A 72,089-nucleotide genomic window follows, 5' to 3' on the forward strand; every position below is an offset into this window, starting at 1 on the left:
ATTTAGTACCCAGTCCTGCTTCTTTTTGAGCCAGGTCTCCCGAGAATGATTTTTTTTTAAAAAAAAGGTAAGTTGGCCCTTTAATTCCAGTTGCAATTTTGATCACACTATAGCCTCACATTTGGGTGCAAAGGGGACAATGTGGAGACAAAAATCACCCTCATGGTCTTAAATATGATCTACAGATAATGCCTTCCTGCAACTGTAGTGCCAAACTTCATTATTTTCTTATCAGCTGTATGACTGATATTTACTTTCAGTGGAGTGGAAGAACCAACACAGGACAGTTTACAACGTAGTAGCCACCTTGATGTTTTAGACATTTGGTAGGAAATAGAACACTCTTTGTAAAAGGGGCTTCACAGTATTTGAAGCCGATTAGAATGAGTGACAATCATGAAACTAGTTAGAAATACTGAGCTATTCACCTTTTCATAGAACATGAAACAAATGGAGTTTCATGAAGTCGGTAACTGTTTGTTCATTTCAGGGGAGGATGTCACATTTGATTTTGTTCTGTACTAAGAGAGTTAATGTTTTTCTGTTCTTCAGAGATTTTGTACCTGTGATGCAATTTAGCATGGAAACTTTCTGCAGAGTGAGATATTGAATTATAATTTCAGAAACGTGTATGTAACGTTAGTGTAAGAATAACACAGAGCATTTATTCTGGAGAATTGATTTTTTTTTAATGTTTTCCTGTGCTGGCTCCCAGGCATGTTGTGGAAACCATCCAATTTTGTATTGAAGGTTGTTTTCAGCAGGAGCTAGGTTGACCTTAAAATCATTGTACTTGAACGTCACTGCTTTATTATCAATACCTTCCTAAATGTGAGAAAAAGCTACATAATGGCCAACGAGAGCTGAGCTGCACAAAGATAGATAAAAGTATTACAGGTATTTAGCGTGCCCATAGTCATGTTTTTGGGTTCTAATTCATAATACCATGCCGTTTGGGGGGGAAAATGTCATTATAGATCAGTCTTAAAACTTTTTTTGCAATAAACTTTCTTCATAGTTTGTGGCGTTACATTATCAGTTGTCAGAGATTTTTGTCCATCAGTCAGAAAGGTCTAGAATTACTATTTCCTCTGTGCCTATCACCAATATAAGGATAAGGACTTGCTACATTATCAGATGTTATGCTTCACAGGGAGCAAGAGCTTGCCTATGGAAGCAATTACTTGTGCTAGGTATGAGAAAAAATATCGAGTGAGAACCTAGACGATAACAACACTGTGCAAGAAATATTGTGGTACAATCAGTAATTTATAATCAAATTATTTACACTATTAATAAAGTTCATTACAAAATTTTGGTTGCGTCATCTACAAACTCGAGGTTGTAGATGTGAAGATCACCATGTAAAATTAAAAGTACTTTTTGGCATGTACGTGGTGATACGAGAACAGCGACAGGAGGCAGGGAGGCTGGCAGCTTTCATCATTTAGCACAGTTGCTGTCTCCATGCCTCTGCTTGGCCTCCTTTAAGGTGGTGTAGGAAGTAAAAATGCTGGCCTGCCAGGAAAAGAATCAAAATGGCTTGATGTTTTCCTTTGTCCATGAGCCACCTGTTTATTTATTCAGATTGCCAGGCAGCAGTGGCAGCAACTTTAACATAGAAAAATGGCCAGAAAGGTACGAGGAAAATGAACATTGAGTTAAGGATGGAAAGAAAACAAGGGGTGACCAAAATGTTGTAAAGAAGTTTTGGAGAAGGAGAGGACAATGAAACGGTAGAGAGCTTTAGGGAACAAATTCTAGAGAGCGGGAACGTATGGTTCTCATAATGTTCACATTCCAAACCATATTTATAAATCAAAGCACACCACATCATGTAATCAACTATTCACCCTTAATGAGTGCCATGTGGGTGTCCTTGCCTGGCCTAGTGCCGCTATGCAGTGCCAAGCCAGTGGTTGCATCATAGCTGGTGGAAGACAGCTAACTTTCAGTGGGGGAAACTGCAAATGGTCTTAGAGGACATTCTTGAGCATTCTTGGGCCTAGATGGTCTGGCTTTGGAATGCACCATCTTGGCATGGGCAGCAGCAGTCTGGGCTAGCTAACAGGCAACAGCAAGGGCACCAACCAAGTAGGAGAATGAATGCTGTCATCCTGAGAGAGGGCTCCTCCACAGGCTATCGTACCTGCGCCATTGCAGAGGCAGCCTCTGTCACAGAGCCTTGCGGCACAGGTGGTTCCTGAGTCAGAGGTGCTCCCTGAGGGTAGCCCCTTCATCTGCCTCTTCAACTGCCTTAGCCCTTTCCTGGTTTCCTTAGAAGGTGGATGAGGCCACCGACTGGGACGCAGCTGGCATCCACTCCAAGCATTCAGTGCCATCAGCGACACTGAGTGGTCAATGATACAGCGAGTATCAGTCTTTCTGTGCATATCAGCACACCGTTCCTGCACCCACTCAGAGTGGTGCTGCATTTGACTCTCCGAGAGGTTGCCTAATTTCTCAATGGAGGAGCTCATGTGCTCAAAACCATGAATCACGATGGAGCACATGCACTACATGGACTCTGCATTGCCTGCCCATGGCTCCTCAAGGCCTCAGGGATCTCTGATTAATGGGAACTTATCTGCTTCTGATTCTCAAGGAAAACCCTCCTTGTTTGTGACACCCGATGCAGAGCATCTTCGCCCAGGAGAGCATCACCCTGTCTGTTCTCCATCCTCTGAGGGGGACCTCCCACAGATGACTCTGCCTCACTCTCCTCCTTCCGCTCACATGTGCTGTGAAGTTCACCCAGTGCTCCCCATTCTAAGCTATTTTATGGCCCAACCAAAATGAGTGTGTCTGTACTGGTAGAAGGTGCTGAGGAATGATGTAATGGTGTTGGCTGTTGTAGCTATCACCCCGCCGAGGAAGATGACAACTTTTGTCCTTCAGTACTCTTCTTCCCCTTAGCTACTGGCCCAGCAGGATACACAAGAAGGTGGTTTTGAGAACTCAGATAGCTCATCGTGTGCCCACAGCACAACACACCCCATAGAAGACATCAGTCGAAGAGCCAAAGCACGCATTGTTCAGAATTCTCCTCCATGTCCTTCATCCCGATAGAGTTATCAATGACCCTATTGATCTCGATCTCCCATCTCCTCATTACCCACAGACTGGTATGTCAGCACCCTGGCAAATTCCAGCACTGCCTCCTCCATTAGCATTAGAATGTGCAGCTCAGGCACACCAGCACCCGTTCTGGCCATTTCACGGGCAATGTTGGCTTTTATTTCCTGCAGGGTGAGGAGAGAAAGATTCATGGGTAGGATGCCCTCTTTCACCTATTCCAGCATGACATGAACTGGTGCACTCCTCAGTGATGCCCCCTTCTGAACATTGCCCCATAATTGAGGGTGGCTACTGTCTCAGTGATATCACTGGCCACTTGATCTGACAATATTAGGGAGATTTATGGACATTCTGTGAGTCCAGCTTGTCTGCATTCTGTTGCCTAAAGAGCTGGTCATCTGGCTGCTTGGCACTCACCTTTCCAGGCCATTGGATCTCTTCTTCTCTTCTGACATTGGACCCACGTCCTTCAGGTCACTCCTCTGCTGCTGACCTCACTCATCACCTCCATTCATGCCCTTTTTGTTTCCTTCAGTGGGTTCCTTCTCCCAGATGGTGGGAAGATGTCTCACTGACAGCTCTGTTAATACCTCGAGGGAGACGTCTGAGATTCATGGGTCCGCCCATTCCATCTGCTGCTGCATTTCTTCAGTGAGCAGCAAGCCCAGCCATGGCTGCCAATCGCCTTTTCAAAGGGCCCTCCTTTACTGAGTCCCGCTTCCATGCTGTTTCCGATGCCGTTAATTGGGCGCCACTCTCGTCCCACAGGCCAGTTACTGCTTTTGCATTTGAAAATAGCTTTGTGCGAGCGACACTGACTCAGAGTGGGGTCAGAACCTGGAAATGATTTGCGCATCAGGTTTCTCACCCTGGAACGAAAATTCAGGCCAAGATCTCTGCACCCTGACCCAATGGAGTGCTTCACTGCCATGGAAACAGTAGCATAGTGGTTAAGTTACTGGGCTAGTAATCCAAACTAATAATCCAGAGACATGTCAGCTAGTGAATTTAAATTCAGGTATTTAAATAAATATGGAATCAAAAGCTATGTTAGTAATGGTGACCATGTAACTACGGGATTGTTGTAAAAACACATCAGGTTCGCTAATGAGGTTTAGGAAAGAAAATCTGCCATCCTTAGCCATCCTGGACTATATATGACTCCAGACCCACAGCAATGTGGTTAACTGTGAAATGGCCAAGCAAGGTATTAAATTGTCAAGAAGGTGCCTCACCACCACCGTCTCAAGGGTAATTAGGGAGAGACAATAATTGCTAGCTTTGCCCACATCCTGTGAATGAATAAAAATTATCTCAGCTTCAGGACAACACACCTGCTGCTGCTAGTGAGAAATTTTCCTTTTTTCACACCAGAGTCCATATTAACCTCTGAAAAAAACATTCTCATTCAAGTAGTATAAAACAGCAGGTCAGGAAGCAACTGTGGAGTGAGAAACAGAGTTAATGTTTAATATCTATGACCTTTCATCAGAACTAGAAAAAGTTAGAGATGTAACAGGTTTTAAGCAAGTACAGAGGCAGTGTAAGGGGGACTGGGAAGGAAAGAACAAACAGGAAGGTGTGTGATCGGATGGAAGGCAGGAAAAAATAAATGACAAAAGGGATAATGGTGCAAGGCAAAAGGAGATAGTAATGGGACAAATAAAGAAACAAAAAATGGGTTTAGAGAGGCATAAATGGGAATAGCAGAATCATCCCCAACAGCTGCCATCTGAAAAAATGAGGCAGAGGTTATGATCTGAAATTGTTGAACTCAGTGATGAATCCGGAGGGCTGCACAGTGCCTAATCGAAAGATGAGGTGATATTGCTTAAGCTTAGTTTGAGCTGCATTTGAGTGGTTTAGGAAGCCAAGGGCAAAAAGGTCAGAGTGGGAATGCGACAGAGAACGAAAATGACAGGCAACAGGGAATTCAGGGTCACGCTTGCGGACTGAATGGAGGTGTTCCACAAAGTGGTTACCCAATCTCTGTTTGGCCTCCCCGATGTAAAGGACACTGCATTATGAGCAGCGAATACAATATAGTCAATTAAAAGAAGTACAAGTAAATCACTGTTTCACCTGGAAGGAATGTTTGGGGCTCTGGGCCATGAGAGGGGGGAAGAGGGGGGAGAGTCCCTTTGGAATTCTGGAAAGGAATGGGAGGGAAAGATGTGTTTGATAGGGTGTCACATTGGAGGTGCTGGAAATGGTAGAGGAAATGGTTGAATGTGAAGGCTGCTGCGGTGGAAGGTGAGGACAAGGGTAACCCTATTGTGTTGCTGGGAGGGAGAGAGAAGGGTGAGAGCAGAAGTGGGGAAATGGAATGGATACAGTCGAGGCCCTGTAAACCACGGTGGAAGGGAAGTAGAAAAAGGAAGATGCATCAGAAGCACCAAACAACAACAGCGCCACTCTTGTCAGCAGAGTTAATGCCAGTGTTAGGGTTGGACCTGACAGAACGGAATGCTGCAAGTTCAGAGAGAGATGGATTGGGTATGCAGAGAAATTGAGATATCCAATGTCACATCAGCCGTTCTCAATGAGAAGATTGTCGGAAACATTGGTGAAATCACCAGATGTCAATCTATAAATAACCTTTAAATATAATATAATCTGATTTATGAAAATTTTTGTAGACCACTGAATATTTTGTAGTTTTATCAATGTAGCTAGGTGTTGTCATATTGAAAGATATTTCTCAGAAGCAAGCAGTAAAATAATGGGGGAGAAATTGGATAAGGCCTGAAAACTATGTGCAACAACCCAATCTTCCAATACAGGATGCACGCAAATCTTGCGCTGCTTGCTATTTTAATTCCAGTAACATGCAGCCCAGCACTAAATACACTGCTGAATGGCTGCACACCTCAGCAAGGGGCCCAGTTTGTGTGAGGTTAGCACCACTTAAAGATAGCCTGCATTACCTAAAGTCAGCTTGCACCTCTGAAAGGCAAGGTGCATTCTGGCTGCAGCAGGTGCTGTAAGTGGCTGGGGAAGACTGACCAACCTGCAAGAAGAGTGAAAATGGGTTCAGAGAACGTGCGGCAAGGCTCTCTGATGCAGCACTGGAGGATTCAGTTAGAAATGAAAAAACTGGAGTTTCAACAGCGAACAGAAAAAGCAATAGCAATAAGAAAACTTGAATTGGAAAAAGAGAAAAGGGAGAAAGAGAAAGCATTTTGGAGAGAAAGTGAAAGAGAAGAGAGAGAATTTAAGTTAAAAGAGATGGACCTAAGTCAAAAAGGTAGTCTTGAATTCAGGGAAAATTCGGATCAGGATGAATCTGAATTCAGCTCAGGACCCAGCGGAAAGTTATTTAAATTTGTACAGGCTCTTCCTAAGTTCAAGGAAAAGGACGTAGAGGCATTTTTCATATCTTTTGAAAAAATAGCCAAACAGATGAAATGGCTGAAAGGAAGCTGGACATTGATTATGCAGGGCAAGTCGGTAGGCAGATCTCATGAATCTTATGCCATGCTTCCTGAAGAGGCTTCTGCAGATTATGAGATGATAAAAAAGGCTATTCTCACTGCGTATGAGTTAGTCCCTGAAGTTTACCATCAGAAGTTTCGGAACTTACTGAGTTGGGCAGACATAATTAGAATTTGAGAGGGTGAAGCAAATTACTTTTGACCGTTGGATACGGGCATTAGAGATAGAAACCACATATGAGACCCTTTGAGAATTGATTCTCTTAGAGTTTAAAAACTCCATTCCTTCAGTAGTGAGAACTCATATAGATAACCTGAAAGTTATGAAAGCGAGACAAGCAGTGGAAATTGCTGCTGATTTTGAGCTTGTGAATAAGCCAACATATTTTGTCCATCACCCCCCTAAACCTGAGAAGGATAGAAAGTGGGAGAGTGAAAGGTTGGCAAATAGCCGGGGACAAGAAGGAACAGTTGGGAATGCCCCAGAATCACCTCCTCGAGTCAGAAAGGAAGGTGCTGAGGGTAGAAGTGAGGTTTACAAGCCAAAGTGTTATCATTGCAACAAAATGGGTCAGCTTCTTTCAGAGTGCTGGAAATTGCGAGGTAAACCCATAGGACTTGTTGGAGTACGCAAAGCTCGTGCTACACAAAGACTCTGATTGAGAGTATAGCAGACCGAGCTATACCTGAACAACAGCTGTGAAACCTGATACTAAAACTAAAAGGGGTGTAGAGGTTAAGAATAAAATACTTGAGAGTTATACTGAATTTATGTCAAAGGGGAGAGTAATTCTGTATCCTGTAAGTGAGGCAGAAAAACCTATCATTATACTCAGGGACACAGGAGCAACCCAAACACTTGCTGGGGAAAGATGTAACGTTTCCACCAGAGAGTGCCTTGAATGCTAATGATTTAGTTAATGGAATTGGCGGGGAGTATATACCCATTCCTTTGTATTGACATGGTCCTGTAGTTTTTTTTCAGAATATGTGGTTTGCCTTTAAGGCTTTCAAGGGATCAGTATTGCTTTAAGAACCAGCAAGCCTCAGGAATTATAGGAAGGTGCATTTTTGCTGCCTTAGAAACAGCCATTTGAAGACTGCGACTCAAAGGGTGCATTCTCATTACCATAGATAAAGCCACTGGAAGTGAGTCTTATGCGATGTATTTGTAACAATTCAGTTTTGAACTGGCTTTTAGTTGAAGACAGTTTGTTCTAACAGAACACACAGACTCAGAGGACATAGACAGCGGTGATGACAGCACCTGGAAAAAGAGCTCTAAACCATTTAAACTGAAGGAATCAGATTTTTAGTCTGTTTAATTATTATCCCTCAAAATTCTAAAAAAGGTCAAGCCAAAACAGAGATCTCTGGTAATTTAAATTGAAGAAAGGGAAGTTAGACTGTGACAATCTTTTGTCCCTCAAAACCTCTAAAGTCAGGTTGATTCTGTTGAAAGTGTTTGCAAGTTGTTAATTGTTGAAATTCGCTGGAGAAGGAAAGCCACATTCTGTGAGGACTTCAAGCAACATTCTGTGAGGACTTCAAGCAACATTGGACTGTAAATTTGCGAGGACTCTAATTTTTTCTATTTTAAATGTTGTTTATATCTTCATAGTGTTTAAGAATTTAGTTCTTCTAATTAAAGAGTTAATTTGTTGATTTAGAGACACCTGATTTGGTTAACCTCATTCAGGGGTTAATAGATGGTACAATTTGACTGGGTCTTTCTTTAATTTGGAAAGTTTTAGATGATATGTTAGGCGATCTGTGGAGTGACAGGATTGAATTATCAATGCATTTCTCCCGCCACAATCAGAATCGTATATTTTGATTGGGGGCTTTGACTGGAGCAGTCAGTCGTAACAGCATAAAGTACGCCTAGAGAGTGACTTAATATCTGGAATAGTAACTGTTGGAGTTGTCCACAGTTTGCCAGTAAAGGGAATTGATCTACTCCTAAGAAATGATTTGGCAGGATCAAAAGTATCAGTTTCTCCGATAATTACAGAGGAACCAAGTGAAATTAAGGAAACAGACCAATTACAGGAACAAGTTCCAGGAATATTTCCTGCATGTATAGTTACCCGAGCAATGGCTAAACAGGATCCATTGTCAGAGGTAAAAGGGGCACCACAAATAGATAGTCAAGTATCTGAAACCTTATTTGGGGATTTAGATAATCCAAATGAGATATTTAGCAGATCATCTATCATTGCAGCACAGCAAGCTGATCCAGAGATATACCAAATAGCACAGACGGCTCTCTCAGAAGCTGAGGCAAAAGAAGTTCCAGAAGACTATTATATGGCAAACAGGGTTTTGAGGAGAAAATGGAGACTGCCTTCTTAGGCCTGCCAATGAAGACTGGACAGTTGTTGAACAGATAGTGGTACCACCTAAATATTGCCATGGATTATTAAGGTTAGCACACGACATTCCTTTTGTAGGACATGGGGGATTCAGACAGGATTTTCCAGTATCAAGTGATGCCACACAGGTTAAGGAGTACTCAAGAAACTTCTCAGAGATTAGTGAACCCAGAAGTGGTCAGTGCTCCTAGCTATGCAGTTCACCTGGCTGAGGTGATGGACAATAGGGACACTTGGAAGGAAAACATGAAACATCTAGAAGACTATGCTTGGAAGTTTGAAATGGGTTAATTGGAACAACCTTTTGACAATTAAAAGCCGAAAATTATCTTGTGGAACTTGTTGCTGTAGTCCTAACATTTTAGAAAAATTGTATATCTGTAAATGCGGGGAAAAATGTGTTAGTGCTTTTTTCAATTTGTATTTTTTACATTGTAATGTAAAGCATTTTGGGAATGGTGTTTCAATCCGCCAGGGGCGGAAGTGTCATGATCCTATTTTTTTTTCTCTTTCCGGGAAATATGCAGTGTATCTTTAAGACAGCAAAGGATCAGTACTGCTTTAAGAACAAGCAAGCTCAGGAGTTACCAAGAAGGTGCATCTTGATTGCCTTGGATGCAGCCATTCAGAGATTGAGGATCGATATACAATGTTGCGATTAACTTTTAAACTGGCTTTTTGTTGAGACAGATTATTCTAACAGACCAGACAGCTGGGCCAGCATGAACTCAACAGAGAGCTCTGTTAATTTAAACTGAAGAAAGAACTTAATCTGTGACTGTTGTTTAACCCTCAAAATTCTAAAGCCAGATTGATTCTCTGGAAAGTGGTTGTGAGTTGTTGATCTGCTGTGGTCATCGCTGGAAGAAGGAGAAGTTTGAAGCTTCAGATGTCAGACTGTTTTCCTTTCCTTATCAGACCCTGGAAGATTGTGAGTGGACTTTAATCAGAGGATTATTCATCGGGAAGTGTAAATCTGCAAGGACACTAATTTTTCTATTTTAAATGTTGTTTTTATCTTAGTAGTGTTTAAGAATTTAGTTTTTCGAATTAAACAGTTAATTTGTTGATCTAAAGACACCTGGTTTGGTTAACCTCAGTCGGGGTTAATAGATTGTTCAACTCGGCTGTGGCTTTCTTTAATTTGGAAAGTTTAAAGTGATATGTTATGTGATCTAGGGAGTGACAGGACTGAATTGGCAGTGCGTTGCTCCCTCAGCAATCAGAATTATATATTTTGATTGGGGGCTTTGTCTTGAGTGGTCATGTTGTAATACCAGCCAAGCAAAGGTGAAACGTTTGAATCCCATCAGTCTGAGCTGAATTTGAATTAATATCCCAGAGGTGAGAGAATAACATGTAAACATTCTGTGCCATTAAGTTCCTCCCACTGAGCCACCATTTATTTCATTAAAAAAAGAACAAAAATATTGTTAAATGCCTATATACTTGCATGTCTTACCAGTCATGCACAAATGTTTGCATTATCTGAATCAATATTTAACTGTAACAGTGATAAGACTTTTTACTTACGCCTCTAATTTTTTGAAGATGCTGACTCAGCTAAACTACAGGTATAGGCCATCTTCCAGTACCCTGACCAAGTGACTATTCTTATGATGAGCCATTATAACTGTAAATCAAAGCTATTGAAATATGTAGTGGGAAGGGTGGGTGTGGCATTTTGATATTTTCATTGAACTTGGGGTGGGCAGGGGTGGGTGGTTGGTGTGATTTATATTGAAAAAAAACCTTTAAGTTAAAGATTGCTTTCAATGAGTTAGTTTAGGAGAATAGCTATATGCTGGTGATGTGAGCAAGTCAGAGAAAGCATCCATCCAAATGGTCTGAGATAATGCAGGTCTATTCGGAAAAAAATCTCACCTTAAGGATTGGAATGTCTGATCCTCTTGGGCTTTGTTGAATCTAATTTCAAGTGGCAAACTTGATTTACGGCTGAAATGGCCAAACCCCTGCCAGGAAAGAAGTCGGGGGGAAAGCTACCAAGCTTGGTCATTAAAATAAAAGGATGCTTATATAAAGGAGCAGCTGTGAGAAGCAGTCCGGGCCCTGGGCTGGAAATTAAGAATTTAGCTGGTCCAATTTCAATTAGGGCCTGACTGTGAGGAAAACAATATTGTTGTTTAGTCCATGTTATTGGCTGCTAAATAGTGGAAGTTGCAAACAGCATGGAAGTGGCCATTAAAATTTGGATTCAGTCTGCAGTGATTAAATATTTTCTCGAGGTTCAGAAGTTCGAGAGGACTTAGACTGTGAAGTATAAAGTCTGTATTCAAAAATTAAATCAATTTCAGTCACTGGAATGAGGTACAAAAAGCATTTAGTATGAAGAGATTGAACTTATACGCAGCACAGAAGTGCAACCATGTACCCAAAGATTTAATACCTCAGGATGATAAGACCAGAGCATTGATATATTTGCATTTTCTTTCTTAAAGGAATCAAATGGCTACTTTGCACATTCCTACAATTGCTTAATTGAATAAAAAACAAGATTGAAAAATGTCAGTCATAGTCCTATAACAGGACAGAATTCAAATAAAGGTTAGAATTGATTAGTGTTTTTTTTTAAATCACAAGCAGCTGCAAATGATATTTATTCAATGTAGTATCTTATTCATTGACAACCATTTCTAGCAATTAATTGATAGTGTTTGAAATTCTGTTAACTTATTTGACTGTTTTCCTTGCATGTCAATATGGCACAACTAGTGGCAAATGGAGAATAAACAGGGGAAGGTTTAGAACACTCCTTTTACTTTTCTGATTTTGCTTTAGTCAGTTGACATAAAGGGCTCCTCTCTGATCGCTGTTTACACTCCTAAACTAAATTACTTTTAGGCAATTTACACTGCAGATGCAACACCAGATGAGGCACGGGCCAGAATATTCCGGGCCCTGTGTGGACGGGCTGTGAGGTGGGAGGGCTGGAAAAATGGCGGAGGAAGGCATCAGGAAGGAAGTCTGATGTCTTCCCACCGTCATATCAAATTACCAGCAGTGGGCAAGGTAGCTGATTGGCTGCCTGTCAGTGGTCAGTTGAACCACAAATGGCCATTAAGGGCCACTTCCTGTCTCTGTGGGCATTTTGCCAGTGACAGGAGGGCCCACCGCCACGTGGGAAGATAGTCCAGTGAAACCTGATGGCCTCAAGTGGGCTCCAGAATGAGGGGGGCCTCCCTTATGGGTACTCCATGGCCGACAGAGAGGTCCCCGTCGGCAGTGGCCACGCCTAAGTCTCCGCCACTAACACAGGAACCCCCACCCCCGATTGCTGAACTTACCCATCTTCAAGGGAACCCCACCATTTCAGTACCTTCTCCCTGCAGCTAGCAGTGGTGCCCTGAGGCTGCTGAGCTGCCAGCCCTCTGATTGAGCCAGCAGCTTTTGGGAGCAGGTCACCATCCTTAATTGGACAGCGGCCCCATCAGCAGCCACTTAATTGGCTGCCACTGGCAAAATGCCATCCTCGTCTCGCCAAAGAGGGGTCGCCTCCCGCTTTCAGTCCCGGCTGTGGGACTTCTGCCCTCTCCACAAAATTCAGCCCATGATATCTGAGAATCAAAAAGAAAGAAAATGGAGAGGGGAAAAGGTTAGAAGAAATAAGTATTGATATGTCAGTCTTCTCCCAATGGTGACATTCTTGCCTCAGAGTCACAAGGCCACGGGTTCAAACCCCATTCCATGAACTTGGATGTATAATTTGGGCAGACACTTCATTGTAATGCTGAGGGAGTGCCACACTGTCGGAAATGTCATCGTTTAAATGAGAAATTAAAACAAGTCTGCTCTCTCAGGTGGATATATGGCACTGTTTGAAAAAGAGAAGAGGATTTCTGCTGGTGTCTTGAGCAAATGTTAACCCTCATCAAAAACCACTAAAACTAGAGATTATCCAGACACATCTCATTGTTGTATGCAAATTGCCACATTTGCCTGCACTTAGTGACTACATTAAAAAAGACTTTATTGTCTGTGAGTGTGCAGAAGTGCTATATAAATGCAAGTCCTTTCTTCTCCTTTCTATTTAAGTAAAGACTGTTCTCAGTTATGGAGAATAAGCGTGTGCAATGCACAGCGCCATGAGAAGTTGTCATCTGATGCTTGTTCATCTTTTCAATTCTTGTACTTTAGATCAATGTGATGTGTTCCAAAGGCTCAAAGCACCATCTGCTGGAATGTACTACTTACAGTACAAGATGGGAACACAAGCAAATTTTGTTTTCCAACAAACCAGTGATTCGTTAAAGAGCGAGAATACCAGGCATGTGTTATTTGTGTTATTTAGCAGGCTTACTGATTTTCCTTAATTATTTGGAATCTTAAACTGGAGACTGCAAAGACCATCTGGGAACTGCAATCTTCCATGGACAGCAAGAGATCGGTACAGAGAGAGGTTTGTTCCAGCAATCATTGCACTAGTGAAAACTCTCTGAACGACTATAGCAGTTTAAACTGATGGGGTGCACACATTTGCCTCAATGTTTGGGTATGGGGCCATGATTCATGGCGTGCCTGAGTCCAATGAAAATGAGTTGGACAAGGCATAAAATTCATCTACTTACCTAATTTTCATGATTGTAGCATGGCCACAAGCTGTTGCCATGTAGCCCCGAACTCCATTTTAGTTCAGGTGTCCTCTGCACACTCCAGGGGGCCAAGTAGCATTATTCAGAAACCACATGCTCCAAGCAGCCTTACTTTTTTAAAGGTATAGTCCCTATAAAAGACAAGTGGCAGCAATGCACTGCAGGCTGCTGGATAATTGCCTTATGCCACTGAGGGAGAAGCAATAGCACACCGAGGGAAGGAGGGGGCTCCCAAATTTTGTGACGCTGCCCTGGACTCACTCAGGCCAGGAAGGAGGCCATGTTTCTGGCAGGGGGAAAGAAGCCCTCCAGACTAACGCTGCACAGGGAATGGGAACAGCTGGCGAGGCTCGTGAATGTCCAGAGTGTAGCACCACAGACCTGGCAGCAGTGTCAAAAAAGGTTTAATGGCCTCACTCAGGTGGTCAAAGTGAGTGAATGCATCTGCACATCACATCTGGCAACTACCAAAATATACACCTCTCACACTGTTCAATGCACCAAACCCCCATCACCCACCCAGCACCACACCCTGATGCTCAGGACTCACACTAACATCCTTACACTGCACTTCATGCATGCACACAACTTTGAAACATACCAGCTCCACACACCTCCAGCTATTCACCTATGCCAGGTACATCATCCTAACACACTGACACATAGTCACTGATATTCTGCCCTTTCTCTTGCGGGAGAAGGTCACTCGCAGCAGATGGGAGAGGCAGATGATGGTTGGAGGCTCACCAAGGATCCATCCCCTCAACACCCTCAAACAGATGGTTCTGAAGATCAGGAGAATCAGTGTATTGGAGCCAGTGGCACCCAGTCCTGCAGAGGCCATCCTGGATGACAGTAAGTTGCTGGCTTATGAACCTTCTGCACTAACTCTTCACTCTCATCATGTAAGCTGCCATGAAATGGAAACTGCCAATGGAGGGATCATGGACCTTCCGCTTCCCTCACCCCTACCCTCCTTTTATGCCTTTGTACTTGCAGATAGTCAAGAACTGCCAGCTGCTCAGCCCATGCAGTCTCAAGGGGAAGAGCGAGAGCAGGAAGAAAGCTTTGAGAAAGAAGCACCTAACACTTGCAGCCACCAGCTTAGGTACTGGCATTGTTCAAACTTTAGAGGCTTGTTTAGTGTCAAGATCTCCACATGGTAAGTCACTGGGCATGAGTGAGCTGCTGCCAGAGCAAGTGGATAGGTCAGATCATGTGGGAACACCCAGGAGGGCGTGGTCGCTCACCAGTTCTGCTGCTGGGGACTCAGTTTAGTTTAGAGATACAGCACTGAAACAGGCCCTTCGGCCCACCGAGTCTGTGCCAACCATCAACCACCCATTTATACTAATGCTACACTAATCCCATATTCCTACCACATCCCCACCTGTCCCTATATTTCCCTACCACCTACCTATACTAGTGGCAATTTATAATGGCCAATTTACCTACCAACCTGCAAGTCTTTTGGCTTGTGGGAGAAAACCGGAGCACCCGGAGAAAACCCACGCAGACACAGGGAGAACTTGCAAACTCCACACAGGCAGTACCCAGAATTAAACCCGGGTCACTGGAGCTGTGAGGCTGCAGTGCTAACCACTGCGCCATCGTGCCGCCCACCGTGCCGCCACCTCAGACGAGGACTTTTTTTGTGGTGGACTATAGGAACGCTGGTGAACATGCACACCGAGATGCTTGGTGCATTGGCAGGCCTCCCAGTTAGTCAACAGTCATTAGGTAGGAGCACGGAGGAGTCCAGCTCCACTGTGCCACAGGGTATCATGCAGAGCTTGGAGGCCATCCTTTCCACCGTGGTAGTGGAGGGCTCCTCCATGGCAGCACTTGCAGACCCAGCCATGAATGAGCATCTGTTGACCACTGTTATATAATGGGAGGAACTTGTAAAGAATGACATACACCAGGATGGCCAGATTGCATGTATTATGACATCATCACGCACTGGGCGTGATAACATAGCATTACACTTCTTCCCCCTTTTATTTACAGATACACTAACTGTACAGCTTCAAAAACAGACAAATCTTTGAGAATATGCACACCTGGCAAAATAACAACTGACTCTTTTCCTTTAAAAGATATCTATAAATCAAGTCTAACAATTGGTTTACAAAGTCTTCCTGATCTTCTCACAGGTTTTGGTGTAGAGTCAGGTTTTGGACTGTTTAGTTTCAGTTCAGAACTTACAGAAGATCTTGTTTCTTTTTCTGAAAGTGGTACTTCAGACACCGAAGTCTGAACTTTGACAAAAATACCAGTAAATCCTCATTATCAGGTAGGTGATACTCAAGTTTTGGATCATCCCTCGCCGGGATCATGTGATCTATATAAACATTTTGAAATGGTCGAGTCGGCCATGAGCAGGATTGTTTAGGAGTTTTTGATGGCTTAATCCTGCAGCTTTAACAAATGGTACATTTGCTAACCAATGATTCTCGATCACCATCTAGACGAGACCAATAAACAAAACTTCTGGCTATGGATTTCATGCTAACTAAAGCCATGTCTTCAGTATGAAGTTCTGTCAGAATCTTCTCTCTTAAAGAACTAGGTACTACCACTCTGTGACCCCACTTAATGCATCCCTGTTCACATAACAACTTGTTACGTCGACTGTGGAACTGTTTCAGTTACTCATCTGTACATCAGTCAAACACTGTCCAAACATTCAAAGTCTGCTCATAAGACACTTTTGAAAACTAAATCTGAGTTTCAGCTGCAGTTTCAGTTGCAATGTCCTCATCCACAACTCCTATTGTGAAGATTGCACCTTCACAGCCTACTTTAGTGTCTTCATGTGGCAAATATGACAGTGCGCAGCTATAGTATCCTCCTTTGAACTACACTATTCAATGTTGTAGTTGTACTGAGAGAAGTACAGCCCACCACTGCGCTATTGTCAGTATTGCAGACTATGGACCCAGAATAAGAGCAGAAGAAATAGGAGCTGGAGTAAGCCATTCAGCCGCTCGAGCCTGCTCTGCCATTCAATAAGATCATGGTTGATCTGATTGTGGCCTTAACTCCACTTTCCTTCCTGCCTCCAATAACCCTTGACTCTTGACTCCCGTGTAGATCAAAAATCTGTCTAACTTACCCTTAAATGTATTCAATGACCCAGCTTCCACTATTTGCTGGTGAAGAGAATTCCAAACACTAATGACCCTCTAAGAGAAGAAATTCCTCCTCATCTCCATCTTACATGGGAGGCCCCTTAATTTGAAACTGTGCCCCCTAGTTCTAGATTCCCTCACAAGGGGAAACATCCTCAGCATCTACCCTGTCAAGCTGCCTCAGAATCTTATACGTTTCGATAAGATCACCCTTCAATCTCCTCAACTCCAATGAGTATAGGCCCAACCTGCTCAGCCTTTCCTCATCCCCGGAATCAGCCTAGTGAACCTTCTCTGAACTGCCTCCAATAAATAAGGTGACCAAAACTGGATACAGTATTCTAGGTGCGGTCTCACCAATTCCCTGTACAGTTGTAGCAAGACTTACCTACTTTTATATTCCATCCCCCTTGCATACGAACATACGAACATATGAATTAGAAGCAGGAGTAGGCCACTTGACCCCTCGAGCCTGCTCCGCCATTTAATAAGTTCATGGCAGAAATATTCAAAATATTTAAAAATATTCAAAGACTCTGCTTCCACCACCTTTTTAGGAAGAGAATTCCAAAGACTCATGACACTCCGAAAGAAAATATTTCTCCTCATATCTGTCTTAAATGGGTGACCACTTATTTTTAAACAGTGACCCCCCCCCCTCCCCCCCAGTTCTAGATTCTCCCACAAGGAGAAACATCATTTCCACATCCTGATTAATCTGTACCTTTCTAAGTGACAGTTTATCCTATCCCTTAGAATAGATTCTAACAATTTACCCACCACTGAGGTCAGACTGACTGGCCAATAGTTATTTGGGTTGTCCCTCACACCCTTTTTAAACAATGGTACAGTGTTTGCAGATCTCCAATCACCTGGTACCTCACCTATATCGAGTGAGGATTTGAAGATGATCCTCAGCATATCAGAGTGAAAATAGATAAGTCCCCTGGGCCAGATGGGATTTATCCTAGGATTCTCTGGGAAGCCAGGGAGGAGATTGCAGAGCCGTTGTTGTTGATCTTTAAGTCGTCATTGTCGACAGGAGTAGTGCCGGAGGACTGGAGGATAGCAAATGTTGTCCCCTTGTTCAAGAAGGGGAGTAGAGACAGCCCTGGTAATTATAGACCTGTGAGCCTTACTTCGGTTGTGGGTAAAATGTTGGAAAAGGTTATAAGAGACAGGATTTATAATCATCTTGAAAAGAATAAGTTCATTTGCGATAGTCAGCACGGTTTTGTGAAAGGTAGGTCGTGCCTCACAAACCTTATTGAGTTTTTCGAGAAGGTGACCAAACAGGTGGATGAGGGTAAAGCCGTGGATGTGGTGTATATGGATTTCAGTAAGGCGTTTGATAAGGTTCCCCACGGTAGGCTATTGCAGAAAATACGCAAGTATGGGGTTGAAGGTGATTTAGAGCTTTGGATCAGAAATTGGCTAGCTGAAAGAAGACAGAGGGTGATGGTTGATGGCAAATGTTCATCCTGGTGTTTAGTTACTAGTGGTGTACCGCAAGGTTCTGTTTTGGGGCCACTGCTGTTTGTCATTTTTATAAACGACCTGGATGAGGGTGTAGAAGGGTGGGTTAGTAAATTTGCGGATGACACGAAGGTCGGTGGAGTTGTGGATAGTGTCGAAGGGTGTTGTAGGGTACAGAGGGACATAGATAGGCTGCAGAGCTGGGCTGAGAGATGGCAAATGGAGTTTAATGCGGAGAAGTGTGAGGTGATTCACTTTGGAAGGAGTAACAGCAATGCAGAGTACTGGGCTAATGGGAAGATTCTTGGTAGTGTAGATGAGCAGAGAGATCTTGGTATCCAGGTACATAAATCCCTGAAAGTTGCTACCCAGGTTAATAGGGCTGTTAAGAAGGCATATGGTGTGTTAGCCTTTATTAGTAGGGGGATCGAGTTTCAGAGCCACGGGGTCATGATGCAGCTGTACAAAACTCTGGTGAGGCCGCACCTGGAGTATTGCGTGCAGTTCTGGTCACCGCATTATAGGAAGGATGTCGAAGCTTTGGAAAGGGTGCAGAGGAGATTTACTAGGATGTTGCCTGGTATGGAAGGAAGGTCTTACGAGGAAAGGCTGAGGGACTTGGGGTTGTTTTCGTTAGAGAGAAGGAGGAGGAGAGGTGACTTAATAGAGACATACAAGATAATCAGAGGGTTAGATAGGGTGGATAGTGAGAGTCTTTTTCCTCGGATGAGGATGGCAAACACGAGGGGACATAGCTTTAAGTTGAGGGGTGAAAGATATAGGACAGATGTCAGAGGTAGTTTCTTTACGCAGAGAGTAGTAGGGGCGTGGAACGCCCTGCCTGCAACAGTAGTAGACTTGCCAACTTTAAGGGCATTTAAGTGGTCATTGGATAGACATATGGATGTAAATGGAATAGTGTAGGTCAGATGATCGGCGCAACATCGAGGGCCGAAGGGCCTGTACTGCGCTGTAATATTCTAATTCTAATTCTAATCTGTTATTTCCTCCCTGGCTTCCTTTAACAACCTGGGATGCAATCCATCCAGTCCTCGTGATTTATCCATTTTCAGGGATGTCAGACCCTCAAGCACTTCCTCTCTCATTCTGCTTGTCGTATTCAATATTCCACACTCCTCCTCTTTAACTACAATGTCTGCATCAACCCTCTGCTTTGTGAAGACAGAGAAAAAAAAACTTATTAAAAACCCTGCCCACATCTTCTGCATCTACGTATAAGTTCCCCAGTCCTCTGATAGGTCCAATTCTTTCCTTGGTTACCCTCTTGCTCTTAATGTACTGATAAATCATCTTTAGGTTTTCCTTGATTTTACCTGCCAGTAATTTTTCATGTTCTCTCTTTGCTTTTCTAATTTCCATTTTTTACTTCACCCCTGCACTTTCTATACTCCTCTAGGCTTTCTAAAGTATTAAGATATTTGTGATCATCATAAGCTTTCTTTTTTTGCTTTAACTTACCCTGTAAGCTTTTAGATAACCAGGGGGCTCTAGATTTGGCAGTACCACCCTTAATCTTTGTGGGGACTTGCTTACACTATGCCCGTACTATCTTGCTCTTGAATGCCTCCCACTGGTTTGCCACTGATTTTCCTTCAAGTAGCTATATCCAGTCCACTTTCTCCAGGTCACCTCTCAGCTTCGTAAAATTTGCCTTCCCCCAATTTAGAACCTTTGTTCCTGTTTTATCTTTGTCCCTTTCCATAATTATGCTAAAACTAACTGTATTATGGTCACTATCTCCAAAATGGTCACCCACTGTTACTTCATCCACTTGCCCAGCTTCATTACCGAAGACTAAATCTAGAATTGCGCCCCCTCTCATTGGGCTTGTTACGTGCTGGCTAAAAAAGTTCTCTTGAACGCAGTTCAAGATTTTTATCCACTCTGTGCCCTTCACACTGTTTGTATCCCAATTGATATTAGGGTAGTTGAAATCCCCAACTATTATTGCCCTGAAGTTTTTGCACTCAGTAATCTGTTGACATATTTGTTCTTCTATCTCCCTCTTACTATTTGGGGGTCTATAGTACACTCCCAGTAATGTGGCTACCCCCTTTTTATACTATCCTTAACTTCCTTAGTTAGCCACAGATGGTGGATCCTTCTGGTCGAGTCTTTCTTCCTCAATGGAATATATCTTTGTTGAGAGTTATGAAATATCATCTTAAATGTCTGCCACTGCTTCTCTACTGTCACACCTTTTAACCTATTTTCCCAGTCCACTTTAGCCAACTCTGTCTTCATACCCTTGTAATTGGCTTTGTTTAAGTTTAAGACAGTAGTTTCGGACACATATTTCTCACCCTCAAACTGAATGTGAAATTCCATGATGTCATGATCACTCCTGCCTAGAGTATCCTTTACTATGAGGTCTTTAATCCTGTCTAATTATACATTACCAGGTCTAAATTAGCCTGGTTATTGGTAGGTTCTAGAATGTATTGTTTAAGAAGCTGTCCTGAATACACTCTATGAACTCATCCTCCAGGCTACCTTTGCTAATTTAATTTGTCCAATCGATGTGAAGATTAAAATCATCCACGATTATTACTGTACCTTCCTTGCAAGCCCTATTATTTCTTGATGTATACTCAGTCCTACTTTGTAGCTATTGTTAGGGAGTCTATAAACTATTCCTGCCTTATTTCTTTTGCTATTTCTTATCTCCACCCAAACTGATTCTACATTTTGATCTTCTGAACCAAGATCCTTTCTCACTATTGTACTGATCTCATCACTTATTAACAGAGCTACCTCATCTCCTTTTCCTTTACTCTTGTACTTCTGAAATGTCAAATATCCTTGAATATTCAGGTGCCAGCTTTGGTCACCTTGCAACCATGCCTCTGTCATGGCTATCATATCATACTCACTTATTTCTATTTGTGCTATCAATTCATCCATCTGGTTATGACTGCTGTGGGCAGTCAGATAAACAGCCTTTAATTCTGTCTTCTTACATTTTTTGCCTACTCTGACCTTTGTTACGACCTAGTGAGGAAGGTGTCTAGGGGTCCCTCTCAGCCTTCACCTGGTCTTACTGTAACAGAGTTTAATTTTAAATACACCATGTTTTTAGCTCCCCTTTGGTGAATCCTTATTCACCGCTTTCCAATTATAAGGCAAATAAACCAGCACAGACAGGCTTTCTTAGGTTTAAAGAAGAAAAGTTGAAATTTATTAAACTTAAACTCTGATTTGGTTGATGCCCATGGATACACGACGTGCCCACGCTAGCATGCATATGCGATACACACATGCAAATAGAGACAGAAATGAGCTGAAGAAAAATAAAATGGAAAAGTTTGAGGCAATATTTGAAGAGTTTTTGTCACGGTTCTTTGAACTCACTGTAGAATCCTTGATTGTAGGTACATCTTACTTTTTGTTGGGGTCCAGTATTCTTCTTAAACCTTGGGGTTCATGTGTCTTCGGTGGATTTGGAGTTCTGTGAGAAAGAGCTGGGAGCAGGCAGACAGGAGAGGCTGTGGCGAGCCAGCTAGGAGAGATCTTCTCAGTCCAAGAGCATTCTGCTTTCTGCCCAAACTGTACAAATTCAAAAAACTCAGGTTGCCCAGCAGGTTAGTCTTGTGACTAGCTGGTTGACCATGTCCGTTTATGTATTCGGCCATCTTAGCAGTCAACCTGGAATGCAAGCTCCCCCACCTTCAACACCTGGTGATCAAAAGTCCATTGTGGGTTGAATGCGTCAGGGAATTGTCATTTGTCCTTTCCAAGCACTCTCTGCTAATATGCAAATATCTTTCCAGCCAAGGGTCCATTGTGGGTTGAATGTGTCAGAGAATGGTTGCTTTGTCCTTCCAAACACTATCTGTTAATATGTAAATGTCTTTCCAGCCAAGATCTGGCAATTTTTTAAAGCAAGTCCTTTCTTCACTTCAACAACAGTTTGAAAGTTAATGTCCATGTGGTGAAATTAATATGCCTTATGCTTGGCAGGTGGGGGCCTGCATGACACCTTACAGCTACTAGGAGTTTATGATCTGTAACTAGCATAAAGTTTCTACCCAACAAAAACTGGTGAAACTTTTTGATTCCGAAGATGATTCCAAGTGCTTCCCTTTCTACCTGCTTGTAGTTATGTTCACTCTTGGTCAGGTTACATGACGCAAATGCTGTGGGCTTCTCTTGACCATAATCCATGACATGACTGATCACTGCTCCAACTCCATAGTTTGAAGCATCACATGCTAGCTTCAGGTCACGATATGTGTTGTAATGAACAAGTAAGTACATCATTGGTCAAGATTCTCTTACGTGCATCATCAGCATTTTGTCATGCTTTAGAGTTTTCCCATTTCACATCTTTCTTCAACAACTCATATTGGGAGCTAACACCACTGCAAGTATTGAACTATGCCAGGAAAAGATCTAAGCTCAGACGCATCTTTTGGCTTTGGGACATTCACTATTCTCTTTCACTGTGTTATGAACGCTGGACATTGTAGTATGGTTATTTTTTAAATACTGTGATCTTTAATGCAATGTAATATGGACATTCAGAGGAGACATGTGACCTCACACCAATTCTGTCCAAAGACAAGCCAGGAGTCTTGGTTACCATGAAAACAAGGAACCCAGATCAAAGACCCTTTTGAAAGTAGGGTTCAAGGTTGTAACACCTAAAGGACAATGAGTTTCATTCTCCCACACTCACAGATGGTAAACAGTGTACCAGGGACTCTCGAATGCAGATTTGAGTTGCAATTCTTAACACATGGAAACAAAGGAAGGCCCAGGTGGTTTGCTATGGTTAGATTTATGGTCTCAGAATTTTAAAAAGCAAACAAATATTGACTTTTGGTCTGGATAAATTCAACAGGCTTTCCTCGTTCTGGAGGCTGAACGGAAGAAAGGAAGACCAGCAGTCAGTGGCAGCCTCAAGAGTGAGAAAGACAGCTGTTCTCAGCTGCTAAGATTTGAACCCAGTTTGAAAGTTGAGGTTTGCAGAGGAGAAAAGACCAACAGGGTCACCAATAATGGAAGTCCAGTCAAATGTGCTCGGAAGAAGTGAGCAAAGTGCATGTTGGCTTTGAGAAGGATGCTGGGATATCCAACCCATTGCAACTGGGAAGAGTTTGGGACTTTTAACTGCAAGGATATCTTATTGATGAGAACACTGTGTAATGTATAAATGTGGTGTCGACTTTTCGAGTGTGTTAATAAGTTAATGGGAATACCTTTCTCTGTAATTTAGTGTATTAGCTACCTATAAGAACTGTTTAGTTAATGTTGATTTTTCGTTTAATTGTTATAATAAGTCTTAAAGTGTGAAATCGTGTTGTTTAATTCTTTAATCAGTCTGGGAGTTCATATCTCTTGTTATCATGTTAACGGACGGTACTGAGGTCATAACAACTAGCTATAGTCCTATTTCATTGATTTTCAAGCCGAAGTACAATACCTCAGATTGAACAAAAACACACTTGCTTCTTTTCAACGTCACATTGTGATCATTGAGCCTTTTTAACACTTCATCCAAAACTGCAGATTCTCTTCCTCTGTTGCGGTTGTGATCAACACATCATCCGGATTACACAAACAAAATCTTATCCATTGTAGCTTGGAAAGATTTGGAGAAGACTTCACACCGTAGGACAGCTTTGTATAGCAGTATAACCACATGTGCGTGTTTATCATGAGATACTGCTAACTCTCTCAATCTACATTGAGCTGTGCATAACCATAGGACATATCCAACTTCATGAATAACTTGGATCCTGCTAACTTTACATATAAGTCTTGAGAGGTCGGTTGTGGATACTGCTCATCATCCACTTGTAGTCCCCACATGGTCTTATGGTTTTGTCTGACTTTGGCACTGCTACAATTGGCGTTGCCCAATCACTGTGACCAGTTTTCACTAGCACACTGTTCCTCTCTAGCTTCTATAACCCTTCTTCAATCTGGGTTTTGAGAGCATGAGGAACTAGGCTAGCCTTGCAGTAAAATGGTTTTGCATCAGGTCTGATTCAGATGTCTGCTTTCGCACTGATTATGCCTTCATAGCTGTCCTTGAAAATGTTGCTGTAACTATTCAATAGCTTATCAGGTTTCTTGGTTGTCTCAACTTGAAAAACATGCAAACAATCTAACTTCACCTTCCGAAGCCAGTCTTTGCCCATTAATGTTGGTTTTTTGACATATCTTGCTACTGCAATGGGTAACTTGAGGGAGGGAGTTGCCCTTACATTGGACATTGCACTCCATTTGTCCACATGTTTCTATCACCTCACCAGAGTAGGTTTTCAGTTGAACTGTGCTCTCAGTTGGAGGTACATTACTGAATTTGCTCTTGTATGTATCCCTACACATAATGGAGCAACCTGCAGCCATATTGATATGCATGTTGATGTACTGTTGTTTACCAACACCTTTGAACAAAAGTCTGTTATTTGAGTGATTGCCAGGGGAATAAATACTGTACATGCCTTGCTCCTCTTTGCTGAGGCACTCTGGATTCAATTCAAGATTGTGAACTCCACCCTTGTTACGCTGCTGTTTTCCATTACTCTTAGTAAGAGTTCTCTTTCCTGTTTTGTTCTTTGCTTGGCAAGCAATTGCAATATGGCCTATTATTTGGCAATTAAAGCATTTGGCATTTCAGTACTGACATGCCTGTGCCATGTGGTTGCCCTTACAGTGACAACAAATCACTAAACTTATGTCACCAGCACTCTTCTGATCAAGTCTCCCCACCTTAGACTTGGCAGAAGCATTCTGACAGTGGATAGAAGTTGTATGAGTCACTTGCATAGTAAAAGATTCCCTCGCATTCTTTGATGCCATCTCCATAGTAGAAGCAATCTCACACACTAACTCAAACATGAGATTTTGTGTGTTTAGTAACATTGACTGGATTCTTTCATCCACCAATCCACAAGGCTATGGGCCAAGTGTTGGAAAATGGGATTAAAATAGTTAGGTGCTTGATGGCCGGCACAGACACGATGGGCCAAAGGGCCTGTTTCTGTGCTGTATTACTCTATGACAAATCTGTATCATAATGCATTGTCTTAGATTGTTCCAAAGTTGCAATGTAGTGATAAATTCTTCAGTGCCACAATGTACTCACCAACTGTTTCACTATTTCTCTGGTTTCTGGTTCCAAATTTGTAGCTTTCCACTATCTCTAGTGGCTCAGGATTAAAATATTTCTCCAACTTGGTGATAGTTATTTTGAATAACACATCTTTTGCCTTGTTGGGAGGAAGAAGGTTTGTTAGCATGCTATACACTTCCAGGCCAATCACCGTGAGCAAAATTTCTTTCTTGTGCTCATGAATAGCCTTATTCTGGCAGACTTTAAAAAGTGGCGGGAAGGAGAGAGAGAGAGTGAGTGAGACTGGCAGACCTTATACAAGCTATCCTTTCATTTCCAGGCCACCAGTGTGGACCAAATACATTCTGAGAAAAATAAAAGTGTGACATCACAGGAAAACAGGTTGGTGAGTTTTTTCTTGTTTATCTTTGTTCCAACCGAGGCAGGAGGAGTGCACTGTTAATTCAGTCAAACCTCTCCACAGGTCACAACATTTATTTAAATTTTCCCACTTACTGAAACAGACAATCAGATACTCACCAGGTTTCTTTAATAAACAACAACATTATCCATTTATTACAAACCAAGTCTTAACCAATAATGAAGTAAAACGTAACATGAATTGAAATATTCAAGCCCTTATTTTATCCTAGCCCTCATTCGCATACAGATACATACAAAACTGGTTAAATGGGGAAAAAAAGGGATTTTTGTTTACAGCTGTTACAAAGAAATAGAAGGAAATGAAACCTTACACTGGAACGTATGTACGGAAGATGACCTTGGTTTTGGTGAGATATCCCAAAGGCGAACATGCGGCTGCCACTACGATCTTTCCAGGGCAGTCCCTTCCAGATGAAGTTGATGGTCTATTTGGGTAGGCATTCAAAGAGATTTAGCTAGAGAAGGCTTCACAGAGGTTTTACATCAAAGGTGCAGCACCAAAGGTTTCAATTCTCACACATTCGATACAAAGTTATTTTAAAGATGTAATGTTTCTGAAAACATTCAGGATTTCTTCAAATACAAGAGGTAACAGTACAACTAGATGCAGGATTTACTTTTCAAGAGCAAGATAAGTAGGGGCTTCTTCTCCTAGCAGGTTTAAAAGGAAAACTCCAACTGCCTATCTCTAGCCAAAACCAACTGGCTTTTTGTAACAGTTCAAAATGAAACAAAAACCTTTCCAGAGGCAAGTCCTATGACACCATAAATCCTGACGTGTCAATAAGCAAATAGCTCATCAGGTCAAAGCCCTTGTTGGGTTCTTTACAAACATGTGCCTTCCAGTAAAAATTTGTTTACAGGTCCACCTTCTATTGACCTTGCTTTTAAGAAAGCGTCCACTAAGTTCAGCAATCTCCAGATGATTCAATGTCCAAAATTCAACCATAATTTCTTAAAATATGTTTTACACAGAAAAACAGAAGCACTCACGTGACACCTCCGCACTTAAGAAATGAAATGCCATTTTTGAATATGTTTCATCACAATACATAAAAACAAAAGTTGAAGACATTTTAAAACACATTTTCACATTCGTCCCCCATTCACTTTTTACTTGTAATTAATACAATTTTCTTTGTCCCATCTTTACTCATATAACTCAAACAAAGTTAGATTCGCGCTAAACCATCTGCAATAACATTATTTTTTCCCAAAATGTGGACAAACTTTAAGTGATAGGGCTGCAGCAGTAAACTCCATAAGAATATTCTGGCATTCTGGGTTTTAAATTTTTCCACAAATGTTCGGGGGCTATGGTCAGTATATATCATTGTCTCTCTGTAATCATGGTGGACATAGACTTCAAAATGTTTAAGAGCCAATATTAGACCTGTGTGGAGGGGTAGCCCTTGTTGCCAAGCAGACATCTTGTTGTCTGTCTTCAAAGCCCAAAGACAGTGTAAATTGTTGATTGTCACAGGATAAAAGCATCATGGATGCTGCTAGGATAGCGGACATTCACCAAGATGAATTTCTTGATGTGAACACACACCAACTGTATATTGACTGAATGCATTTATGGTATTGCTCCCCATTGACATGGAGGGCTTGCAGAGCCACATGTGTGCAGTCAGTGACACCCTGCATCATCGGGAAGCCTGCAACCCTTGCAAACCCATGTGCTCTCTCATCTTGGTCTTCCCTCCTTAGGTAGTAGAAGATGAGGACCCCTCCTCCTATACAACACCTCTGTCACCTCATGGATATTCAATGAAAGGCGAATATATTGCTGATGTCGCCAGCTGCTGCCTGGAAGGAACCAATTGTGAAAAAGAAAAGGCTGTGATCTTCACAGTCACTGGGAGGGCCGTCCTCAGCCTGGTTTGAGGCTCCAGTTCTTCGTAAAGGAGGTGATACAACTCCATCACTACCTCCTTAGTGAAACAATGCCTCCTGAAGCATTGCTCCTGGCTCATCTTAACAAAGGACTGGTGCTCCCGGACGACCCTCTTGGGGTAGGGCCTTCTAAGGAAAGCCCTCCACCTCCTCCCACCTCGCAGACGTTCTCCTGTCTGCCTGTCCTGCTCAGGCTGCAGAGCAAATGGCACTGCAACTGCTGCTTCCAAAATTATGCAAGGCAATGTAATTCTCTCAGCCTCTCTGTGGTCAACAGGAACTTTCAAACTCCTCCAGCAACTTACCACAGTTTTTTTCATCAATTATGCCTGAGCACAAGTAAGTCAAAAGCACCTCAGCTGTAAGTTGTTAATTGGCTCCATAAACAGCACCAGAACAGAGCTCATCTTGCTTCCTGATACTTCTTGTTTCAGTTGTGAATAAGGAAAGCATTCGTCGGCCAATTTTAGTATTTTTGCGTTGCATCAGCCCATTGACGTAACTGACGCCATGATCTCACTCTTCCAACCTCTTCAGGCGTACACGGGGCATGCAGCTGTGAGCATTATTTCAGTCGCATCATGCCATGCAGGTTGCACGGGAAGTGACCAATGGCATCTCCTGTCTTCAAATCTGCAGGTAGGGCTGCACGCAAATTAATTTTGATGCCATGTGTTTATTATCTCTGTGGATGCTGGGATAGCTCTGTCCAATGAATTCCTTTGCTGCAGTACATAAGAAATCAAGAAAAAATATACTTGCAAATCCCACAGTCATTAAATGTTTAGTGGCATTGCCTTCTATTTTGAGTCCATTATTCCAAAAATTCCTCTTGGAATCTAAATTCAGAGGTATTAACTGAATAACTTTGTCATATGGGAAGGGAGTTGACTGAACGTACTTCCAACACAGTAGCACTGTGTAGTGCTAACCCTTAAAATTCTCTTCAGGGAAGACCAAACTCCTTAAAAGTAGCTTTCTCTTAAGGAAATTTCATAATATTTTAAAAAATGTTTTCTGTTCTGATACTATGAGGATAATTTTAATCCCCCACAACAGGTGAGAGAGTGCTGGAAGGGACAGGTTAAATTGGTAAATATGTGGAACCTGGCTCCAAACTGTCACAAATGTGCCTACGTCCGGTTTAACCACAACAGGTTTGGAAGTGTCCAAGTAACGTACTCTGGAGAGCTAGAATGACTATAATGGGCTGTTTTTTACAGTTATCAGGGTGGGGTGGGGGCGGGCAGGCGCGGGGAGCAGAGAAAACACTTGCTTTTGGTAGAGGGTTTGGTGGGAAGGGGTTGAGGTTCAAAGTTAATAATGTTCGGCAGGGGAGTGGAGTTCGGAATCGGAACAAAAATTTTTTGGTGGGGAGAGGGCAATTAATAAAGTCATGAGGGGTGGGAGAGGGGATTGAAACTGTGAATTTTTTTAATGTTTAATTTTCTCTCCCCTTTCACTTTAAATATTGAAATGATGCGGATGGGCCTGAAGCCCTTTAGAAATGGCACTGGCGCCTGCGCGGTGTTGCCAGACGTCGTTGCTAGGTACGGAGCGCCTGCCCCCTCTTCATCATCGGGGGCGGGCATTCTTCCCCGTCCATGAGTCGCCGCGCTAAATATCGTGGCGGTTCCGTGGCGCACATCTCGCGCGTGCGCCGTGCCACTTTTGAAGCTTGTCGCTGAGCTGGAAAAATTGAGTCCAATATGTAAGGATGGCTCCATTGCTCAGATTTTGGGATCCATTTGAATTTAATGGGCTGGATTTTACAGACCCCCCCCACCCCCCGATGTCGGGTTTTGTGATGGGGGTGGTGGGGGTGCGGTGGGCCAGAAAATGCCTCCGGGAGAGGGCCGCCACGCACCCTGACGCCGGGAGGGCACAGCCCAATATTGTCTGCGGTGACGAGGCCTCATGGTGGCTCCCCCACTACTCGGCGATAGGACCTCCATGTGCATATTTAAATAAATTAAAATAAATGCATTAATCATACTTATGCGGCTGCCATCCGTCCCGCTGTGATCTTCCTGCCGACTGGCTGGCACTCCCATGCCTTCGGATCCCCATCCAGGGAAACGAGGCAGAATACCTGTGGGGACGGGGGAGGAGGTAAGTTTCTCAGTCCGGGGGGGCGGCGGGGAAATGGGGTCAAAGTAACATCATTGGTGTAGGGGATGGTGGGAAGGGTTTGAGGTTAATGTTTATGCACATTGTGGGGGGAAGGTCAGGTAGACAAGGTAAGTGTTTTGGGGGGAGAGGGCAAGTTATTAATATTATGCTATTGGGGGGATGGGAGAGGGGCAAAATAAATGTACTTAAATTTTTTCATTCACTGTATCCTTAAGTATTTGAATTTAATGGTAGGGTGCAAGGCCCTTTAAAAATGGCGTCAACTGCCTGCACACAAGCAGCTGACGCCATTGCCAGGGACGGGCAGCCCGCCTCCTCCATGTGATCAGGTGGCCAACCCCGGCTATTTAAATGAGCTGCCAGGCAACGGCACTTGAGGGCGAGCCGCCATTATTTTTGCCCACCGCCAATTTTGGCGGTGGGATTATAAAATTCAGCCACTTGTCTCTGTTCTCTGAGTCCTCCCATCATGCCCCGATCATTTTCATTTGCTATGAACAGTCCTCCGTGGTCTCCAGCTGTGGCCTTCAACTGCTGCTTTCCAGGCCAGAAGCTACCAATCTCTCCATCTGGCTGGCGGCTGGGCAGAAATGGAAGCAAAAAATGCTAATGGAGACTTGCCATTAAATTCAGTAGGATCTCTGCTTTTCTTACATTTCTGAGCCCCTGCCCATAACAGTCAAATAAATGCAATTATAATTTTATTCGTGTTGAGTTATTTTCTTACTATAACAACCTTGGAAACTAAAATAAGAACATAGCCAACTTTTTCTTAACATTCACCTTTTTTGGCCTGTTCTTTCCCCTCCATTTTTCTTTTCCTATATATTTTCTGATCTTTTCCTATCAAAGTTTAGTTCAAACCACATTGAGTATCTTTTCTTTTTGAGCCTCCATGCCTTTTCATATATTGTAGAGCTGGTTCAACAACAGTAATTTCCATTAATGTAGGTCTTTTGACATACTAAAACATCGCTAGGTTTTTCATCAGACAAAATTTGACACTGAGCCATAAAAGGAGACATTAGGACAGGTGACCAAAGCTTTGTCCAAGAGATAGGTTTTAAGGATCTCCTAAAGGAGGAAAAAGAGGCTGAGAAGCTTAGATCGCCAATGGAGTGCAAAAGAAAGTGGAGGATTCACAAGAGACCAGAATTGGGATAATGCAGAGCTCTCAGAGGGTTGTAGGGCAGGAGGAGGTACAGAGATAGGGAGGAGCAAGGCCATGGAGGGATTTGAAAACAGGGATGAGAATTTTTAAATCAAGGTGTTGCCAGACTAGGAGCCAATGTAGATCTGCGAGCGCAAGCGTGATGGGAGAACTGTTCTTGATGTGAGTCAGGATACGAGCATCAGAGTTTTCCATGAGTTCAAGTTTATGGAAGGGTACAAGGTTCCGAAGAAGGGTCACTGACCCGAAACGTTAACTCTGCTTCTCTTTCCACAGATGCTGCCAGACCTGCTGAGTGATTCCAGCATTTCTTGTTTTTGTACAAGGTTAGAGTTTGGCTAGGAAAATATTAGAATAGTTTGAGTCTGGAGTTGGCAGAGGCATGGATGAGTATTTCAGCTACAGATGAGTTGGGGAGACAGGCAATATTATGGTGGTGGAATAAGTGATCTTGGTGACAGATAGCATATGCAGTCGGTAGCTCAGTTCAGTGTCAAATGGGACATCAAGGTTGGTGAATGGTCTGATTTATCCTCAGACAGTTGACAGGGAGACCAATGGAGTCAGTGGCTAGGGAACAGAGTTAGTTGTGGAGGTCGAGGACAACAGCTTCAATCATTCCAATATTTAACTGGAGGAAATTTTTGCTCATCCAATACTGGATGTCAGACATGCAGTATGACAAGTCATAGGCAGTTAATGGGGTCAAGAGAGGTGGTGGTGATATAGAGCTGGGTGGCATAAGCTTACATGTGAATCTGATGTGTTTTCGGATGACATTTCTGGGTGGCTGCATGTAGATGAGAAATAGAAGGAGGCCAAGGATAAATCTTTAGGGGATTCCAAAGGTAATGGTGCAGGAGTGGAAAGAAAAGCTATTGAAGGATAGGAATGAAACCAGGCAAGGACTGTCCCATCGAGCTGGACAACAGAGAAGAGGCTTTGGAGGAGGATGACGCAGTCAACCACGTCAAAGTCTGCAGGCAATTCAAGAAGGATGAGAAGGGACAGTTTACCACAGTCACATTTTTGACCTTGAGTGCTGTGGCAGGAGTTGAAACCTGATTGGAGACACTCAAACATGGAATTGCAGGAGAGATGGGCATGGATCTGGGGTGCAACAGCACGTTCAAGAATACAAAACTAAAATACTGTGAATGCTGGAATTTCTGAAATAAAAACAGTAAATGCTGGCAATACTGTCAGATGCTGCCAGATCTGCTTAGTATTTCCAGCATTTTCTGTTTATATAGCACATTCAAGAACTCTGGAGAGGAAAGAAAGATCGGAGAGGGCACTGTAGATTAAAAGTACCGAGGAGCAAGGATAGGTTTTTGATAAAAGCAAAATACTGCGGATGCTGGAAATCTGAAACAAAAACAAGAAATGCTGGATTCACTCAGCAGGTCTGGCAGCATCTGTGGAAAGAGAAGCAGAGTTAACGTTTCGGGTCAGTGACCCTTCTTCGGAACGATAGGTTTTTGAGTTGGGGGATGATGACAGCAGATTTGAAAGCGAGGGGAACAGTTAACAATATCAGTTAGCTTGGAACCAGGGAGGGATGTTAGGTATTGAGCAGTTTACTGGGAAATAGGGTCAAGAGAGCAGGAGGTGGGTCTCATGGATTAGATGAGCTCAGGACAGCAGATGGGGAGATCGGAGAGAAAGATGCAAGTTCAAGGCAGTGGAAGTGGCGAGGGAGCTGAGTTTGTGGTGGAGACCAACAACAGGGGAGAACCTTGGGGGATGTTTGGCTTGGTAGGCGAGGGGAAGGGAGGAATGCAGCAAAGGCAGCTGAATAGATTGTCTCAATATTATAGAGAAAGAAATCCATTTGTTGTTGGGGAGGAGGGTTCAGGGTAAAGGGACGAGGGGTCTAAAAAGACATTTGTTAGTATAGAGACACCAGGAGTTATCTTTGCATTCCAGGATGATCGTAGAGTAGTGAGTAGTTTTGGCAGAGGAGTGCAGAGCCCAATGGAGCTTTATCCAGCCAGAGCTGCGGATAAATGACAAAACCACTTAAACTTGTGAGTCTGTGGCCTTTGGCCATAAGTGAGCCAAGACGGGGGCCATACCAGGGGGAATGAGCAGGAGCCGCTGAATAATTGTTCTATTTGGGAATAAGGGCCTCAAAGGTGGAGATGTTTAATGTAGCTGCAGGAACATCATTGAGAACCAAAGGCTAGGCATTTGGGAAATTGACAGTGCTGTTGTAAGTATCTTAGGGGAGAGTTTTGTGAATGGCTGATCCACTGAGATCAGAAAAGTCTCAGGTTCTATCTGTGATCTCTGTTGAGTAGTAGTAAGGGTACGACAATTCACCTCAGTGTTCCTGGACTAGGGAAGGAAGAAAATTAGATTATCCAGAGTTCTCATTCCTGATCACTATCCAACCACCCTGGTCGGGAATATGTACACATGGACCTGGGTTCACCAATAATGATCTATGCACTCCTAACCATCATAATGATCCCTGGCAAAGTACTGTAGGGTATCTAGCACTTAAATCTGTACATAAGCAAGGAGCTGATGCCTTCCCTATCCAGCAGTGGACAGAGAAAAAAACAGGAAAAATTGGCCTCAGATCAACTAAAATCTAGTTTGAAACTGAAACTTGTGTATCGAGTAGCTTGTGATGACAAACAGTTGACTTGCTTGTGAAATCTTATCAAAATGAAAACAACCAACATGAAGCTGGTTGAGACCAGCCTGAGAATGTGTCAAGCTAATGCTGTGCATCCGGCTCATGTGGCAAGTGGTACCAAGAATGTTATGGTGAATAGGAAAAAAAATAATATGATAGAGCCTCAATCCAGCTAACAAATGATGTCATCATCAGTCTGCTGCCCTCAGATTTTAAACATTTTATCAAACTTACTTTGATTGAAAGAAATCCCAATACAATGCAATTTATGTGGAAAAAGCCACCACTGATCTGATGATGTTACATTGAAGAGAAAGGCAGTCGTTTTATTTTGCTACTTATTTTTGTCAGTGGTCAAAAATTGTTCCTCTGTCTTCTTTCTTTAAGAGAATTAAGGGAGAATATACAATTGAAGTTCTAAAAATAGTGAAGGGATTTTATGAGTTGCGTGTAGAGAGTAATTTTATACAAAACTGGATAATTTGTGGAATAGACTTCTACTTAATGGTGCAAGAAGGGACTCTATGAAGCATTTAGAAGGGAATTTGATAAGACATCAAAATCACCTGCCACGTGACATGAGAAGGATTCATTTGCTCTCAGGTGAACTACTAGATGAGGTAATGAAAACAAAGGGAGTTTTTGTCATGACTGAGGAAAATTTGGCTTGAATCATTAGAAATCCTGTTTCCTTTCAGTTGAACACTCACAGCAGAGTGAGACTAAAAAGAGATAGGGACAGGAGTAAGCCATACGGCCCTTCGAGCCTGCTCTGTCGTTCAATAAAATCATGGTTGATCTTTTACCTCAAAACCACTTTCCTGCCCTATCGCCATATCCCTTGAATCCTTTAATGTCCAAAAAATTCTGTGTGTCCAAAAACTCCTGTCATCTAAGTAATGGTAATATTCAACACACATCCTGCTGTACAAGAGGACGCGTGTAGAATATTACAATTACTCAAATAACAGGAGTTCCCTTTTACATATGGTAATATGATGGGAGATTTATTAATCAGTCATAGTGTACTGTCAGCTGAACTGAGGGAAGTTCTGACTCATGCGAACAATTAATATACATGCTATGAATATAGCACAAAATAAGATGTTGATATAAATAGCTGCTGCTTAAAGTTAGTCAGCAAGAAGGCTCTAATACTGGCAGTCATAATTGGAATGTTCTTGAGTGTGGGGAGAAAGGTACAAAAGAGGGGTAAGTGACAGTTTAGGCAATTGACATAGAACTATAAAAGGACTGACATAAAAAGAGAAGATCAAATGAAATCTTTTAGCAAGAAAAGGAAAGGCTGAAAATAGGAGAATATCAGGCTAATGGAAAATTAAATAAGGTGGTAGTAAGAGTCAAGCAACAATAAAAATGGCCCAGATATTGCTGAAAAAGTAACAGCCACTGAATGACACATGTCATTATTAATACAGATATCAGCCAGCAACTTGTGTCAAGGAAGCAATAACCCATGAATTGCAAATTGACCCTAGTTGTTGGCCAATCTGTGCTGCTTCGTTATTAACTTCACAAAAATAGCATCTCATCCTTAACCTCCCTGTGATTTTCATGACGTTTTAGCATTTGCACATCTATTAAATTTGCAACAGAAAGTTAGGTCTAGTAATTAACAGTGTACATAACCTTTAAACGAAGTGATAATTGTTAATGGCTACTAATCAATCTTCCCAGAAAATGAACAATTACAAGTATAGAGTTCCATTAAAAATTTTAATTCTTAATTTTTTATTTTTCCTTTGTCTCTTTTTTCTCTCAATCCAATCTTTCTTTCCCTCTCTGTGGCCGGAATTTTACCATATAAAAACGGGAGTCCTCCGAGAAGGCCAAGACGTAGAAAGGCAAGTGATGAAGTTGGGTCGGGTCTCCTACGCCATGACGCCCAAATGCCATTTTACGCTGGTCGGATGGTGGGCAAGATCGAGGCGCCACTCGCCATCCACTTATAGTCAATTAAAGGCCAATTGAGGTCGTTAATACACCAATTGACAGCCATTTTACGTCGGCTATCAGATTTTACGGCAGTAAAACTAGTCGAAGGATGTGTCTGGAACCCAGCAACTTTAAAAGAGCAGCAGGCAGTGTCTCTTTGAAGGAGTTGGAGGTACTTTTGCTTGGTTCTTTGTCCATTCTTTGCGTGACTTTAAAGTTTGGGGTGGTTTCTCCTTGTTTAGCAGGGGCACCTGAGTGTTAGTCACTCCTGGTCGTGCCCCAGCAATATTGATTATTGGGTGAAGGGGAGGGGTTGTGTGTGCCTGTCCTTACAACAGGCTGGTAATACCTGAACTAATTGCATCTCTGGAACATAGCATCAATGGGAATTGTGCTCACTGGAGGCGGCTCATCTAATGAGGAGGACTACGCCCCAAGGAGGGACAGCAGGACAACTGGCCAGGGGAACCCGCAACCTGCTGGCCCAGTGCAGCCTTGTAATGGGGGAGGGGGAGAAGGTGATAGAGCGGCCCGGGTGCAATCACCTGTCAGGAGACGAGCCTACCCAGCAGGCGGGTTCTACCGCCCACGTTTGAGCTTTCTACAAATGTCTGAGCGCCAGTGCCGAAGAAGACTCCGTCTGTCATGGGAGCTTGTCGCATCTCTGTGTGAGATGCTGGCAGCGGAGATCGCTTCCAACTGCGTGGGTGGCCATCCAATGCCGGTCGCACTGAAGCTAGCAGTAGCAATAAATTTCTGTGTATCAGGCTCATTCCAGGCTTCATTGGCAGACATATGCGGAGTCTCCCAAGCATCAGCACATCACTGCATTAAGGTTGTGACCGATGCCATATTCAAGCATGCCACTCAATTCATCAAGTTCAAGATGGACGCCGCCAGTCAGGCCGAGAGGGCCAGAGGATTCAGTGGCATTGCTGGGTTCTGCATGGTCCAGGGCATAATAGATTGCACTCATGTGGCCATTCGAGGACCTACAGGCCAGTCAGGGACCTTCATTAATCACAAGGGGTTCCACGCAATGAATGTTCAAATTGTCTGTGACCACTGTAAGGGTATATTGCAGGTGTGTGCCCGTTATCCTGGGAGCGGTCACGATGCATTCAATCTCTGGAACTCCCAGGTGCCAGCATTATTCAGCTCTCCTGAATGCCTGCAAGGATGGATACTTGGTGACAGGGGTTATCCGCTGAAGATATGGCTGTCGACACTGGTGAGGAGCCCAAAGAATGAGGCAGAGGAACGTTGCAATGAGAGCCATGTGACTACCAAAGTGACCATAGAACAGACTATAGGTCTTCTCAAAATGAAATTTAGGTGTCTCTATTGCTCAGGTCGAGGCCTCCAGTACTCGTCAGCAAGGGTTTCTAGAATTATTGTCATCTGCTGCACCTTACATAACCTGGTGATGGAGAGGGAGAGGCCCTGGAGGATGATCAAGTTCAGCACGAGGCATCCTCAGACGAGGATGGTGATACGGATGAGGAAGAGGGGCCACAGCCACCTGAACGGCGGGGAGAGGGAGTTGGAGGTCTGGGGGAGTTACGTGCAAGGGAGACCCGGGAGGCTCTAATACTCAGGCGTTTCTCCTGAACAGAGACTCAGCAACCAGACATTCACATGGCAGTCTGAGATGAGGCATTAACAGGAGCTGAGGCACTCACCTTCAGGGGGAAATCTCAGCTGATACGGGCCACCTTTCCATCAAACACCACACAGCCCATGTGTGCATTCCAAAACAATTACACCTAGGGCTGAAATTTATACTCGGACGTAAATAATGGCGGTCGGCCCGTGCGGACCACACATCGTGCAGCTGCAGCAATATTCAGTCCAAGTGTGTCACCTCTCAAATAATCCTCCTTTTCATGCAGATCAACCAGCTTGCCTACAACATCAGCAATGACTTGTGACATATGAAAACGGCAAGTGAAAAATTCAAGTTTTAGTGCGTTTATACATCAAATAAATATTTAAAAATTGCACCAGTGTCTCCGGAGTGCTGTTACTTTGATTTTTATGAAACGTTTGCGAGTGTTCACACGTGTGGACAATCCGTCGCCCCTTGCCACACCAGAGGCAGGTGGCTGATCAGGCTGCACATTGCTCCGGATGACTTTGGCAGGTATACTACTAAAGTGTGTTTTTTTTAAATTAGTGTAATTTATTAAGGACTTTAGATTGTAGTGGGTAGTGTTTGGAGTAGAACAAGCCCCCTGCTGTAAGTAGTATTTTTTATAGGGAATAACTAAGTAATCTAAAGGTAAGTCATGGCAGGAGAGCTCGCACCCGTGTTATGCTCCTCCTGTGTTATGTGGGAAATCAGGGACACTTCCAGTGTGGCCCTCCCCCTCTCAAACAGATATATCACTTTGAATACTATTGGGGGGGGGGATGACCTCCCAGGGAAAGCAGCAGCAGCCATGTTTGTGGCACCACGGATGGTTCTGCTGCACAGGAGGAGGGGAAAAGACTGGGAGAGCCATAGTGATAGGAGATTCAGTTGTAAGGGGAACAGACAGGCGTTTCCGTGGCCGCAAACGAGAACTCCATGTTGCCTCCCTGGTGCTAGGGTCAAGGATGTCTCGGAGCGGCTGCAGGACATTCTGAAGGGGGAAGGGGAACAGCCAGTGGTTGTGGTATATATTGGTACCAACGACATCGGTAGAAAAAGGGATGAGGTCCTGCAAGATGAATTTAAGGAGTTAGGAACTAAATTAAAAAGCAGGACCTCAAAGGTAGTAATCTCAGGAATACTTCCTGTGCCACGTGTTAGTGAGTATAGGAACAGCAGAATAGACCAGATGAATGTGTGGCTAGAGAAATGGTGCAGGAGGGATTTAGATTCCTGGGACATCGGGACCGGTTCTGGGGGAGGTGGGACCTGTGCAAGTGGGATGGGTTACACCCAGGCAGGACCGGAACCGATGTCCTCACAGGGGCGTTTGCTAGTGCTGTTAGGGAGGATTTAAACTAGAATGGCAGGTGGATAGGTTTCTGAGCGGGGAAACTGAGGAGGAGGAAACAAGGATAGAAACGAAAGACAGGAAACAAAAAGGCAAAAGTGGAAGGCATAGAAATCAAGGGTAAGAAACAAATAGGGCCATAGTGCGAAATAATGCAAAGATGACTAAGAATGATAAAAAAGACAAGCCTAAAGGCATTGTGTCTCAATGCGCGGAGTATTCGCAATAAGGTAGGTGAATTAACCACGCAACTAGATGTAAATGGATATGATATAATTGTGATTATGGAGACATGGCTGCAGGGTGACCAAGGATGGGAACTGAACATCCAGGGGTATTCAATATTTAGGAAGGACAGGCAAAAAGGGAAAGGAGGTGGAGTAGCATTGTTAGTAAAAGAGGAAATCAATACAATAGTGAGGAAGGATATTAGCTCAGATAATCCTGATGTGGAATCTGTATGGGTGGAGCTAAGAAACACCAAGGGGCAGAAAACTTTGGTGGGGATTGTATATATACCCCTAAACAGCAGTGGTGATGTAAAGGATGGCATTAAACAGGAAATTAGAGATGCATGCAATAAAAGTGCAACTGTAATTATGGGTGAATTTAATCTATATATAGATTGAGCAAACCAAATTAGCAATAATACCGTGGAGGAGGAATTCCTGGAGTGCGTATGTGATGGACCAATACATTGAGGAACGAAATAGAGAACAGGCCATCCTGGACCGGGTATTGTGTAATGAGAAAGGATTAGTTAACAATCTTGTTGTGTGGGGTCGGTCCCTTGGGGAAGAGTAATCATAACATGACAGAATTCTTCATTAAGATGGAAAGTGAGAGAGTTGATTCTGAGGCTAGGGTCCTGAACCTAATAAAGGAAACTATGAAGATATGAGGCACAAGTTGGCTATGATAGATTGGGGAACGTTACTTAAAGGGTTGACAGTGGATAGGCAATGGCTAGCATTCAAAGAGCACATGGATGAATTACAACAATTGTTCATTCCTGTCTGGCACAAAAATAAAACAGGAAGGGTGGCTCAACTGTGGCTTACAAAAGAAATTAGGAATAGTATTAGATCCAAGGAGGAGAAATATAAAATGGCCAGAACAAGCAGCAACCCTGAGGAATCAGAATAGTTTAGAATTCAGCAAAGGAGGAAAAGGGGATTGATTAAGAAGGGGAAAATAGAGTATGAGAGTAAGCTTACAGAGACCATAAAAACTGACTGTAAAAGCTTCCATAGATATGTGAAGGGAAAAATATTTGTGAAGACAAATGTGGGTCCCTTACAGTCAGAAACAGGGGAATTTATAATGGGGAACAAAGAAATGGCAGACCAATTAAATACATAAATAAATGTCTTCACAAAGGAGGACAGAAATTACCTCCCAGAAATGTTGGGGAACATGAGGTCTAGTGAGAAGGAGGAACTGTATGAAATTAGTATTAGTAGGGAATTGGTGTTAGGGAAATTGATGGGATTGAAGGCTGATAAATCCCCAGGGCCTGATAATCTACATCCCAGAGTACTTAAGGAAGTGGCCCTAGAAATAGTAGATGCATTGCTGGTCATTTTTCAAAATTCTATTGACTCTGTAACAGTTCCAATGGATTGGAGGGTAGCTAATGTAACCCCACTATTTAAAAAAGGAGGTCGAGAGAAAACAGGGAACAGGGTTAGCCAAGTAGTGGGGAAATGCTAGAGTCCATTATAAAAGATGTAATAGCAGAGCACTTGGAAAACAATGACAGGATCAGACAAAGTCAACATGGATTTATGAAAGGAAAATCATGCTTGACAAATCCACTGGAATTTTTTGAGGATGTAACTAGTAGAATAGATAAGGGAGAACCAATGGATATGGTGTATATGGACTTTCAGAAAGCTTCCGATAAGGTCCCATATAAAAGATTAGCGTGCAAAATTAAAGCACATGGGATTGGGAGTAAGGTACTGACATGGATAGAGAACTGGTTGACAGAGAGGAAACAAAGATTAGGAATAAACGGGTCTTTTTTCGAGTGGCAGGCAGTGACTAGTGGGGTACTGCAGGGATCAGTGCTAGGACCCCAGCTATTCACAATATATATTGATATCGATGAGGGAATTAAATGTAATATATCCAAGTTTGCAGATGACACAAAGCTGGGTAGGAGTGTGAGCTGTGAGGAGGATGCAGAGAAGCTCCAGTGTGATTTGGACAAGTTGAGTGTGTGGGCAAATACATGGCAGATGCAGTATAATATGGATAAATGTGAGGTTATCCACGTTGGTGGCAAAAACAGAAAGGCAGATTATTATCTGAACGGCGATAGATTGGGAAAGGGGGAGGTGCAGCAAGACCTGGGTGTCCTTGTGCACCAGTCGCTGAAAGTAAGTATGCAGGTGCAGCAGGCAGTTAAGAAGGCAAATGGTAAGTTGGCCTTCATAGCGTGAGGATATGAGTACAGGAGCAAGGATGTCTTGCTGCAATTATACAAGGCCTTGGTGAGACCACATCTGGAATATTGTATGCAGTTTTGGTCTCCTTATCTGAGGAAGGATGTTCTTGCTTATGGAGGGAGTGCAGCGAAAGTTCACCAGACTGATTCCTGGAATGGCAGGACTGACGTATGAAGAGATATTGGGTCGATTAGGCTTGTATTCGCTGGAGTTTAGGAGAATGAGAGGGGATCTCATAGAAACCTAACAGGACTGGACAGACTAGATGCAGCAAGGATGTTCCCTATGTTGGGGGAGTCCAGGACCAGGAGTCACAGTCTAAGGATATGGTGTAAGCCATTTAGGACTGAGATGAGGAGGGATTTCTTCATCCAGGTAGTAGAGAACCTGTGGAATTCTCTACCTCAAAAAGCAGTTGAGGCCAAATCATTAAATATATTCAAGAAAGAGTTAGATATAGTTCTTAGGGCTAAAGGGATCAAGGGATGTGGGGAGAAAGCGGGAACAGGGTTCTGAGTTTGGATGATCAGCCATGATCGTATTAAATGGCGGTGCAGGCTCGAAGGGCTGAATGGCCTACTCCTGCTCTTATTTTACTATATTTCTATGTATTCTACCTGCCTGAGGCTGTACAGGCTGTGGCATGTCAAGGTGACCCTGAGAAGTCTCAGGAGCACCCTCTGACACCCTGGGAGTGGAAGAGGGGTCAAGGAGCTGCAGGATGCATCAGGAACGCCCTGAGAAGAGCACCCATATGAAATCCACTGCTGCTCCTGTACCTTCTCAAGGCTCAATTGGTCCTCTCTGCTAACCTCAGAGGGATGAGCAGCTGTGAATCCAAATCATTTCTGTTCTCCCCACCCTCAAATTTGTGCACTGAATTTGGAGGTCTGAATTTGAAATTAGATACACAATATCTGAAAGGTCCCAATTTTACCCAGGCCCATTCACCTGAATGATCATTTCTAATCATTTTAATTCTCTATGCCACTCCCACTCTGACCTTTGTGTCCCTAGCCTCCTACATTGTGCCAAAGAAACTAAATTTGAGGAACAGCACATCATTTTTTGACTAAGCACTTTACAGTATTCTAGAATCAACAATTTCATATCATAACCTTTTCCCCTTTATTTAGATAGCAGATGATGGTATGAATTCTGTCTTCCAATTTACATCTCCTCCAGGCATATCTTTTGTTTCTTTACTAACTCCACAAGTATATAAAAAGGAAGAGAGTAGCTAAAATAAATGTTGGTCCTGTAGAGGATAAGACTGGGGAATAATAAGAAGAAGAAAAAGGAAATGGCAGAGGTTTTGAACAAATATTTTGTATCTGTTTGCACAGCAGTGACACTAAAAGCATCCCAGTAATAATAACAAATCAGAGGGCAAAAGGGAGTTAAGAACTTAAAACAATCACTATCACTAGAGAAAAAGTGCTGGGAAAACTAATGGGACTAAAGGCTGACAAGTCCCCTGGACCTGATGGCCTGAATCCTTGGGTCTTAAAAGCAGTGACTGCTGAGATAGTGGACGCATTGGTTATAATCTTCCAAAGTTCCTTAGATTCTGGGAAGGTCCAAGCAGATTGGAAAACTGAAAATGTAATGCCCCTATTCAAGAAAAGAGGAAGGCAGAAAAGAGGAAACTATAGGCTCGTTAGCCGAACATCTGTCATAGGGAAAATGCTGGAATTCATCATGAAGACAGTACACTTAGAAAATCATAGCATAATATAGCAGAGTCAATATGGTTTTATGAAAGGGAAATAGTGTTTGACAAATTTATTAGAGTTCTTTGAGGATGTAATGAGCAGGCTGGATAAAGAGATGTAGTGTATTTGGATTTCCAAAAGGCATTCGATAACGTGCCACATTAAAGGTAAGAGCACATGGTCTAGGGGATAACATACTAGCATGGATAAAAGATTGGATAGCTAACAAGAAGCAGAGAGTAGAGATAAATGGATCATTTTCGGGTTGTCAAGCTGTAACTAGTGGAATGCACAGGGATCAGTGCTAGGGTCTCAACTATTTACAATCGATATCAATGTCTTGGATGAAGGGACTGAAAGTATGGTAGCTAAATTTATCAATGACACCAAGATAGGAAGGAAAGTAAGTTGTCAAGAGGAGGTAAAGAGCCTACAAAAGGATATCGATAGGTTAAGTGAGTGGGCAAAAATTTGGCAGACAGAATATAATGTGGAAAATGTGAACTTTGTCCACTTTGTCAGGAAGAATAGAAAAGCAGCATACAATTTAAATGGAGAGAGATTGCAGAACTTGGTGGTACAGAGGGATCTGGGTGACCTGGTACATGAATTTCAAAAAGTTAGTATACAGGTACAGCAAGTGATTAGTAAGGCAAATGGAATGTTGGCATTTATTGCAAGGGGAGTCGAGTATAAAAGTAGGGAAATTTTACTACAGCTGTACAGGGCCTTGGTGAGACCATATCTAGAGTACTGTGTACAGTTTTGGTCTCCTTATTTGAAAAGGATATAATTGCGTTAGAAGCAGTTCAGAGAAGCTTCACTTGACTCATTCAAGTTAATTTCTGAAAATGAATGAATTAAGTACTTACCCGTTCCCGCCATCTGTCCCGGTGCGATATTCATGCTAGTGGCCGGCACTTCCTCGCCTTCGGATTCACATTCAGCGATCCGAGGCATAACACTGGTGGGGAGGAGGGAGCAGGTAAGTTTCTCTATGCGGGAGGGGGCGAGCGGCATCAGAGTGATTTGATTGGTGTCGGGGATGGTGGGAAGGAGTAACGATTAAAATTTGTGAACTTTGGGGGGGGCGGGAAGATCAGGTGCAGAAGGTAAGTATTTTGTTGGGGGAGAGGGCAAGGAATTAAATGTCCAGTTGTTGGGGGTGGGGGGTGGGAGAGGGTCTCGATCAATAAATTTTTTTTTTCAACTAATGTCCATTTAAACATTTAAATGTAATGATGGGGCTCGAAGCCTTTTAAAAATGGTGTCGGCACCTGTGCAGTGGCCATATATCCCAAATGTCAGCTACTGAAAGTTGGGACTAGAGTGACGTATAGGCCAGAAGGGACTAGTGAATGGAGGAAAGCCATTATAGGAAGGGCAGGAAAACCGACAGGGAAATACAACATTGGCTGAATGTGCAAGACAAGGGACAGGATATCAGGCCTATAGATTGGCAGTAGGAAGTGAAACTGTGGATAGCCAGAAAACGTAGTGTAAGTTCAGACGGTGGGCCTGAAGATGATCATAGTCCAAGAAACTTGTGAAAGGAAGTCTGGTCGTAGGAGGTACAGGTCGAGTAGTAGCAGTCCAGAAAGGGATAGGAAATCTAGTAGGGGATGTGGTTTCCAAGAGCAAGGACCAGAGAGCAGGCGAGGAACACCACAAGAAGTAGGAGTGTTTACGATAGAGAAGCTCTAGTAGCTACTGTTATGACCGAGGCAGGAGGAGTGCACTGTCAATTCAGTCCCACTACTCCACAGGTCGCAACACACCAATAGAAATGTTCCCACTTACCGAAAAAGCCAATTAGATATTCTATTTGTCCCCAGAATAAAGCACGCCAACCAGGTTTCTTTAATAAACAACAAAATTATCCGTTTATTATAAAACCAAGTCTTAACCAATAATGAAGTAAATATATTTTCGCAAATTGAAATATTAAAGCCCCGTATTATTTATCCTAGTCCTCAAACACACTCACGTACATCCAAAGACTGGTTAACCGGGGAAAAAAAGGATTTTTGTTTACAGCTGTTCCAAAGAAATAGAAGAAATAAAAAAAAGCTTTTAGTGGAAAGGCATAGAAGGAAGTCATTTGGTTTGGCAAGGTGTCCCAAAATCAAATAGTTGGATGGCACTCGGAGTTTTTCCAGGCGAGGTTGATGAACAGTCTGTTTTGGATAGGTGTTCAAAGAAATTCAACTGCAGAAGGCATCATATAAGTCTTCCATCAGGTATGCAGTAACAAGGATTTTCTTGAGTCTTACAGCAGCAGTATAGCAGTAAAAGGATTCTTCAATACAGGAGGCATCAATACATTGATACAGGATTTGCTTTTCAAGAGAAAGACAGGCTGGCTGAATCTCCTGAATCCTGGCAGGTTAATAAGCAAACTTCTTCTGAACTCCTGGCAGCTCCGTATCAAATTCCAAAATGCCTGCTTTTGTCCAAACTCACTGGTTTTTAATAGTTCAAATAAAACTAACTGTTCAGTATCAATCCTGTGGCAGTCATAAATTCTCTCTTGTCAATAAACAACTGTCTCTTGAGGTCAAAAACCCTTGTGGATCACTTGAAATCATCTGGTTTCCAGTATTTGTTTACTGGTTGAAACCAGGAACCTCTTGTTGACTTTGTTTTTTTTAAAGCATCCATAAAGCTCAGCTACCTCCAGATGTTTCAATGGCCATAAAATCCTTTTTTAGTTTTTAAAAATATAGATTCCCAAGTTTTAACAAAAAAAATGGAAATCCCATAATACTACTAACAACTTAGATGGTAAGTTGGCAAAGGATGTGTTACGGCCAGGTAAGGAGGGGGTCTCAGGCTCCCCTTTCACCCTCCCTCTCATTTGACTGCAACAGGATTTATTCCTTTTTTAAAACAGTGGTTGTGCTTGCCACCTCAGTGATTGTTTGACCTTGGTCCTCTAACAGAATTGCAAAAGAACCAATCAGAGAGATTTTCTTGAGTATAAACAAGAAAGAGGTAAGTTGATTACACTTAACATACTAACCCAATTTAAGAATACTCAAAATACACCACACATTCACCCATACATTCACACAAGAATCTCACACACACAAATAGATTACAGAAAGAAACAGATTTGTTGGTTGGATTAAAGTCCAGAATAAATGCAACTTAAATACAGTCTGTAAGTCTAGCAGTCCTTGGCTGAAGCTGCACCAAGTGCACTGTTGTTGGCTTGCTTTGCGCAGGGCTCCTGAAGGCGGAATTCATTGTTGATTCTCTTCCTCTGGTTGCTGACAGTAGCGGTCTGTAGGCTCGCATGGGGCTCCCCAGTCACAGCCGGTTCTTCTCTTGATATTTTCTGGGGAGCGAGAGAGAGAGTGAGACACAGGGGAGCAGCCACCTGCTTCGTTGCTGTCTTTTTAGTCTGTCTGCTGTCCGTATCACAAAACTTTAGTTTCTTCAGAGATGAGCCAGAAATCACATGGTTCTATCAATCCCTTTTGTTTCTAATGAGGTTTCTTTTGGAAGCTTCTAATGAAATTCAAGTTTCTACATGCCCCAGAATGACTTTGAATGGTTCACTAATGAGGATCATCTGGCTAATCCACGCAGTTAGCCAAAGCACTGTTCTGGCTGGGCTTGTTAGACTTTTCATCTCCAGTTCGAGCTCCTAGTGTTTCAAATGTAAATTGCAGTGGCCATCTTGGCTGCTAGTTTTTTAAAAGTCAACTTGTAGGATTTTTTCATTCAAAGTCTAATGTAAGTTTCCAACCAATGAAATTAATATTTCCCATTTGGCACATAGGGTTTTCCTGACAGATGCAAAATAAAAAGAGCTTGACAGTTGGAAAGATCTGGCCCAATTCTGCATATACACAGAGGTGCTAGATAGAGGACAACCAGCATTGCCCAATAGATGGATCTGTACAGAGAAAGTACTTCCGATGGTATGTATAAAGCTTAGGCCAGACTTGTAGCTCGGGGATTTGAGGAATGACTAGGCAAACAAGAAGTGAGAGTAGACTCCCCAACAGCAGGAAAAGCAAGTTTGAGGATTTTCCTAGCCCTTTTGGCGACACACTCAAGGGAATGTAAGTCCATTGAGATCTAGGCATTATTTTTGCAAGGGGAGAAATTTCAAAGAGAAGCATTTTTAAAGCCACCAAAAGAAGCTGGAGATATAAAGGGGAAATTATGGAAGCTAAACAAGTGTGTTTATGGGTTAAATGATGCATCTAGAGTGTGGTATTTTTCAGTTAGATCCATCCTACTGAAAGCTGGTTGTATTTAGTTAAAAGCGGATCTGGCAATGTTTTGTTGGTACTATAAAGAAAAGCTAGCAGGCATTTTCTTGATACACATAGACGATTTTCTGTGGAGAGGATCTGTGGCATTTGAGAAATTCGTGATAGATAAAGTTCTACAGGAATTTAAAATTGGAAGTCGGGCTTCTGGAGCTTTTAAATATATAGGGTTGAATATTAGGCAGACTAAGTTGGGGGTAACACTAAATCAACAGTCTTATCTGGAGAATGTTAATAGGATCCCAATAAATTGGGCCATATCCTCACAAAGGGAAGACTCTGCAACCAAGGAAGAAATAGGCCAGTTAAGGAGCTTAATTAGGCAATTAAACTGGTTGTGCACACAAACTAGGCCGGATGTTTGCTATGGTGTATTAGAATTGAACACCATGCTGAAACATGCTACTTTTGGGGAAGTGCTGAAAGCAAATAAGATTTTGAAGAAATTGAGTTTAGATAAATGTACACTCAAGATTCCAGCACTGGGTGACTCAGAAGAAATGAAATTTGTCATTTTTAGTTAAGCCTCACATGCTAATCTTCCCGATTGTTATTCGAGAACAGCAGAGTTCATTATATTTTCGGTGGGAAGAAATAATAAATGTTGTCCATTAGCCTGGAAATTGAAGAAAATAAAGAGGATAGTTAAAAGCACCTTAGCTGCTGAGACACTTGCACTGATAGAAGCGTTAGATATAGGTGTGTATTTATGGAGTATTTTAAAGGAACTCATATAAGGGGCAATCAAAGAAAAATTTTCTTATGAAATGCTAAATTGATAACCGTTCTCTCTGGGACAATGTCCATTCGACAAAAAGTGTCACAGATAAGAGGTTGAGGATTGTTCTCGCGAGTATGAAAGAAATGTTGGAAAGAAAAGAAATTTCCAAAATAAAATGGGATGTTAGGGAAAAGAGGATGGCCAGGTGCAATGTGGGCCTTATGAAAATTGATAACGGTGATATTGTCGATGAAAATAAGGAAATGGCAGACACATTGAATCATTACTTTGCGTCAGTATTTACAGTAAAGGAAGAGGTCAGCATGCCAGACATCTCAAGGAAACTAATACTAAATCAGTGATAGGGACTAACCAAAATTAACACAATGAAAATAACAGTAATAAAGAAAGTAATGGCACTAAAGAGTGACAAATCCCCAGAAACAGATGGTTTTCATCCCAGGGTTTTGAAGGAAGTAGGTGAGAATATTGCAGATGCCCTAACCATAATCTTCCAAATTTCTCTCGATTCAGAACTATTCCTTTAGATTGGAAAATAGCACACGTCACTCTGCTATTTAAGAAAGGTGAGAAAGCAAAACTAGGGAATTATAGACCAGTCAGCCTAACACCTGTTGTTGGGATGACTGAACATCATGAAAATTTTCAGCTGATCAGATAGAGCCAGCATGGATTTTTAAATGTCATGCCTGACAAATCTGACTGAATTTTTTGAAGAGGTGACTAAAGTAATGGACAAGGGTATGTCTGAATGTTATTTATATAGACTTACAAAAGACATTTGATTAAAACCCTCAAAAGCGACTCAGCTAAATTTGAAGCCCGTAGAATTGAATACAAATTATTGACCTGGTTAGGAAATTGACTGAGGAGAAGACAACAGAAAGTAGGGATAATTGGAAGGTACTCTAATGAGGAAAATGTGACGAGTGGTGTCCCACAAAGATCTATGTTGGGGTCTCAACTATTCACCATATTTATCAATGACTTTTCCTATCCTGAGTGGTGTGAAACAGGGCTGTGTTCTCGCACCCACACTTTTTGGGATTTTCTTCTCCCTGCTGCTTTCACATGCGTTCAAATCCTCTGAAGAAGGAATTTTCCTCCACACAAGATCAGGGGGCAGGTTGTTCAACCTTGCCCGTCTAAGAGCGAAGTCCAAAGTACGGAAAGTCCTCATCAGAGAACTCCTCTTTGCTGACGATGCTGCTTTAACATCTCACACTGAAGAATGCCTGCAGAGTCTCATCGACAGGTTTGCGTCTGCCTGCAATGAATTTGGCCTAACCATCAGCCTCAAGAAAACGAACATCATGGGGCAGGATGTCAGAAATGCTCCATCCATCAATATTGGCGACCACGCTCTGGAAGTGGTTCAAGAGTTCACCTACCTAGGCTCAACTATCACCAGTAACCTGTCTCTAGATGCAGAAATCAACAAGCGCATGGGTAAGGCTTCCACTGCTATGTTCAGACTGGCCAAGAGAGTGTGGGAAAATGGCGCACTGACACGGAACACAAAAGTCCGAGTGTATCAGGCCTGTGTCCTCAGTACCTTGCTCTACGGCAGCGAGGCCTGGACAACGTATGCCAGCCAAGAGCGACGTCTCAATTCATTCCATCTTCGCTGCCTTCGGAGAATACTTGGCATCAGGTGGCAGGACTATATCTCCAACACAGAAGTCCTTGAAGCGGCCAACATCCCCAGCTTATACACACTACTGAGTCAGCGGCGCTTGAGATGGCTTGGCCATGTGAGCCGCATGGAAGATGGCAGGATCCCCAAAGACACATTGTACAGCAAGCTCGCCACTGGTATCAGACCCACCGGCCGTCCATGTCTCCGTTATAAAGACGTCTGCAAACGCAACATGAAATCGTGTGACATTGATCACAAGTCGTGGGAGTCAGTTGCCAGCATTCGCCAGAGCTGGCGGGCAGCCATAAAGACAGGGCTAAATTGTGGCGAGTCGAAGAGACTTAGTAGTTGGCAGGAAAAAAGACAGAGGCGCAAGGGGAGAGCCAACTGTGCAACAGCCCCAACAAACAAATTTCTCTGCAGCACCTGTGGAAGAGCCTGTTACTCCAGAATTGGCCTTTATAGCCACTCCAGGCGCTGCTTCACAAACCACTGACCACCTCCAGGCGCGTATCCATTGTCTCTCGAGATAAGGAGGCCCAAAAGATATACTGGGATAGAAAGCCACATATCCAAATTTGCCAATGACACAAAGATTGGTGGCATTGTAAGCACTGTAGATGGAAGCATAAAATTACAAAGAGATAATGATCAAATATCTCTTGGGCAAAACTGTAGCAAATGGATTTCAATACGGGCAAATGTGAGGTCATCCACTTCGGTCCTAACAGGATAGAACAGGGTACTTTCCAAATTGTGAAAAGCTAGAAAAATTGGAGATCCAAAGGAACTTGGGGATCCAGGTACACAGATCATTAAAATATCATAAACAGGTACAGAAAATAATCAAAAAGGTGAATGGAATGTTGGCATTTAAACAAAATATTTTCTCTCAATCCTCCTGCATTCTAATCTTCTGAGTCTCAGCGAAAGTCTATCCTAGCAGCATTGTCTTTACAAATCTTTGTCAGTGTGTGTTTCTGTCCCTACTTTATCTGTTTGTGTTCACAAACAAAGGGGAATTCCTTTGCCAGTTAACCACTGCCAAGCGCTCAGGACCAGGGAATTCCAAACACATTGGGTGTGAAGTGTTTGTTGATTATTGAGACTGGATAACAAATTGCTTATGTTTCTGGTCATTGGCAAATGCCTGACATTTTAAGCACCTTCCAGTCCTTTCATCTGATACCAGAGTTAAATCAAGTCCTTACCTGGGTAAAATGACAGAGCTCTTCTTTCTCTTCCTGCCAATTTTTTCCTCCTCCTCTTCTCGTTACATCACTGCCTCCTCGCAGAGTCATGGGGTGGAATCTTATCAGACCTGCGGAGGCAGTGTTGAAGGCAGAATACGGAGCAAAATTTGAAATTAGTATATTGTGTTCCCATCTCCAAACCAGAGGTGGAGTCAACATGTTAGAGACTACATGCCCAGCAGCAGTGGGTAGCCAATTAAGGACCAATTGGGGGAAAGCTCCTGATGCCACTGGATCTTCCTGACGTCAGACAGACCCCGCTGAGGCCACAGCCTAGCAGGTACCTGGAGGCAGCCTCCTGGTGGCAGACCAGGGGCCATAGATGCCTCCTCGCAATCCCCCACCCCATCACAAAGTTGCTGGAATGAGTAGACCACAGCCACAAGCAGCCTGTGAAGGGCCCCCCCCACCCCACTCCACAATTATCAGCTGACAACTGTGGCCATTCTTTATTTTTAAATTTTCAGAAGACTTCAGAAAGCACTTTCATTTTGAGGCACGTTCGTGGTCCCCTACATGCCTCAGCAGTCCCGATCTCTCACAGTGGGGCTGCTGACAATCCATAGCTTTGGGCCCTCTGATTGGGCCTCCCATCCCGAACGGCCTTGTAATTGGTCGCCTCCTGTAAAATCATGACAAATGCTGCTAGCTGACACCTGCGGGGTTAGGGCCTGTTTCTGGTCCCGATGGCAAAAGAATTTCAAAGCTGATAAGATTCCACCCATGGTTTCACAGTTGCCAGTTGCCCTCTGGTACCTCACCAGAGTGACCATTATTCGTGACTTGACAGTATGTATCCACAGGCTAGTCAATCATAGACATCTTCACAGTTAAGAATGAGCCTGCTCCAACCTAAAATTCTGACATGCACTTCTGACAGCAGTTCCGAGATAATGATCTTAGACTATTTTTTTCCGCCTAACTCAAGGGCGTGTAGGCCATTTGTAGGATCTCTTCCTGCCACCACAGCCAACTCAGCAGAGAACCAAGGAACCAAACCTTGGGGCCCTCTTGGTTGAAAGGATAGAATTTTTACACAATCTACCATTCAGTTCACCACATTTTTAGCCATCTAATATAATAATGTGCAACTTTTTCCTATCCGCACTTTTCTGATTGATTGGTGGGCTGATTTGGTGGGAGGAGCCTGACACTCACAGAGGCAAGTGAGGTGCATGGAGGACTGGAGCGTGTGATGCAGGTGCAGCTGCCAACTGTTGGTGGCAGTGGTGGCGGCAGTAAGGGGTGGGGGGGGTGGTGGGGGTAGTTGGAGGAGAAAAAAATCAGCAGAAGGTAAGTGGATCCCTAGAACAAATTTGCTCTGGCTGCAGGGATTGTTGGGGGGATGGTGTTGGTGGGCCACGGCGTGGGAGGCAGAATGGTTTGGGATGGTGGGATGAGGATGGCATAGGAAGGATGAAATAAGAAGGGTGGCATGGGAAGGATAGGGCTTGGAATGGGTATGACATGGGAGGGAAGGTATGGCATGGGAGGGAAGGTATGGGAAGGATGACATGACAGGCTTGGGAGGAGAGGGCGGGAATGGATGGCATCTGAAGGGTGGCATGCGAAGGATGGAATGGCATGGAGTGGGGATGACATAGAATGGAGGGAATGGCATAGGGAGTGGGAGGATGGAGCTGGCATCAGGGGATGGCATGAGGAGCATGGAATGAGGATAGCATAGGAGGGAGGGAATGGCATGACAGGGCTGACATGAGAAGGATGACATGGCATGGGAATGGCATGGGTGGGGGGATGGCATGGGAGCAGTGCCATGGGAAGAATGGAATGGATCAGAATGATGGCATGGGAAGGATGGAATGGCATGGGTTGGGGATGGCATTGAAAGGATGGGAATGGCATGGGAGAGGGGATGATTTGGGATTGTTCGGATGAGAATGGCATGAGAGGGATGGCATGCAATGGATGGAATGACACGGAATACAGATGGCATGGGAGGGGTGGATGCGATGATGGAATTGGTTAAGTATACAAATTGACCAGAAATGTTTTGCAGGTCTCTGCTAGATATATGTAATAAAATGCATCTGACTTTGATTATATTCGTATCAATATGCTGAGTTTCTGTTTTATGTAGAATAAAAGCTGACCTCATGGAATTATCTCTCTTGTTTCTTTGTTCAAGATATGTGACAAACTGAGCAATCTTGTGCCTTCCTTTGCTTGGACTTGTATTTGGTAACCTTTCGAGAAGGTTTTCAATAATAAAATCTGCAGTATAGAAAACCTTTTGTTTCTTGTGTTGTTATGTTCAAGATAGAAGGATCACTCTGGTTTTGCTGCGCTCCCGATGAACCTCATTCTTATGTTTTGTTTGTTTCAAGCTCCTCTTTTTATTCCACTAGATGGTGCAGTTTGTATGGGTTTATTTTTTCAGTGTCTCAGTGTTCTGAAATTGCTAGTCTTAGTGGGAAAAATGGATCAGAGAGAGGAAGAATTGCAGTACAATTAGCCTGACTATTACACTATGGCTATTTTCCCACCTAATGACAGTGGGTGTAGCTATAAAATTAAACAGGTTTCTATTGTTTTGTTTTTATCCCTTCATTAAGCTCTCTCTCCACACAGTGCACCATTTCCCAACTTGGAAGGTAGGTTACTGAGCTGCCAGTGCCATTCTTGAGACACTCAATTAAGATTTCCCCACAGCAAGCTCTTGTGACTAAATTGCACCCCCATCGTCCAACATGTGATTGGGAGCACAATGCACTTGTCAAATGTAGATATGAACTGCATCTTGCTCTCCATGTTTTGTAAAAGCATGGCTTCAAATCAGACAGTTTATAAAATGAGAAAACTCTCTCCATTTTAACTTTTATTTGTGAACATACAATTGAATTTCAGCAAGAGTGTCCTGAATAGTTGTGTTAAGAAAATAAAAAGCGTACCTGAAAGTTCTTGGGCTAGAAATTTGCCTGCACTGTTTTTTGGGCTGATTCATGTCTAGTATGATAGAGGTAGGCAGCATGGAAATGTTGTGCTGCATCATTTAAATGATAGCATTGGTCCAAGTGGGGCCCTCGCTGCAGGCTGTCTGAGTGCTCAGCAGGGGTCTGAGCAGTGTGCGCAGAGAGCTCCTCTTAGCAGCAGTCTGTCCCTCTGAAAGGGAAGTGGCACTGAATCACAGGAGGCTGCTGCTGAATGCTATTGCTGCAATTCTAAATAAGGAAAAATGGAGCACCAGGGCAGAGACAGGTTCATGGATGCAGCATGGGAGGCCTTAGTGGTAGAGTTGCACAGAAGGAGAGACGCCTTCTCCTTTTCATATATCAGTCTAAATCCCTTTTGAATGCTTCAATTGAACCTGCCTTCACCACACTCTCAGGCAGTGAATTCCAGACCTTTAACCACTCGCTGCATGAAAAAGTTTTTCCTCATGTCACTTTTGCTTCTCTTACCAAATACTTTAAATCTATGCCTTATCATTCTCGATCCTTTCACAAGTGGGATCAATTTCTCTCTATCTGCTCTGTCCAGACCCCTCATGATTTTGAATACTTCTAACAAATCACCATTCAGCCTTCTCTTCTCTAATGCAGCAACAAAGCTTTGACCCTGTTGTTTCCCTTTCTCTTATGTCCGTGATCTCACCTCCTTCTGTAATATTAGGAGTTTTGTTACAATTATGTACAAGCATAACAATTACACAAGGTGCAATGTTGTATCAATGAACAGTATTATGTATGTTCTTTTATAAGCGGTAGCAAACACTAACAGGCAATAGCAGTGAGGTAACTGAAAACCTAAGCAGGTTATGTAATTGGATTACATTTCTGTACGTGGAGATGAGATCATGCAGCCACTAATCTGATAATTTGAATAGCATCACTATTTCATTGCAGTTTGTGTGGAAAATAAAATTTAATCAAGATAACTTTTATAAATATTTAAACATTATTACAAAAAATTATGATTAAACCAAATTTGTTTGACTTTTTCTCATCTTTTCTATCTAATATTTGTGAATATCATTTGAGTTGAGTCCTGATGACATTATCGGGCCACTGACTTGGAGAATTTACTGATTCCGATGGCATCAGGGAGTTGAATTAACACCAGCAGATAACATTAACAAGGCTGCCTCAGCTTTGGCTATGCTTATGTTTTCAAAAATATTTTAATACCAAAGAAAAATAACAGGAAGCTTTTACATGCATTCAAGGTTTTCAGACCAAAGAAGTTTACAGCACTATTTTGACAATTGTATCCACACAGGCAGGCATTTTACAGGAGCAATTCAAAACAAATCCCATTCCCTTGCTCTCTTTCCATAGCCCTGAATCTTCCTCTACTTGAAATATATATATAATTTTCTCTCAAAAGATACAATGGTCTTTGCTGCAACCATTCCCTACCACAAAGCATTGTACACTCCAACAAACCACTGTGTAACAAAATTTCTGCTACCTTCTCTCCTCACTGTCTTAGTAACAATTTTAAATTGATGATTCTTTTGACACCAACCTTCCAACCATTGGCAATATTTTTCTCTATTCCCTCCATCAAAACTCTTCACAAGTTTAAAAACATCTATTAAACATCCTCTTAGACTTCTCTGCTCCAGTGAATCTATGTCTAGTGTCTCAAGTTGCTCCTCATCACTTTGGTTTCCCATCCCCCTCATTATCTAATTGATCTCCAGTGGCTCACACTCCAGTGATGTACTGAGGAAGTGCTGCACTAGTGAAGGTGCCGCCTTTCAGATGAGACATTAAACCGAGGCCCCATCTGCTTGCTCAGGTGGGTATAAAAGATCCCATGGCACTACTTCGAACAAGATTAAGGAGTTATCCCCAGTGACTGGGCCAATATTTATCCCTTCATTAACATCACAAAAACCAAATTATTTGGTCAGTTGGGAGGTTGCTGTGCAGATACTGACTGCTTTGTTTCCTGTATTACAGCAGTGACTACCCTTCAAGAAGTACTTCATTGGCTGTAAAGTGCTTTGAGATGTCCAGTGATCGTGAAAAGTGCTATATAAATGCAAGTATCTTTTACAAAATCTATGCTATATGCTTTATATGGCTTTTATGGCCTTTCTAAAATGGGCTAAACTTCAAACAGTACTCTAATTTTGGGCTAACTATTATACATTTATCATTATTTCTTTACTCTTATACTCCACACCTTTATTGATAAAACCCAAAATGCTATCAGCATTTTCTATATGTTTGGATTGTAATGGGGAATGATAAATTGTTGACTGTTCTACTGTTGAGGGAGGGGAACAGAGAGAAAACAAGTATTTGGACTGGCCTTCACTGAGGGCTTTTGGATAAAATTTTGACTTCACTGCTCAGGTTTTTCTTATTGGCCATCCATTTGTTTTAGCACAACAACAAAGAATTTAGTGCTATACACAGTCTTGTTTGGTCCCTCACACTATCTTTCTAAATGAATCTAAAATTGAGATCTAATGAGGTTTCCAACATTCAGGTGCTCAACAAGTACTCTGGGCAACTGCACCACATGCAACTTTATGGAGGGTAGGGGGACGGATTTAAATTGATGATCTTTTGACAACGACCTTCCAACCATGGTAATAGTTTTTCTTTATTCACTCCATCAAGACACTTCACAAGTTTAAAAACATCTATTATATATCCTCTTTGTCCTCTCTGCTCCCGTGAATATATTTCTAGTGTCTGGAGTCGCTCCTCATAACTATAGTTTCCCATCCCTGGCATTATTCTCTCGATTTATACTTTATGAAGCATGAAACAGATTGATTGGAATAGATCAACACCTCTCTTTTACTCTCCAGTTTTGTTTGTGACCCTCTATTTTTCTTTTTTCCAAATTTACCCTCACATTCAGTGAACTATTCTTCTTTCAAATTTCAATTAAATATATTCTGAAAATGTTTACAAACTAATAAAATATCTAGTTTGGTGAAAATAGATTAATACAAAAAAGTTGTGGTTAGCTAATATGCAGTAAATGCTTCAATATTATGCAGCTCAGTCATCCAGCATGTTGATAGTAGAATAGAAGTTTGTGGCTGTGATTTCACAAACGGCAAATACTGATTGGAGCCAAGCCAAGATGGGGCTGGTTAATAGCTAGAGAGAAAGGAAACAATGGCCTCTGAATTAGTCTAAACTGATGTTACTAACCTCCCAGTAGTCAATTACATGTTGCCAAATTTTCATTTCGTGATGGGGCAGGAAGGGAAGTGGATGGGCCTGCTATTTCAAGCCGCTCAGCATTGTGATGGTTTCCAACATGGTTCTGACGTGTAGAGATTTTGGAAGGTCGGGAAACAAGACCCGACAAACTGCTTGATCGACTGACAATGTGAACAAGCTAGTTTTCTGCTCATTAAGGGTAAGTCTGCAATTTTTGAAGTGAGGCACAGGAATTCAAGCTGGATGTCAAGCACATCTATGAGGAGTAGGTGGCAATGCAGCAGGAAGCCAGTCATGGCCATGCCATTCAATGATTATGGACTCAAAAGGATGGAAGGCTTTGAGAGATGCTCACCCATTGGCACATAGTTGAAATCGCATGAGCAGAGTTCTGAGCAAGTTGTCTGTGAGCACCGTGACAGTTCGGGGGTCTTGAGCCTGCAGGGATACAAGAGCCATAACAGGGAGATCCAGGAAACATTGTTAGTGCAGCTGACTGCAAGCAAGACAACAGCTATACATAGGATTAAGCTGCTTGGAGATAGGGTCGAGTAGCGACGAGGATCGCCAACTTTAACAGCAGGTGCAGACCCTTTGGCACGAGGAGAGGATCAAGAGGCAGGAAGGCAGTGAAGGCAATACCCTCAGCATAGAGTATAATGCTGAAGAATAAGCTACCTTGAAATGTCAGTGAATCAGTGCCACAGGAGACTGTGCCTATCCAGGCAGATGGTTTCTGATATTTATGCCCTCATTGAGGAAGATCTCAGCTTGCAGGATTGGTCGCCCATACCCTGCCAGTAGCTGTGAAAGTCACTGTGACTTTGAACTTCTTAGCCTCTGGATTGTTCCAAGGATCAGCAGAAGACATTGGTGGTGTTTTTCAAGCAACAGTGCACCATTGCATAAGGCAGGTCACTGACACCCTATTGCGAGAGCAGAGGAGTACATCGACTTTCAAATAGATGGAGCTTTGCAGGCACAGTGGGCAATGGGATTCGCCTCTATAGCTGGATTCCCACAGGTGCAGGGCTTCATTGATTGCGCCCATGTGACAATCAAGGTTCCAACTAAGCAGCGAGGGAGATTCCTCAATAGGAAGGGCTTCCACTCCCTAAACGTTCAGCTGATCTGTGACCTTAACAAGTCGTTTATGTAGATGCATGCAGCTGCCACGATGCCTTCATCCTTCAGAAATCAAAGGTGCCACTGCTCTTCATGGCACCAGAGAGACTCTGTGGATGGCTTCTCGGGAATAAGGGACAACATTTAAGAGATGACTAATAACACCTTTGCATACTCCTGCAACAGTGCCACAGAGATGCATCAACTGAAGCCATCTGCTCACAAGGAAGACAATCGGGCAGGCCGTTAATCTTTTGAAGATGCTGTTCTGGTTCAAATAAAAGATACCCAAGTGACCACTCTGTACAATTAATTGGTGTTGTAGCCTTCGGTCGCAGCCACTCTTACAGAGTGTTCCCTTGTGGAGTCGGATGAGGTGGAGGCAGCCTGCTAGTATGTCTGCATGTGGCTGAGGTGGCTGTGGCGGTCATCCTCATTGTGGAGGTGGAGGTGCCAGTGGGGGCACCTCCAGAAGCTGCTGCATAGGTATCCATGCAGGGGCAGCCTCTGTCACAGGGCTTTACTGCCTTGATGGTTCCTCAGTCAGAGGGGCTGTATACTAAATATCCATGGGTATAAGGTGTTCAGGAAAGAGAGGGAAGGAAAGAATGGAGGAGGGGTGGTGGTAATGCTTAAGCAGAATGTTACAGTGTTGGAGAGAGAGATGTCTTAGAGGGGTCAAGACTGAATCTATTTGATTAGAGTTAAGAAGCTGAAATTCCTCAAGCATCTGCAAGCCTCACAAATCTGCTAGTCGGATGAAGTTCTGCTTGACTCAGTGCTGCGAGACAGAGTGCTTAACCTGGAAGTTTGGTAAGTGTGGGAATTTCAAGGGTTGATCTCTTTCTAAAGTCTAGTCAAGTTTGCATCCAGCATTTAACTTTCACATTAAATTGTAGTTTCTTTTAGTCTTAGTCAGCGCTAGCGGTAGCTGCACAGTTATTTAATCAGATAGCCAGTTAGATCTGGTTCCCTAGTCAGTAGGGCCTGACTCAGGTCTCTGGAATTCCACCTAGTATAATTTCAGGGGGGTTTGCTAACATACCAAGTAAGTAGCACAAAGTTCAGCTCGACTTGAGTCCTGTGAGACAGAGTGCTTAAATTGGGAATTTGGTAAGTGTGGGAATTCGGTGCAGAGGGGGAAGAAGTGCTGTTCTGGTCTTTTACAGAACAAGCAGTGATCCAAGAGACAGAGGCGGAGACAGTGAGACCCAAGAGCTGAAACCCAGAGACATTAATTAGGTGAGCAGGTAGGTGGTCAGTGAGTTTTAAGGTTTTTTCCCCCTTTCTAAACTGGGGCAATAGTTTAAACTGGTACTGGAGAGATATAAGTGTTGTATTCAATTTGTAGCTTAACTAGTTAAACTACTACATATAGCTACAAATTATCAGTGATCTATCTAAACTTAAAACCTAATTAGTTATATAAAACACTATAGAGATGGCAGAGCAGGTGATGTGTTGCAGCTGTAGCATATGGGAGCTGGTGGACTCCTGTGTGATCCACTGCGACTGCATTGGCAGTAAGTGTCTGCAGCTCGAGGAATTTCAGCTCAGAGTTGATGTGCTGGAGTCCAAGATTCAGACACTGCAATGCATCAGAGAGGGGAAAATTACCAGGACACTTTGTTCCAGGAGGCAGTCACACCCTACTCCTGCTCCTAATTCTTATGTTCTGATCCCTTTTTTGGTCCCTAATTGGCCCCAACCTTCCTCTTAGTACCTTTTTACTATTTATATGCTGATCGAAGACCCTTCGATTCCCTTTTATGTTAGCTGCCAGACTCTTCTCATACTCACTGTGAGGGTGAGGTGAGGCAATGAATGTTGGGTTTGAGTTGTCCATGATAAAGACTGTCTGGATGTGAGTGATGCGGGGGTGGTGAATTGAGCAGTGTGTGAGACTAGTGATTAATTTGTAAGCACATGGCATATGAAGATGCATTCACTGACCTTGACCACTCATATGAGGCCATTGAACTTTTTGCAGCGCTGTTTTCAAGCACTCGAAACTAGACTGCTGACATTGGCTGCAATGGCTATTTGCTCCTACTGACTTTGTAGTGTCTCTGGAGGGCCTCCTGGATCTCTGAGGGAAGGGGACTTCTCTCCTGCTGTCTACCTCCTGCTCCAAGACCTCTAATGCTGCATCAGAGAACCTTGTGGCATGCTCTCTTGTCTGTTGCACCATTTCCATTCTGCTCATGAACTCTTCCACAATGACTTCCAGAACCGCTGCAGCTAGAATGCACTTAGCCTTTAAGAAATGCAGGTTGGCTTTAAGTAGTGAAGGCTATTTTTAAGTAGTTCTAGTCTCACACAAACTTGGCGCCTTGCTGAGGCAAGCAACCACTCAGCAGTACCTTTAATGCTGGACTGCACACCACTATCATTATAATTAGCAGGCATCACTGTGTTTGTGTGCTGCCTGCAGAACTTTGAATGGGCCCGGACTAATTGCGATTCTGCGCCCATTTTGGGGAGCTGGGGAGGTGGTGCCATCTAATTTTTAGCCCTTAGTTTCTAAAAATGTATAAGTTAAAATTGGAATTGGATATTAAGACTATGGGTTGTATTGAATCATCAGAGTTGTGAATAAACACACATGCTCATGTGGTTGAGAGGAGATTTGATAGAAGTGTTCAAAATGATGAGGAATCTATCCAGCGTAGATAGAGGGGAAACTGTTCCCATTGGCGGAAGAGTTGAGAACCAGAGGACACTGATTTAAAGTGGTTGGCAAAAGAACCAGAGACGACATAAGGAAATACTTTTTTACATAGCATGTAATTAAGATCTGGAATGCACTGCCTGAGAGTGTGGTGGAGGCAGGTATATTAGTGGCTTTCAAAAGGAAATTGGATTATCACCCGAAGAGAAGTGCTACGGGGAAAGAGCAGGGGAGTGGGATTAGCTGATTTACTCTTGCAGAGAGCTGGCATGAACATGATGGACCAAATTGCTTTCTTCTGTGTTAGAATCATAGAATGGTTACATCATGGTATTCAGTAATGCCCTAATCTTAGTTTCAAAACTAATGCCACATATAGTGAAAGATATTAAAATAAAAGCAAAATACTGCAGATGCTGGAAATCTGAAATAAAAACAAGAAATGCTGGAAATACTCAGGTCTGGCAGGCATCAATGATATGTTTTTTTTAATGCCATGTGTTTAATTAATTGTAAAAGTCGAACCACCTTTCTCAGTGTTCAACACAGAATATTGTGTCTTGTACCATGCAGAAATGATTCTGAATGGTTTCTGTCTATGAAAACTGTAGTGGAATAGACACAGTAAATGCAGTTAATTTTAAAGTGATCGATTAATTTATTTGAAAAAGGGTTGAACAATTACTTAATAATGGGGTTCACTATCAAATTGATGATGACAGTCTGTGGTATTGGAGCTGCGCAGAGATGAGCAGAAGGGCTGTTGTCTCGTTAGAGCCAATGTTGAAGAGTAGGAATGTGAAGATGGGTAGATATTTTAAAGTTCACTTAATTAACTTGGAGAATCAGGAAGTAATTTTGTGAACTTTCCCGCGGGAGATGAAATAGTTGGGATAGTGTTCTTTTCGAGGTGGATGGTCCCTCAAAGAAATAGGACAAATTATCTTTTTTCATTCCATATTTCTAATGTTGTTATACAGCAAACAGGCAAATCAATGCTGGAATGTAGAGGCTGTTTGTAAAAAAAACTGAAAAAGGCCATGGGACAGGAATGTAGATGTCAAGGTGTTATGATAGAGTTGCATGTTTGTCCAAAGTTTTCCTTTTGGAGGGAAGACAAGCTAAGATATCCCAACAATTTAAGTCCTGATTGTATATCCAGTGCAGATCCTGTAGCTGTAGGTTACAGGTTGGTGTTTTACAAAAAATATATTTTCCAAATGCATGTTACACGCAGGGAAGGTATTGAAAATCAGTTTGAAGTTGTCACTGATTCTATCGCCTGCCTTGGTCACTGTCTCAGACTGGACCAGATTGTTCGCAACTTCGGTTTTCTATTTGATCCTAAACTGACCTTTTGACCCCATGTTTTCCATCACAAAGACTGCCTACTTCCACTTCTGTAACATCGCTCATCTCCACCCCTGCCTCTGCTTATCCGCTGCTGAAATCCTCGTCTGTTCTTTTGTTACTGCTAGACTCAACAATTGCATTACTCTCCTGGTGGCCTCCTATCTTCCACCCTCCATAAACTTGATACAAAACTCTACTGCTTGTATCCTAAACCGCACCAAGTCCCTTACCGGCAACACCCTTGTGCTTGCTAACCTACATGTGCTCCCAGTCCACCAGCACTATCGAGTTATAGAGTCATTTACAGCACAGAAGGAAGCCATTCGGCCCATTGAGTCCATGCTGGCTCTCCACAGAGCTATCCAGTCAATCCCACTTCACCGCTCAATCCTCATAACCCTGCAAGTCTATTTCCTTCAAGTGGGCATCCAATTTCCTTTCGAAGTCATTGATTGTCTCCACTTTCACTACCCTTGCAGGCAGCGAGTTCCAGGTCATTACCATCTGTTGCGTAAAAAAAGTTCTTCCTCATAATTCCCCTGCATCACTTGCCTAAAACCTTCAATCTGTGTTCCCTCGTCCTTGTACCATTAGTCATGATTTTAAAATTCTCATCTTTGAGTTCAACTCCCTCCATGGCCTCGCCCTCCCTGTCTGTGGAACTTTCTTTGGTCCTACAACCCTTTGAGAACTCTGCTTTTGCCAAATTCTGACCTCTTATGTATCCCCCATTCCATTCCCCCCACATTGGTGGCATGCCTTCAGCAAACCATGTCCTAAGTTCTTAAAATGCAACCCTACCCTGTCTGTCTCTCACCTCCTTTAAGGCAATCTTTAAAAATTATCTACTTAAGGAAGTTTTTAGTTACCATACTAATTTCTCCTTCTTTGACTTGCTGTGAAGTTTTGTCCAATAAGGCTACTGTGATGAACATTGGGATGTCATCCTGTTTTAAAGATGCCATATAAATGTAGGTTGTTGCTGTTACCTTCATATGCACATGTTGATATCCACTGTTTAAAACTAATATTAATGGTAGCATAATGGGTTGGAGCACCAATGAGGGTGCCATGATAGTGCTGATACAATTTCATCCCAATTTGATTGCATTGCTGTGGGAAAAAACAGAGGCCTCTCTGCATGTAGGGAATCAACAGACCTCTATGCACATAGGGAAAATTGAAGAGAGAATTATCCATAAGATTCCCTTGCAATGTATTTTGTTGCTGGTCCAGAGCATCATTGGAGGAGAATTGGAACTGGTAGCTTCCTCTCCTTACAGTCACAAATTGGTAGACTGTGGACTAACTTGCAGGTGGTATTCGGCAATTCTACATGAAATAAAATCATTTTGCACTCTCTCAAAAACCACAAAAGTTTTAGTACTGATCTATCATCATTGCTTTGTGAAATAAATAATGTATAATATTATGAAGGCACTTCGAGGTGTACACTCCCTCCAAGGACAATGCTTACAACCATCCTCTGAAATTGTGAGATATTGAGTAAGAAGTACTGGAACATCGTAAGGATTCAAGTAAGATCATTCTCAGCATAAGGGTAGGTACATCCCAAGTATTCTGGAAGTTTCATAAATATACCTAGTGAATATTATAGCGTTTTCAGACTAATTTTAGATCTTGTTGGGCAAACTGTGTGCTCTTGAAGGTTGAGGGATGCTTTGGGAAACATTTTTCAGACTTCAGCAACAGCATCAACACCTCCAGGTTGTCATGCAGGCCCCCACTTGCCAAGAATAAGGCACATTGGTTTTGCCATATGAACATTGATTTTGAACTGTTGAACAGATCAGCCGTGGCTGGAAAAAATATTTGCATACTACTAGACGGTGCTTGTGTAGACAAAGGACCATTCCCTGACACATTCAACCCACAATGGATGTTGATTGCCAGACAGAGAGCAGGTGGGGAGTGCATTCCAGGGCCTGCTGGAGTGATGCAGGACTGGTTGGACCAGCTGGTCACATGACTAACTGGCTGTTCCAGGGTTTTTTGAACAAGCCAGTTTGGGCAGAAAGACTGTTTACTCTTGGACTGAGAAGATCTCTCCTGTCTGCTCCCATCTCTTTCTCACAAGCCTCTGAATCCCCTGAAGACACATGAACCCCAAGAGAGAAAAGTCTCCTACAGCGAACAAAGTTTAAGAAGAATACTGGGCCCCAACGAAAAGCAAGATCTACCTACAATCAAGGACTGTACAGTGAACTCAAAGATCCGTAACAAAAACTCACTTCAGAGATTGCCTCAAACTTTTCCACTTTATTTTTCTTCTGCTCTTTTTCTGTCTCTATTTGCATGTGTGTATCACCTAAGCATGCTAGCGTGGGTGTGACGTGTATCCATAGGCGTCAACTGAATTAGAGTTTAAGTTCAAGTTTAATAAATTTCAACTTTTCTTCTTTAAACCTAAGAAAACCTGTTTGTGCTGGTTTCTTTGCCTTATATTTGGAAAGTGGTGAACAAGGATTCACCAAGGGGGAGCTAAAAACACAGTGTTTTAAAAATTAAACTCTGTTACAGTAAGACCAGGTGAAAGCTGAGAGGGACCCCTAGACACCATCCTCATCAGGTCGTAACAAGGTCAAGTATAGCACAGTCAGCTGCGCAGCTATGGTTTCTCTACTGCTACAAAAATATGATTTGGTCCCAGGCTCTGAGCAGTGCCCACTTCTGTACCAGTTTAGTAATTTTCTTCCTCACATCAGGTATTATAGAGACCAATTTAGTGCTAAATTGAAGGCAGTCTTCTAATACTGAACTATACAACAATGACCCTTTTACAACCAGTAAAGCTAAAACATTTTTATCCCATCAGTCTGGGTTGGGTTAGAAAGGTCCATGTACAAAGGTCTCTGTCCCATCCAGTTCACCCATTAAAGTAGTTGCAAGTACAATCCAAGTCCCTCACCTTCCCTCACTTCACTAAGGTAGAGTATCCCAATAATTTGATGATAGTATGGTTTTTAGCTGCAGATGCTTCAATTAATGTCATGGCCTGCTAAGGTGAAAGAGGTGCTTTTGTTGTTTTTATTACTCTTTTGTGCTTTTCTAAAGGTCTGTGTTCTTGCATGGTTATGGCTATTTTGGTCCATTAACATCCCTCTCCCAAGTGTGCTGATTATATAGTAATTGACTGTGAATAATTTGTTCATCGATATAATTTGATTTGTTCTATGACAAAGAACTAAGATAGCCCCAGGAATAAACTAAAAAGAAAATGCTGGAAAATAACACAGGCCAGTCAGAATCTATTGAAATTAATATTTCAAGCCTGCAGTCATTCAGTGCAACTGAAAGAAATGAAAGATGAACAAGCATTTTAATAGAAATAGAGCAGGAAAAAAGGTACGTATGAGTGGAATGATCTATAACCTGCTTTGAAGGACCACACAAGAGTTAGATGCTGACAGAGGTGGCTGTGCCTAATTTTGTTGAATTAAAATTCCAAAGCTTTGGAGCAAAATTATACATTTTTAGAGTCATGCTTGTTTGCAGCTTATTCATACACTGTCATTTTTGGCAATAAATAAGATGAAAAGCAATTTAGTAGTTTTCAAAAAATTTTATAATTGGACAAGTCCACCAAAAAGAAACATTCATCCTCTCACACACATCTAATTAAACCTACAGATAATAGGAAATCTAAATAAATCTCTTCTCTCAATCTTCCCTTCACTAATTTCTCTCTCTCTTCTGACAGTATCTTTTGACAAGTAAGGCCCTTGTCCTTAGTTCATTCATCCAGAAAGACCCTGAAGTTCTCTCTTTGCAGAATCCAATTGTTTCTTAAGTCATTCCAAGGTTTTTGTCTCCACTACTTTATCCACATCATTCTCCTTTCATTGTTTTTCTCCATCCCTTCACTCACTTTCATTTCTCCTCTTCCTTTCTCACTCTCTCCAGCTAGTTTCCACTCGTTTCCTTCTCTTTCTTACTTCCTTTGACTCATCTTTCCTTATTTCCCTCCTTTTGAACCCTCTTCTCTTTTCTACTTTAAATCTTCCACTCTGTTCCCTTGCCTTTCTCTTTCCTTCCCTTCTCATACTCTCCTTTCCTTGTTTCTCTTATTCTGTTTATCTTTCTCCTTCCCCTCTTCTGGTTCCATGTTTTCCCTTTATCTTCTCGTTCATTCTTTCCTTTTTCAGGTAATTTCTTCTCCCTTTCCAGCTGACACACACTCTCCTCCCTTTTCTGGTTCTCAGTTTCCTAAGTTACATACTTCCTCTATTCCTCCACCTCCCTTTTTGATTTACACATACAGTACCTTTTTTAGTTTACATTCTCTCTGTTCCCCCTTTTTAGATTCCATTATCTCATCCGCCACTCCCCACCTTTTCTGGTTCACCTTTTTTCTCCCTTCTTTCTGGTTGTATACTCTCCTTTTCTCCAGTTCATAATGTCTCCCTTTCTGGTTTATAGGCTGTCTCTCCCTTTCTAGTTCATATTCTCTCTTCCCAGCCACCCATCCAACTTTCTGCCTCGATAAGAATTGAAAGGACACTTTTAGTGATTCGGTAACATAGTGGTTATGTTACGGGACTAGTAATCCAGAGACATGGACTGAATATCTGGAGACATGAGTTCATAACCCACCATGGTAGCTGGAGAATTTAAATTCAATTAATTAAATAAAACTCTGGAATTAAAGAAAGCTTGTATCAGTAATGGTGATCATGAAATTACTGGATTATCGTAAAAACCCATCTGGGTCACTAATCTCCTTTAGGAAAGGAAATCTGCCATCCTTCTCTGAGGATCTCATGGACTTCTTTGTCACTAAGATTGAGTCCATCCGTTCAGCTGCCACGTCCCTCCCTTCCATTAGCCCACCTAACCAAAATTCCTCAAATTCTCCCCTGTCCAAGCCCTGAACTTGCACCTTTCTCTAGTTTCTCTCCTATCTCCCCTCATTCCCTCTCAAAACTCATTTTGCCCATGAAACCATCTTGTCCTTCCTTGAACCTATTCCCACTAAACAACTGACCACCCAACTTTCGCTCCTGGTCCCCATGTTAGTCGATATTGTGAACGGTTCTGTCTCTTCAGATGTTGACCCTCTCTCCTCTAAATCTTCCAGCATCATATCTCTCTCAAAAAAAACAACCCTTGACCCCCACCATCCTTGCAAATTACTGCCCCATCTCCAACCGCCCTTTCTTCTCCAAAGTCCTCGATCATGTTGTGGTCTCCCAAATCAATGTCCATCTTTCCCAGAACTCCATGTTTGAATCCCTCCAATTAGGTTTCCGCCCTGCCACAATACCAAATCGTCACAAATGACATCCTTTATGACTGTGACAAAAGTGAACTTTCACTTCTCATTATTCTCGGTCTATCTGCAGCCTTTGACACAGTTGACAACACCATACTCCACCAATGCTTCTCCACTGTCATCCAGCTTGGCGGGTCTGCACTTGCCTGGTTCCATTCTTATCTGTCTAATCGTAGCCAGAATATAACTTGCAATGGCTTCTCTTTTGCTCCTGCATTGCTTCCTTTGGTGTCCTTCAAAGATCTATCCTTGGCCCTCCCCTATTACTCATCCACATGTTGCCCCTTGGCAGGAAATTAGAATTAGAATTAGAATTAGAACATTACAGCGCAGTACAGGCCCTTCGGCCCTCGATGTTGCGCCGACCTGTGAAACCATCTGACCTACACTATTCCATTTTCATCCATGTGTCTATCCAATGTCCACTTAAATGCCCTTAAAGTTGGCGAATCTACTACTGCTGCAGGCAGGGCGTTCCACGCCCTTACTACTTAAAGTAGTTAAAGTAGTTCCACGCCCTTAAAGCACAGCATTAGTTTTCAGAGGTATGCTGATAGTACCCAGCTCTACCACACTAGCACCTCTCTTGTCTCCTCCTCTGTTGCTTGTCTGACATTCAGTACTGCATGAGCAGAAATTTCCTCCAATTAAATATTGGGAAGCTACTGTTTTTTGGTCCCCGCTCCAAATCCCCTTCTCTAGCTACTGACTCCATCCCTCTCCCTGGCAATAGGTTGAGACTAAACCAGCCTGTTTGTAACCTTGGTGTGTTATAGACAGGCAGGAAATGATCAGGGTGGTTTCCCTTTTCACGTCTCAACTGACCGCAGACCATGTTTAATGAGAATTATGTTTTTAACCCTTGAGAATTTTTATGGTCAATAAACAGACAAATGACAGGTTTTCTCATAGGTTTAAAGAAAGATAAATGTTTATTGAACAAAACCTGAAACTTCGCAACTTCACCCACACATATGTACACATACAAGAGAAGATGGAGATTAAAAGATAGCATGCAATTAGGTCTGATGTTTTTTAAGAGTTTGTTGTGAAATCTTATTGGTTTTACTAATAAAGGACTATTTTGGTGCTATGTTATTGTTTTGATGAATTACAGAAATGGTTGAAGTAATTTACTTTTTAAAAACTGAATTTTATATTGAATATTTAGCAGAAGAGAAACAGTAAAGGTTATTAAAAAAATTGCATGATCACTGTTTAGAAGTAAATGATTATATGAATTTAAAGTGAGCAGGTTACCAAAACATTAGATGGTAGAATGAGAAACAATTGGAAGAAATCATTACTGCTATTGGATTTTAGATAGAAAAAGTTATGGACATTATTACTAATCAAGACAACAAAAGTATTTGATTTTAAATAGTATTAAAAACCAAACAACGTAGGAACATAACATAAGAAATAGGAGCAGGAATAAGCTATTCAATAAGATCATGACTGATCGGATCTTGGCCTCAATTCCATTTTCCTGCCTGTTCCCCATAACCCTTGACTCTCCTATTGTTCAAGAATCTGTCTATCTCAGCCTTGAATATATTGAATGACTCAGCCTTCGCTGCTCTCTCTGGTAGAGAATTCTAAAGATTCACAACCCTCTGAGAGAAGAAAGTCCTCTTCATCTCCATCTTGAATGGGTGACCACTTATTCTGAAACTATGGCCCTAGTTCTAGATTCCTCATGAGGAGAAACATCCTTTCAGCATCTACCCTGTCAAGCCCCCTCAGAATCTTATATGTTTCAATATGATCACCTATTATTCTTCTAAACTCCAACCTTTCTTCATAAGCCAACCTCTTCATTCCAGAAATCAAACTAGTGAACCTTCTCTGAACTGCCTCCAGTGCAACTATATCCATCATTAAATAAGGAGACCAAAACTGTACACAATACTCTTAAGTTTGGTCTCACCAACACCCTGTACAGTTGTAGCAAGACTTCCCTACTTTTAAAATCACCCATGATTATTGCAGTGCCTTTCTTACAAGCCCCCATTATGTCTTGATTTATACTCTGTCCTAAAGTGTAGCTGCTGTTCGGGGGCCTATAGACTACCCCTACCTGTGACTTCTTTCATTTGCTATTTCTCATCTCCACCCAAACTGATTCTACACCTTGATCTTCCGAGCCAAGATCATTTCTCACTACTGTACTGATCTCATCCTTTATTAACAGAGCTCCTTTTCCTTTCTTCCTATATTTCCGAAATGTCAATTACCCCTGAATATTCAGTTCCCAACCTTGGGTCACCTTGCAACCATGGCCAGAATTTTAGGCCACCCCAAAGAGTGGGACGGTGGTGGGGGGAGGGGGTGGCGTAAAATGGAGCAGGAGGCTCCGGGAGGCCTTCCCGACCTGTTCCCGCCTCCGCCACTGCTTTACGTAGGGTGGCGGGGGCGAAAAATGGCCTGCCTGCCCCAGGCCAATCAAGGCCCTAAGTGGTCACATTTTTGCGTGTGGCTGCTCAGGCAGCCGATGACCAAAGAAGCCGCCTGACAAAACCAGGCAGCTTCTGAGCATCCCAGGATGGTCCTCATGATCGGGCACCCTGTGGTCAATGGAGGGCCGCCCCTGCTATCCCAACCACCCCCAAGACACAACACTCCCCGCTTCCCCCCAATCGACCAGCCTTGCCTCGCTGGGGTCAGACCGATTACCCCTGATGAGGCAATCAAAACTTACCTGCTGTCCCGGCGCCCAGGCATCCTCTCTTCATGCTGAACTGCAGTCCCAGCAGTGGCCACTGCTCCTGGTGGTGCTAGGGTCTAAGAGCTGCCGGTCCGCTCAAGTGGGTAGAAGTCCCACCTCACATCAATTGAAGCCCGGGGAACTGCAAAATACAGGTCGGATCCCCAGGCAAGGCGGAGGTGGGTTCGCCACTGACATTTCAGTCGGTGGCCGGCTCCCGTCCGCCGACCGTAAAATCCTGGCCCATGTCTTTGTAATGGCTATTAGATAATGCCCATTTATTTCCATTTGCGCTATCAATTCATTCATCTTGTTACGAATGCTGCGTGCATTCAGATAAAACATCTTTAATTTTGTCTTTTTACCATTTTCTCTACCTTGACCCTATTTGTACACTTTGTTCCTTCCTGTCACATTCTGGTTTTCATTACCTGTATCAGTACCCTGAACTATTGCCTTCAACTTTCTAAACTTCCCCTCACTTGAACCCTCCCCTCCTACTATTTAATTGAAGGCCCTGTCTTCAGCCCTAATCAAGATGCTGGTCCTGGCACTATTCAAGTGAAGCCTGTCTCAAGGGAACAGCTCTTTATTTCCTCAGTACTGGTGCCAGTGCCCCATGAATTGAAACCCATTTCTCCTACACCAGTCTTTGAGCCACACATTCTCTGATCTTATTGTCTATCCCACTAACTAGACTGTCCCTTCCACTACTACATTTTTTTTTACACCCCCATCTTGAATGTCCCCCTGTACCACAGTGCTGTGATCAGTTTGCTCATTCTCCCCTGTTGGACAAGTGTAGGGGCTGAGGCTCCTCCAATGCTGGATCCCCATACCTGCCTTAAGTAGCCACATCTTCTTATCCCTATTAAAGAATCATACAAACCAATTTATTTCAGAATTATTTAACTGGCAAGCTACCTGGAGTATGATGTTACCTTTGCACCATTACATTCTATTCACACTCTTCTAGTTAGTTTAACTAGATGAAAATTTCATGCTTATAATTTGACAGAACCATGGGTGCTGACCCCCGCTCGGCTGGAACTGCTCATCGGACCCAGGCCCCAAAACCCTTGTTGGGAGCCAGTCCCACACAACTGGAACTGCTCATCGGACCCAGGCCCCAAAACCCTTGTTGGGAGCCAGTCCCACACAACTCGAGCCGCCTCTTTGAAATGCCCTCTGTGCCATTGCACTCTCCACTTCCTCACCCCCGTCTGCTGCCTGGACATTCTGTGGTGGTCCCTGTTGCCATCTGGCAGTGAGTGGGGTCCCTATTGCAGGTTTTTCTATGTGGGAGTCCTCCCCCTTTATATCGGAGAGCTGCTGTGAAGAGTGTTGTACAGGGAAGTCTTTTAAGTCCATTCACGGACTCCCAGGCCCCCTGTAGTTCCGATGAAGGGTCACTGACCCGAAACGTTAACTCTGCTTCTCTTTCCACAGATGCTGCCAGACCTGCTGAGTGGTTCCAGAATTTCTTGTTTTTATTTCAGATTTCCAGCATCCGCAGTATTTTGTTTTTATTATACCCCTGTAATTTCTGCCTGGATGAGTTTGTGTTTCATATTTATATGGAGTGTGTGAGGTTGCAGCCCCTCTTTTAAATATTTAAGGGGGCTACTCCTCAAGCTTTGGCTGCACTTCAGCCGCATGCTTCTGATCTTTGGGCACCCAGCTGCGGGGGGTGGGGCGGGGTGGGGGGGGGGTGGTGATGGGAGGGCCAGGCAGAGATCTCCTTGTCAGTCTGCTGCTGGGCTTGGCCAAGGTCTCAATTCACAGGTCTAGGCAGCAGACTGTTACGGGGGTGGGGGGGGGGGGGGGTGGTCTATGGGCCCTGATTGCCTGCCTCTCTTCCAAAGTTATATTTGTGCCCAAGATGTCCCTGAGAGGAAGCATGTGGTGTCCACTGGTTCGCTCAAGGTCTGACTGGGCACTTGGAAAATAATATGATTGAGCAGAGTCAACATGGATTTGTGAAAGGGAAATCATGTTTGACAAACCTGTTGGAGTTTTTTGAGGATGTTATGTGTAGCATAGATAAAGGACAACCAGTGGATGTGATGTATTTGGATTTTCAGAAGGCTTTTGAATAAGGTCCCACATAGGAGGTTAGTAAGCAAAATTAGAGCACATGGGTTTGGGATAATATACTGCTATGGATTGACAATTGGTTAACAGAGAAAGCAGAGAGTAGGAATAAATGGGTCATTCTCAGGATGGCAGGCTGTTACTAGTGGGGTACGGCAAGGATCCGTGCTTGGGCCAC

This window comes from Heterodontus francisci, chromosome 7, assembly GCF_036365525.1.
Source record: "Heterodontus francisci isolate sHetFra1 chromosome 7, sHetFra1.hap1, whole genome shotgun sequence".
Lineage (NCBI taxonomy): Eukaryota > Metazoa > Chordata > Chondrichthyes > Heterodontiformes > Heterodontidae > Heterodontus > Heterodontus francisci.